The sequence below is a fragment of the Pseudophryne corroboree genome, chromosome 6, assembly GCF_028390025.1.
Source record: "Pseudophryne corroboree isolate aPseCor3 chromosome 6, aPseCor3.hap2, whole genome shotgun sequence".
Lineage (NCBI taxonomy): Eukaryota > Metazoa > Chordata > Amphibia > Anura > Myobatrachidae > Pseudophryne > Pseudophryne corroboree.
The window spans coordinates 224,279,111-224,351,199 of record NC_086449.1 but is presented as its reverse complement, the minus strand read 5'-3'; positions in this window follow the sequence as shown (position 1 = coordinate 224,351,199).

The following is a 72,089-nucleotide window of genomic DNA, read 5'->3' as shown; positions in this document are numbered from 1 at the left end:
ATCACAGCAGTCATCCTGCTGCAAAGCAGATAACTCAGGTCTTGGCAGCCTGGGCGGTGAGAAACGTGGTTCCGGTATCCACCGTTAATTCAGAGGCAACTAGAGACTTGATTGAGGTACTGTGTTCCTGGTACCAAATACCATCTAGGTTCCATTTCTCTAGGCAGGCGATACCGAAAATGTACACAGACCTCAGAAAAAGACTCACCAGTGTCCTAAAAAATGCAATTGTACCCAATGTCCACTTAACCACGGACATGTGGACAAGTGGAGCAGGGCAGACTCAGGACTATATGACTGTGACAGCCCACTGGGTAGATGTATTGCCTCCCGCAGCAAGAACAGCAGCGGCGGCACGAGTAGCAGCATCTCGCAAATGCCAACTCGTTCCTAGGCAGGCTACGCTTTGTATCACCGCTTTCCAGAAGAGGCACACAGCTGACAACCTCTTACGGAAACTGAGGAAGATCATCGCAGAATGGCTTACCCCAATTGGACTCTCCTGGGGATTTGTGACATCGGACAACGCCAGCAATATTGTGCGTGCATTACATCTGGGCAAATTCCAGCACGTCCCATGTTTTGCACATACATTGAATTTGGTGGTGCAGAATTATTTAAAAAATGACAGGGGCATGCAAGAGATGCTGTCGGTGGCCCGAAGAATTGCGGGCCACTTTCGGCATTCAGCCACCGCGTACAGAAGACTGGAGCACCACCAAACAGTCCTGAACCTGCCCTGCCATCATCTGAAGCAAGAGGTGGTAACGAGGTGGAATTCAACCCTCTATATGCTTCAGAGGATGGAGGAGCAGCAAAAGGCCATTCAAGCCTATACATCTGCCCACGATATAGGCAAAGGAGGGGGAATGCACCTGACTCAAGCGCAGTGGAGAATGATTTCAACGTTGTGCAAGTTTCTGCAACACTTTGAACTTGCCACACGTGAAGTCAGTTCAGACACTGCCAGCATGAGTCAGGTCATTCCCCTCATCAGGCTTTTGCAGAAGAAGCTGGAGACATTGAAGGAGGAGCTAAAATAGAGCGATTCCGCTAGGCATGTGGGACTTGTGGATGGAGCCCTTAATTCGCTTAACCAGGATTCATGGGTGGTCAATCTGTTGAAATCAGAGCACTACATTTTGGCCACCGTGCTCGATCCTAGATTTAAAACCTACTTTGTATCTCTCTTTCCGGCAGACACAAGTCTGCAGAGGTTCAAAGACCTGCTGGTGAGAAAATTGTCAAGTTAAGCGGAACGTGACCCGTCAACATCTCCTCCTTCACATTCTTCCGCAACTGGGGCTGCGAGGAAAAGGCTAAGAATTCCGAGCCCACTTGCTGGCGGTGATGCAGGGCAGTCTGGAGCGAGTGCTGACATCTGGTCCGGACTGAAGGACCTGCCAACGATTACTGACATGTCGTCTACTGTCACTGCATATGATTCTCTCACCATTGAAAGAATGGTGGAGGATTATATGAGTGACCGCATCCAAGTAGGCACGTCAGACAGTCCGTACGTATACTGGCAGGAAAAAGAGGCGATTTGGAGGCCCTTGCACAAACTGGCTTTATTCTACCTAAGTTGCCCTCCCTCCAGTGTGTACTCCGAAAGAGTGTTTAGTGCAGCCGCTCACCTTGTCAGCAATCGGCGTACAAGGTTACTTCCCGAAAATGTGGAGAAGATGATGTTCATCAAAATGAATTATAATCAATTCCTCCGTGGAGACATTCACCAGCAATTGCCTCCAGAAAGTACACAGGGATCTGAGATGGTGGATTCCAGTGAGGACGAATTAATAATCTGTGAGGAGGGGGATGTACACAGTGAAAGGGGTGAGGAATCGGAGGATGATGAGGAGGAGGACATCTTGCCTCTGTAGAGCCAGTTTGTGCAAGGAGAGATTGATTGCTTCTTTTTTGGTGGGGGCCCAAACCAACCAGTCATTTCAGTCACAGTCGTGTGGCAGACCCTGTCGCTGAAATGATGGGTTCGTTAAAGTGTGCATGTCCTGTTTATACAACATAAGGGTGGGTGGGAGGGCCCAAGGACAATTCCATCTTGCACCTCTTTTTTCTTTCATTTTTCTTTGCATCATGTGCTGTTTGGGGACAATTTTTTTTGAAGTGCCATCCTGTCTGACACTGAAGTGCCACTCCTAGATGGACCAGGTGTTTGTGTCGGCCACTTGTGTCGCTTAGCTTAGTCACACAGCGACCTTGGTGCGCCTCTTTTTTCCTTTGCATCATGTGCTGTTTGGGGACTATTTTTTTGAAGTGCCATCCTGTCTGACACTGCAGTGCCACTCCTAGATGGACCAGGTGTTTGTGTCGGCCACTTGTGTCGCTTAGCTTAGTCACACAGCGACCTTGGTGCGCCTCTTTTTTTCTTTGCATCATGTGCTGTTTGGGGACTATTATTTTGAAGTGCCATCCTGTCTGACACTGCAGTGCCACTACTAGATGGGCCAGGTGTTTGTGTCGGCCACTTGTGTCGCTTAGCTTAGCCATCCAGCGACCTCGGCGCAAATTTTAGGACTAAAAATAATATTGTGAGGTGTGAGGTGTTCAGAATAGACTGGAAATGAGTGGAAATTATGGTTATTGAGGTTAATAATACTATGGGATCAAAATGACCCCCAAATTCTATGATTTAAGCTGTTTTTTAGGGTTTTTTGAAAAAAACACCCGAATCCAAAACACACCCGAATCCGACAAAAAAATTTCGGTGAGGTTTTGCCAAAACGCGTCCGAATTCAAAATACGGCCGCGGAACCGAATCCAAAACCAAAACACAAAACCCGAAAAATATCCGGTGCACATCACTACTATATAATACTGGTAGTCCCCAGTCCCCACAATAAAGCACACTGAGCACAGATATTTGCAGCACACTGAGCACAGATATGGAGCGTTTTTCAGGCAGAGAACGTAGATATTTTCAGCACACTGAGCACAGATATTTGCAAGCACACTGAGCACAGATATTTGCAGCACACTGAACACAACTGAGAGAATGCTGCACACGTCCTCTCCCTATCATCTCCAATGCACGAGTGAAAATGGCGGCGACGCGCGGCTCCTTATATAGAATACAAATCTCGCGAGAATCCGACAGCGGGATAATGACGTTCGGGCGCGCTCGGGATAACCGAGCAAGGCGGGAAGATTCGAGCCCGCCTCGGAACTTTGTAAAATGGGTGAAGTTCGGGGGGGTTCAGATCCCGAGGAACCGAACCCGCTCATCTCTAATTGTAACCCCTTGCATGCATATGAACCTCATAAGGGGGTACAAAACAGAAAAAAGTGCAATAGTGCAGTTATCCTTTTTAAAACACACAGGTTTATTTTTACATCACACTTACACCAAACAGATGAAAAAAACGCACATACAGCAGCTGGTAGCAGAGTCCTGGAAGCACCCAGATGGACAGCAGTACCCTGGAATAACAGCTCCGGAAACCGGGATCCAGCACAGACACTTCACACCAGGTGTAGATGGTAGCCTCAACGGGATAATAAAATGGCGAGATTTTACGCTTACCGCGTTTCAGACTTACATAGTCCTTCCTCACAAGCGTGTCTCAATCTCCCATACAATCCTATTTATACCCTAACTAATACAGAAATCAGCTGCTCTACATTGCCGTTTCTTCTGGATCTGGGATCTGTCCTATTTTTACAAATAAAATGTATGCTTTTATCATATATGTGTTACTAACGTTTTTTTATTTTTGAGGAATCGTGTATTTATCAAGTGCACATTATTATTTTTAAATGTGTATCTTGTGGGACTTGTTTATCAAGCAAAAGTTGGATGATTATGGAGAACTTTGACAGCGTCTACAAGCAGGGAACGGTAACCATGGAAAAACTGGAATGCAAACAAATCCATCGTTTGAGGACTTCCAGCCATGTGGGACGCACGGCCATATTGTTTCCGGTCTCGTGATCCTTCAGCGCCTGCACATGTGGGAGGACATGCCGATTAGTGTCAATGTAGAGCAGCTGATTTCTGTATTAGTAAGGGTATAAATAGGACTGTATGGGGGATCGAGACACGCTTCTGAGGAAGGACTATGTAAGTCTGAAACGCGTTAAGTGTAAAATCTCCCCATTTTATTATCCCGTTGAGGCTACCATCTACACCTGGTGTGAAGTGTCTGTGCTGGATCCTGGTTTCCGAAGCCGTTATTCCAGGGTACTGCTGTCCATCTGGGTGCTTCCAGGACTCTGCTACCAGTTGCTGTATATGCCTATGAGGATATGTCTACGCGCTTTTTTTTGTCTGTTTGGTGTAAGTGCGATGTAAAAATAAACCTGTGTGTTTTACAAAGGATAACTGCACAATTGCACTTTTTTCTGTTTTGTTCCCCCTTATGAGGTTCATATGCATGTGAAGGGGTTACAATCTGATATAGATCTCAGAAAAGCCAATGCTAGATTCTGATTGAATGTTTTGAAAAATTGTCAACATATGTGATATACCCAAATTTCGGTATTATCCTTTTGTTATTCACCTATTTGGTGTTTGTGTGTAAACTTGGGCTTTCTATTGGAGCGCTTTAAGTCTGTGTTTTCTTTTCCTTTTAACAAATTGCGGATCCTGTACTTCTGCTCAGCTTTCTCTGCTCGCAAACAGAGAAAGCTGTGCAGGGAACCGGCAGTTTATCAGCTATGTGCGTCCGATTGACACACAACTTGATCACTGTGCAACAACAACAACAACAAAAAAAAGAGGTCATAAAATAATAATACTCACCTAACCAGGGACCGGTGATCTGCATACAATTATTGACATATCCATATCATGTAATCAGTAATCACATTGCAGATTGGGTCTATGTTATCACTTCACATCAGATGTGGATTGTGATAAGTCCGCCCCTAAGTGAGCAAATGTGTGACAGCCTACAGTAGCTTGTTTGCTGGCCTCCTTTATTGTCTAGGGAAAAAAAGACTTTTTAAATAAATCTTCTCCGTATGTGTGTGTGTGTCTCTGAAATTGAGGATTACACAATGGAACTGTTAAGTCGCGCTAACTTAACCCACAAAGGAAAATAAAATGTGTACCTACCTACAGTACTAAATGCAAATGCCAGATGGTTTAAGAAAAGATAAGCCACTGGGAATACATGCCATAAATAAAGTATGAGTTTTTCTTGGTTTTGTTTTTTTAAATCTAAGAAAACTTGCAAGTTTGTTTTTATGAAAAAAAAACCCTCATGAAATTATTATCAGTAATTTTTAAGGTATCTAATTAGCAAATAAAAGTTTACACTGAACGGTAGTAACACAAACGCTTTCAAAAGGAGTTCTAAGATCAGATCTACAGATCTAAATTTGTATACAGCAAAAAATATGTATTTATTTCTTTTGAGGTTAATTGTATCTTAAAGATGTTACTGTATCTTGAGGTTCGTTGTATTATGAACTGTTGTTATTTTCCTCGGTTACACTGTAAGTTAACATTATAAAATTGCAGAAGTTAGTTTTGTTGGATTTTTTTTCTGGCTCTGCCATTGCTTATACTCCAAGGGGGATTGTTATGGGATTGAACGTGAATATTCCATTTAGTATCATGCAGACTAACGAACTGAAGAAACAATTGTTGTTACTTTTATTATGATAATTATTAGTAGACATATGATTTTACCTTCAATTTTCTATACTATAATAATCTGTCTATATAAAGTAATTAGCATCTACAGTTTCTCAGTTATTGCCCAACAACATTGTTATACCCCTATCACACCGCACCTCACACCCGGGATATCACTGGGGCAACCCAGGTTGTGTGTTGGTGTGAAAGGGTTGACCCGGGTTGTATTTCTTGGGATATCGACCTAGGTTGCCACCAGGGTTATTCCCGTGACCGATCCATGTATGCTGTTGTGGGAAAGGGGGGACCTTGGTTACATTATCTAGATTTTGTTAATGTCTGTGTAACATTACTCTGGGTCGATCCTATTCACACCGACACATGACTTCGGTTTTCCTGGCAATATCAGATCTAAATCCAAGGTCCTTGCGTTGGTGTGAAAGGTTCTGAAAAACCATATGTTTTCTTTCAATATCTAGTTCTCAATTACACCATTCTTTAATATGTGGTGCATAAAGTAGTTTATTTTAATTCTCTTTCAGTGTACCTTTTGAGCACTATCATTACAGCATACATGTCTGCTTATTATCCTCTCCTAATCAAACCAGGTGAACATATAGGGCTGGATGTAACGACGCCCAAAATTCGGTGGCTGTGCGGGATGCTGGCCTAATGTGGACATTTTCTACAGGGGCAATCCCTTACAAGGCAAAACCATGCCTTGTAAGTGATTGCCCCTTTAAAAAAATTTCCCCTGTACCCCAGTGGTCCACTCCAACCCTGTGTGCAGATGCAAGTTTCTCATTGAAGATGTATGCATGCAGAGTCAGCCCTAGCTACAGGCAGACTAGGCAATTGCCTAGGGCATCTGCCTTCACCTAGTAGCCGGCTTAGTAACCATTGGTGGTAGTGGGGAACCCGATGTTCCGCGCCCGCTGGTGGCTCTGCTCTTATCTGAGCAGAGCTGCCAGTAGTAGTGCTGGAGAGTGTACCTGCGGATAAGGAGCTGCTGAGGGGCAATCTGGGCATTCCAGTGTCAAATGCCCCTAACAAAGATGGCGGCTGCACCTGGAGGAGGGCTGCTGTGCATTCACGGCCACAGTAGCTCCTCCTCCCATGATCCGTTGCGGAGTCAGGCTGACTCCGGACACTGCTGCGCCACTGTGTGTGTATACTATATGTACACACATATATATATATACTATGGGGGAGATTCAAATGTTTGAAAAGTCGGTTGAGTGTCTGTTTTTTCCTGTCTATTAGATAGGAAAAAATAGACTCCTAACTGACTTTTCAAACATTTGAATCTCCCCCATTGTGGGTGTACAGTGCATTCGGAAAGTATTCACAGCACTTCACGTTTTCCACGTTTCCATTACAGATGAGCAGATTCGGTTCTCAGAGAACCGAACCACCCTGAAGTTCACCACCCGAGCCCAGATCCGAGTCAGGCTTGGGTTTTCCCGCCTGACTCGGAAACCAGAACAAGGCAAAACGTCATCATCCCGCTGTCGGATTCTCACGCGGTTTGGATTCCATAAAAGGAGCTGTGCGTCGCCGCTATTTTCACTCCGGCATTCGAGAGTGTAGAGAGAGGACGTGTCTCCATCCTCAGTGTCCGTGTCTTGTGCTGCATCAGTCCAGTCACAGTGGTTGTGTCCTCTGCTGCCATATGTCCAGTGCTACTGTATAATTACAATCCAGTGGTGCTGTGTTGTGCTGCATCAGTCCAGTCCAACACCCATGTACAGCTGCAGCACCCGTAACAGCACATGAAACACCAGTGACAACCAGGACAGCACCCCTAATAGCACAGGTACACCACAGTGACTAGAGCAGCACCCCTACAGAGCACACACTAACCCCACCTGACGCCACCACCCACCGAGAAACAGAGGTCTGTCTCCCTCACTCTCCAAGTCCGGAGTGAAAATGGTGGCAATGCGCGCTGTTTATATGGAATCCAAAACCCGCGAGATTCCGACAGCGGGATGATGACATTTTGCCTCAATGTGTTTTCCAAGTCTGGCGGGAAGTCCAGAGTCAGACTCGGATACAGGCTTGGAACGTGATGTTCGGGGGGGATCGGTTTTCGGTGAACCGAACCCGCTCTTCTTCACCTCAAATAATTTTGATGCTAGATATGCCTGAAACTGAAAGCATGTCAGAGCCTGAAGCAGTAAATACAAATTATCAATGAAGGAGTTTTGTTGGGAGCAACAAAAGGACACTACCAAAAGGTATAGTGAAGAGTTTTAAAACTTTGGGGCCCATTTATTGAGTTTTATCTATTTAAAACTCATTGCGTATGATAAATGGTGCTCCAGCCAATCAGCTCCGAACAGTCATGTGTTTAAAAATTGACAGTTAGGAGCTGATTGACTGGAGCACCATTTATCATACGCAATAAGTCTTAAATAGCTAAAACTCAATGATAAATGGGCCCTTTTATCTGCTGTGAAACTCAAACCCTCCATGAAGCAATGTCAAGTAGCGCCTGGCAATAGTGGAAATCACTGTACTAAGCAGTGATGAAAGTGGAGAAGTGAGCCAATGGAGAAGTTGCCCATGGCAACCAATCAGCATTGACATAACATTTATAATTTGTATACTATAAAAAGTATACAGAGCAACTGATTGGTTGACATGGGCAACTTCTCCACTGGCTCACTTCTCCACTTTTATGACTGCTTAGTACATGTCCCCCTTAAACACAATGGACTATTGTGGACAGACCGAGTGACCACCAAACTATTGAAAACAAGTGGTTCTTCTGCCAAGTGGGTCTTCTACAAAAAGCTTAACACTAATGGAAATCTTGTTACAAAACCTGCCTTGTTGCCATGGGTTACAGCCAAAAATGCAGCATTGACTACTGAGAGATTAGCTTACCTATTGCAAGATACAGTACACTACACATGGTTATTGCCATAGCTGTTATGTGTGACTTACTACTATACCAACTGGACTTTGACTCTGCTTGGTCTGACCTCCAACATGCGGTATTGTGCATGCGTGGTTACATCGCTCGTCTTTCTACAGTGGTGTCCTGCATGTAAGGATACATCCTGAGACTCCCTAGTAATACAGAGCTATACATGGCTCCCACAGGTTTCCTGTTACAATGTGCAACCACCGCTTGTATAGAGGAGCATACCACTACATAATAGATGGGTGTATGTGTCATTACCACCTGGCACACTACAACACCCAGCATACCCAATTGCTGCAGGCTGCATTTAGCATTCAATTACCTTGTACCTGTGTCTACAGCCACCTGTATTTCTTTAGTGATGTGCACCGGACATTTTTCGGGTTTTGTGTTTTGGTTTTGGATTCGGTTCCACGGCCGTGTTTTGGATTCGGACGCGTTTTGGCAAAACCTCACCGAAATTTTTAGTCGGACTCGGGTGTGTTTTGGATTCCAGTGTTTTTTTCAAAAAACCCTAAAAAACAGCTTAAATCATAGAATTTGGGGATCATTTTGATCCCATAGTATTATTAACCTCAATAACCATAATTTCCACTCATTTCCAGTCTATTCTGAACACCTCACAATATTATTTTTAGTCCTAAAATTTGCACCGAGGTCGCTGGATGGCTAAGCTAAGCGACACAAGTGGCCGACACAAGCACCTGGCCCCTCTAGGAGTGGCACTGCAGTGTCAGGCAGGATGACACTTCAAAAAAATTGTCCCCAAACAGCACATGATGCAAAGAAAAAAAGAGGCGCACCAAGGTCGCTGTGTGACTAAGCTAAGCGACACAAGTGGCCGACACAAACACCTGGCCCATCTAGGAGTGGCACTGCAGTGTCAGGCAGGATGGCACTTCAAAAAAATTGTCCCCAAACAGCACATGATGCAAAGAAAAATGAAAGAAAAAAGAGGTGCAAGATGGAATTGTCCTTGGGCCCTCCCACCCACCCTTATGTTGTATAAACAGGACATGCACACTTTAACGAACCCATCATTTCAGCGACAGGGTCTGCCACACGACTGTGACTGAAATGACTGGTTGGTTTGGGCCCCCACCAAAAAAAGAAGCAATCAATCTCTCCACAAACTGGCTCTTCAGAGGCAAGATGTCCACCTCATCATCATCCTCCGATTCCTCACCCCTTTCACTGTGTACATCCCCCTCCTCACAGATTATTAATTCGTCCCCACTGGAATCCACCATCTCAGGTCCCTGTGTACTTTGTGGAGGCAATTGCTGCTAGTGAATGTCTCCACGGAGGAATTGATTATAATTCATTTTGATGAACATCATCTTCTCCACATTTTCTGGAAGTAACCTCGTACGCCGATTGCTGACAAGATGAGCTGCTGCACTAAACACTCTTTCGGAGTACACACTGGAGGGAGGGCAACTTAGGTAGAATAAAGCCAGTTTGTGCAAGGGCCTCCAAATTGCCTCTTTTTCCTGCCAGTATACGTACGGACTGTCTGACGTGCCTACTTGGATGCGGTCACTCATATAATCCTCCACCATTCTTTCAATGGTGAGAGAATCATATGAAGTGACAGTAGACGACATGTCAGTAATCGTTGGCAGGTCCTTCAGTCCGGACCAGATGTCAGCACTCGCTCCAGACTGCCCTGCATCACCGCCAGCGGGTGGGCTCGGAATTCTTAGCCTTTTCCTCGCACCCCCAGTTGCGGGAGAATGTGAAGGAGGAGATGTTGACGGGTCACGTTCCGCTTGACTTGACAATTTTCTCACCAGCAGGTCTTTGAACCTCTGCAGACTTGTGTCTGCCGGAAAGAGAGATCCAACGTAGGTTTTAAATCTAGGATCGAGCGCGGTGGCCAAAATGTAGTGCTCTGATTTCAACAGATTGACCACCCGTGAATCCTGGTTAAGCGAATTAAGGGCTCCATCCACAAGTCCCACATGCCTAGCGGAATCGCTCTGTTTTAGCACCTCCTTCAATGTCTCCAGCTTCTTCTGCAAAAGCCTGATGAGGGGAATGACCTGACTCAGGCTGGCAGTGTCTGAACTGACTTCACGTGTGGCAAGTTCAAAGGGTTGCAGAACCTTGCACAACATTGAAATCATTCTCCACTGCGCTTGAGTCAGGTGCATTCCCCCTCCTTTGCCTATATCGTGGCCAGATGTATAGGCTTGAATGGCCTTTTGCTGCTCCTCCATCCTCTGAAGCATATAGAGGGTTGAATTCCACCTCGTTACCACCTCTTGCTTCAGATGATGGCAGGGCAGGTTCAGGATTGTTTGGTGGTGCTCCAGTCTTCTGTACACGGTGGCTGAATGCCGAAAGTGGCCCGCAATTCTTCGGGCCACCGACAGCATCTCTTGCACGCCCCTGTCGTTTTTTAAATAATTCTGCACCACCAAATTCAATGTATGTGCAAAACATGGGACGTGCTGGAATTTGCCCAGATGTAATGCACGCACAATATTGCTGGCGTTGTCCGATGTCACAAATCCCCAGGAGAGTCCAATTGGGGTAAGCCATTCTGCGATGATCTTCCTCAGTTTCCGTAAGAGGTTGTCAGCTGTGTGCCTCTTCTGGAAAGTGGTGATACAAAGCGTAGCCTGCCTAGGAACGAGTTGGCGTTTGCGAGATGCTGCTACTGGTGCCGCCGCTGCTGTTCTTGCTGCGGGAGGCAATACATCTACCCAGTGGGCTGTCACAGTCATATAGTCCTGAGTCTGCCCTGCTCCACTTGTCCACATGTCCGTGGTTAAGTGGACATTGGGTACAACTGCATTTTTTAGGACACTGGTGAGTCTTTTTCTGAGGTCTGTGTACATTTTCGGTATCGCCTGCCTAGAGAAATGGAACCTAGATGGTATTTGGTACCGGGGGCACAGTACCTCAATCAAGTCTCTAGTTGCCTCTGAATTAACGGTGGATACCGGAACCACGTTTCTCACCGCCCAGGCTGCCAAGGCCTGAGTTATCTGCTTTGCAGCAGGATGACTGCTGTGATATTTCATCTTCCTCGCAAAGGACTGTTGGACAGTCAATTGCTTACTGGAAGTAGTACAAGTGGTTTTCCGACTTCCCCTCTGGGATGACGATCGACTCCCAGCAGCTACAACAGCAGCGCCAGCAGCAGTAGGCGTTACACTCAAGGATGCATCGGAGGAATCCCAGGCAGGAGAGGACTCGTCAGACTTGCCAGTGACATGGCCTGCAGGACTATTGGCTTTCCTGGGTAAGGAGGAAATTGACACTGAGGGAGTTGGTGGTGTGGTTTGCAGGAGCTTGGTTACAAGAGGAAGGGATTTAGTGGTCAGTGGACTGCTTCCGCTGTCACCCAAAGTTTTTGAACTTGTCACTGACTTATGATGAATGCGCTGCAGGTGACGTATAAGGGAGGATGTTCCGAGGTGGTTAACGTCCTTACCGCTACTTATTACAGCTTGACAAAGGCAACACACGGCTTGACACCTGTTGTCCGCATTTGTGTTGAAATAATTCCACACCGAAGAGCTGATTTTTTTTGTATTTTGACCAGGCATGTCAATGGCCATATTCGTCCCACGGACAACAGGTGTCTCCCCGGGTGCCTGACTTAAACAAACCACCTCACCATCAGAATCCTCCTTGTCAATTTCCTCCCCAGCACCAGCAACACCCATATCCTCATCCTGGTGTACTTCAACAGTGACATCTTCAATTTGACTATCAGGAACTGGACTGCGGGTGCTCCTTCCAGCACTTGCAGGGGGCGTGCAAATGGTGGAAGGCGCAAGCTCTTCCCGTCCAGTGTTGGGAAGGTCAGGCATCGCAACCGACACAATTGGACTCTCCTTGGGTATTTGTGATTTAGAAGGATGCACAGTTCTTCGCTGTGCTTTTGCCAGCTTAAGTCTTTTCATTTTTCTAGCGAGAGGATGAGTGCTTCCATCCTCATGTGAAGCTGAACCACTAGCCATGAACATAGGCCAGGGCCTCAGCCATTCCTTGCCACTCCGTGTCGTAAATGGCATATTGGCAAGTTTACGCTTCTCCTCAGACGCTTTTAATTTTGATTTTTGGGTCATTTTACTGAACTTTTGTTTTTTGGATTTTACATGCTCTCTACTATGACATTGGGCATCGGCCTTGGCAGACGACGTTGATGGCATTTCATCGTCTCGGCCATGACTAGTGGCAGCAGCTTCAGCACGAGTTGGAAGTGGATATTGATCTTTCCCTATTTTAACCTCCACATTTTTGTTCTCCATATTTTAATGTGTGGAATTATATGCCAGTATCAATAGCAATGGCCTACTACTATATATACTGCGCACAACTGAAATGCACCACAGGTATAGAATGTAGATGGATTGTATACTTAATGACGACACAGAGGTAGGTACAGCAGTGGCCTTCCGTACCGTACTGCTATATATAGTATACTGGTGGTCACTGTGTCAGCAAACTGCAAAACTAAAATGCACCACAGGTATAGAATGTAGATGGATAGTATACTTAAGGACGACACAGAGGTAGGTACAGCAGTGGCCTTCCGTACCGTACTGCTATATATAGTATACTGGTGGTCACTGTGTCAGCAAACTGCAAAACTAAAATGCACCACAGGTATAGAATGTAGATGGATAGTATACTTAATGACGACACAGAGGTAGGTACAGCAGTTGCCTTCCGTACCGTACTGCTATATATAGTATACTGGTGGTCACTGTGTCAGCAAACTGCAAAACTAAAATGCACCACAGGTATAGAATGTAGATGGATAGTATACTTAATGACGACACAGAGGTAGGTACAGCAGTGGCCTTCCGTACCGTACTGCTATATATAGTATACTGGTGGTCACTGTGTCAGCAAAACTCTGCACTGTACTCCTCCTATATAATATTATACTGGTGGTCCCGACTCCCCAGTCCCCACAATAAAGAGGCACACTGAGCACAGATATGGAGTGTTTTTCAGGCAGACAACGTATAATGGTGGTCACTGTCAGCAAAACTCTGCACTGTACTCCTCCTATATAATATTAATTATACTGGTGGTCCCCAGTCCCCACATTAAAATAAAGCAGCACACTGAGCACAGATATGGAGTGTTTTTCAGGCAGACAACGTATACTGGTGGTCACTGTCAGCAAAACTCTGCACTGTACTCCTGCTATATAATACAGCTGCTCCCCAGTCCCCACAATTAATCAGTGTGAGCACAGATATATATGCAGCACACTGAGCACAGATATGGAGCGTTTTTTTCAGGCAGAGAACGGATAACTGGTGGTCACTGATCAGCAAAACTCTGCACTGTACTCCTCCTATATTATATAGCTGCTCCCCAGTCCTCCCCACAATGAATTAAGCAATAATGCACAATCAAATTCAACAATAACTGAGAGGACGCCAGCCACGTCCTCTCCCTAACATTTGCAATGCACGAGTGAAAATGGCGGCGACGCGCGGCTGCTTATATAGAATCCGAATCTCGCGAGAATCCGACAGCGGGATGATGACGTTCGGGCACGCTCGGGTTACCCGAGCCATACAGGAGAATCCGAGTATGGCTCGGACCCGTGTAAAAAGGGTGAAGTTCGGGGGGGTTCGGTTTCCAAGAAACCGAACCCGCTCATCACTAATTTCTATACAGTTAATTAACCAACACACTGGTTAATGCAATATACTGTACTGTGTGGACTCACCTACAAATGCCCACCCGCTGCACACTTACCACACTTAGCATGTTAGTCAGACTCGGCCAATAGGTATAATATCTGTAGTGTTGCAAATTCACAGATGATATTGCGGATGCTGACACAAACTTTTGGATTGGCTGATATCCAGAACAGAGGTGCAGAGCCTAATGTCCTGGGGGTTTTAATTAGGGACTCTCGCAAGGGGATTTGGGCTTCGCTGCATCTGTCATAGTGGTCGTACCCTCCTGTCTGGGTTCCTCAGTACATGGACTGGTGTACAATGAAGCAAGACTGATTTTTCACTGTGAGGCATACAGTTACATAGTTATCAGACTGTGACAGGACCGGATGGGAAAACAGGGATACAGGGAATAGGCAGAAGCATGCAGGGAACAGGCATGGAATGGAGCTCCAGAGAACCAGTTGATGTAATCTTTTTGAGAAAACACACTGAGAAGCACAAAAGCTTGGGCGCTGTAATACAGTGTGTGAGCTTGTACTCTCACACATGTGTCCAGGATCTTCCATTTATAAGGTGGAGATTTGGATTTGGCACCATATATGATGTCACATTTTGGTGCACCTGGCCCTTTAAGTTACAAACAGAGTGACATGTACATCCCTATGGGAGCCGCAGACCCCTGTAACCAAGTGGAAAAAAGGCATCACTCCATCCAGCCATCAGAGGGGAGGCAGCCAACCAGAGAAACAATGAGGTGGGCACCACTGGGCACCTGCCTGCAATGGAGTCGCTGACCCGATAAGTGAACCCCCTATTCTGGCGCGCTGTGACGTGTTGACTATATCTGAGTTTACATCAGTATTCATACTGTATCCTCTTGTGCTGCTATAGTCCATACCTGCTTCTCTGCCGTTACTATATGCAATTAGTCATTATACAGTATTAAATATCTCAACTGATACCTGTCCTGTCTACACTGTCTACTTGCTACGTAATATCTCCAAGATACAAAGCATAAGCATACAGTATATAGTGTCACGTATACAAAGTTGATGCATATACTTCAGAACTTTGCTGTGGACCCAGGCATTTTTAGGTGTGACACTGAAGAACAACATACTCCAGAACTGGGCAGTGCATCATTTAAAAATGTTTGACACCAAATACAAAATCATTGTGCTATATTTAAGTTCTTTGTGATTCATAGATGATATTTTCTTTCACCTTGACTGGACAAGCCATAAGGCATCTCACATTATTGAATGTGTAACATTGCCTGGGCAGATTAGCTAATCCTCATATGGTTTATTGAATATTTATAGAAATATTCCATTTCTCTGAACAGGCGGCATTTTTCATTCAAGAAAACATTTTGCAGGAACTGTATAAATTGCAATATGTATGTGACTTTCCCTGTAACTCCTTCATTGCCAGAGTGAGGGGCACACAGCTGAATGGTCCATAGTAGAAATAGGTGATCATTTCAAAACTATTCTATGAAAACCTCACATGTTCCTCGATTGTCAGTGAAAATCTGCACATTTCTCCAGTTGACACACGGCTACGATCAGTTACACAGACATGCGGGGGAATGCCCAGCACAGGGCTAGTCCGCCCCGCATGTCTGACCATACCCCCTCCCACGTACAAGTACAAAAGCCTCGCACAGCGGCAATGCTTTTGTACTTGATGAGTAGCTCCCTACCAGCGCAGCTCCTGCGCGCTTGCAGGGAGCTACCCATCGCTGTCCGGGTCACAGTGGCTGTGTGTGATGTCATGCAGCCACCGCGGCCCGCCACCCGCATGGTACTGGCATGCCTGTGTTGCCTGGACCGCGCCCCTAAATTGGTGGCCAAATGCAGCCGGCCCACCCCCTCCCGTCCAGCGAATCGCAGGGCTGAGATGGCCATCGGCTGTCTGGCATGCACTGGTGCACTGTGGCACCGGCGCATGCGCAGTTCAGACCTTATCGGCTGCTGTGCGCACAGCAGCGATCAGGTCTGAATTAGGCCCACAGTTCTATCCAAACACACGACATCATGTTGAAACAATTCCTCAGGACACCTACTGTTGAAGAAAAAAAAAATTACGTAAACACCACATACAAACTCCAAACAGATGGGTCTCTGTGCGTGCGCATACACGCAGCGTGCACAGCGATATATGGTAGCATTCACATTCGCACAGAGAAGCCACAAAGATATATTCAACACATATTTCATACAACACATAAATTAAACATGTCAAGCACCAGACATTATAATGTATTTATATGAGAGTTATAACATCATATATATATATATGTATTATTGCAACGGAACAAGATAAACATTTCATGCTTAGTGTCCAAATGACCAGGAGAATGTGTGTGTTAATTTGATAGCTATGGGTAGATTGTAGCACATTGCAACGATTAGTTATGATTAAATGTATGAATATGAAGCCATAATTCTAAAGTGAACAAAGGATTTCATGAAAGACAGCATGTGTGCAGCAAAAACCAGTGGCTAACCCCTATAATTTCATCATCAAACTGGACGTTGCTTGCATATGAACTGACCAATAACACATCATGAAGGAGAGACCTCCCTCCCCTGGACCAATAACAGAAGACTCAGTCCCAGACATGTACCCCCCCAATACATAGTATATAGGTATTTACCCTCACCCAGGAAGCTCTGTTTTCATTGCTGTTGGTGCAGATTCAAAGATGGAGAGGACTGTGCATTGAGCAAATAGGGTGAAGTATGCTGGCTGCAACGGATCCTTATGTAACTACAACTGCTTCTTGTGTAATTGTAACTCTGTAACCATATATATATATATATATATATATATATATAAAGCAAAAAATAACTGCGGCACTCGGGGACTTGATGCAAAATTCAGTGTATTAGAAACAACACATTTCCAACGCTTCGGGGATAACACATCCCTTTGTCATGGAGAAACAGCAATGAAGTGACTAAAACAACACTTACCTAAGTACCCCGGAGAAGCCCGCCAAGTGGCAACAACCCATAAAAGTTTTTGTGTTAACCATACACTTTTTGGCACACCACTGTTTGTGGGGTCACATTTATTTGTATGGGTCCCTAGTCACCCTCCTCTCTTTTTTCATTTTATTGCGATGTTTTTATTGGTTTCTGTACACATGGGGCGGCACTGCTGTGAGCTTTGTTTTTTGCAATGGTCAGTATTTATTGATCCAAGTACAGCCCACGGTACACTTATTATTCACACCTGTCCTCTTGGGGACATTTTTGTTTCATTAGTGGGACCGGTACACATTGATACGGTCCCTGTACACGTTCGGGATAAATCACGTACTGTTGCTTACACTACAGTTTTCATCTGGCTCGTAATAGGCGTACAGGGTCTCTTAACATGTTTTTTTTTTTTTTTTTGCACAATCTTTCCTCTGGTCTCCGGGCTCTATTATACAGGCACCATGGCAACTACATGTTTTGGTTTTCTGACGCGTGATGACGGTAGCGCCGGGCGTCTGGGTTGCCCTGAGAACCCGGCCCCCTGCCATCAATGACGCGTAAGGTGTGCGCCGGACCAGGGTTCAGGGAACGGAACCCAGGGCGGCGCTTGTCACTTGGCGGGCTTCTCCGGGGTACTTAGGTAAGTGTTGTTTTAGTCACTTCATTGCTGTTTGTCCTTGAAAAAGGGGTGTGTTATCCCCGAAACGTTGGAAATGTGTTGTTTCTAATACACTGAATTTTGCATCAAGTCACCGAGTGCCGCAGTTGTGTTTTGCTTTATGCATACCTTGTATTTGCTGGAGGCACCGGAGCTATTATTGGGAGGAGTGCCGGTCCGCCCCGCGGTTGTGTATATATATATATATATATATATATATATATATATATAATAACTGAATGATATACTGTACATATGTTATATAAAAACCCTCATGAAAAAATTATCAGTAATTTTTAAGGAACCTAATTAGCAAATAAAAGTTTACACTGAACGGTAGTAACACAAACGCTTTCAAAAGGAGTTCTAAGATCAGATCTACAGATCTAAATTTGTGTACAACAAAAAATATATATTTATTTCTTTTGAGGTTAATTGCATCTTGTTACTGTATCTTGAGGTTCGTTGTATTATGAACTGTTGTTGTTATTTTCCTCGGTTACACTGTAAGTTAACATTATAAAATTGCAGAAGTTAGTTTTGTTGGATTTTTTTTCTGGCTCTGCCATTGCTTATACTCCAAGGGGGATTGTTATGGGATTGAACGTGAATATTCCATTTAGTATCATGCAGACTAACGAAATGAAGAAAAAATTGTTGTTACTTTTGTTATGATAATTATTAGTAGACATAAGATTTTAACTTCAATTTTCTATACTATAATAATCTGTCTATATAAAGTAATTAGCATCTACAGTTTCTCAGTTATTGCCCAACAACATTGTTATACCCCTATCACACCGCACCTCACACCCGGGATATCACTGGGGCAACCCAGGTTGTGTGTTGGTGTGAAAGGGTTGACCCGGGTTGTATTTCTTGGGATCTCGACCTAGGTTGCGACCAGGGTTATTCCCGTGGCCGATCAGTGTATGCTGCTGTGGGAAAGGGGGGACCTTGGTTACATTATCTAGATTTTGTTAATGTCTGTGTAACATTCATCTGGGTCGGTCCTATTCACACCGACACATGACTTTGGTTTTCCTGGCAATATCAGATCTAAATCCAAGGTCCTTGCGTTGGTGTGAAAGGTTCTGAAATACCATATGTTTTCTTTCAATATCTAGTTTCCAATTACACCATTCTTTAATATGTGGTGCATACAGTAGTTTATTTTAATTTGCTGTCAGTGTACCTTTTGAGCACTATCATTACAGCATACATGTCTGCTTATTATCCTCTCCTAAACAAACCAGGTGAACATATAGGGCTGAATGTAACGACGCCCAAATTCGGTGGCCGTGTGGAATGCCAGCCTAATGTGGACATTTTTTAAAGGGGCAATCACTTACAAGGCAAAACCATGCCTTGTAAGTGATTGTCCCTTTAAAAAAAATTCCTCTGTACCCCAGTGGTCCACTCCAACCCTGTGTGCAGATGCAAGTTTCTCATTGAAGATGTATGCATGCAGAGCTGGCCCTAGCTACAGGCAGACTAGGCAATTGCCTAGGGCATCTGCCTTCACCTAGTGGCCGGCTCAGTAACCATTGGTGGTAGTGGGGCACCCGATGTTCTGCGCCCGCTAGTGGCTGAGCTGCCAGTGGTAGTGCTGGAGAGCGTACCTGCGGCTAAGGAGCTGCTGAGGGGCAATCTGGGCATTCCAGCATCCAATGCCCCTAACAAAGATGGCAGCCGCACCGGGAGGAGGTCTGCTGCGCATTCACGGCCACAGCAGCCACTCCTCCCATGATCCGTTGCGGAGTCAGGTTGACTCCAGACACTGTTGCGCCACTGTGTGTGTATACTGTATGTACACACATATGTATACTGTGTGTGTGTACAGTGCATCCGGAAAGTATTCACAGCGCTTCACGTTTTCCACATTTTGTTATGTTCCAGCCGTATTCCAAACTGGATTAAATACATTTTTTCCCTCAAAATTCTACACGCAATACTCCATAATGACAGCGTGAAAAAATAAATAAAATTAATATATATAATATATATATATATATATTACAAATGAGCGGATTTGGTTCTCAGAGAACCGAACCACCCTGGAATTCACCACCCGAGCCCGGATCCAGGTCAGGCTCGGGTTTTCCTACCTGACTCGGAAACCAGAACGAGGCAAGACGACATCATCCCGCTGTCGGATTCTCGCGCGGTTTGGATTCCATATAAGGAGCTGTGCGTCGCCGCCGTTTTTACTCCGGCATTGGATAGTGTAGAGAGAGGACGTGTCTCCGTCCTCAGTGTCCGTGTCTTGTGCTGCATCAGTCCAGTCACAGTGATTGTGTCCTCTGCTGCCATATGTCCAGTGCTACTATATAATTACAATCCAGTGGTGCTGTGTTGTGCTGCATCAGTCCAGTCCAACACCCATGTACAGCTGCAGCACCCGTAACAGTACATGAAACAGCAGTGACAACCAGGACAGCACCCCTAATAGCACAGTTACACCGCAGTGACTAGAGCAGCACCCCTACAGAGCACACACTAACCCCACCTGACGCCACCACCCACCGAGCAACAGAGGTCTGTCTCCCTCAATCTCCAAGTCCGGAGTGAAAATGGTGGCAATGCGCGCTGTTTATATGGAATCCAAAACCCGCGAGATTCCGACAGCGGGATGATGACATTTTGCCTCGATGTGGTTTCCAAGTCTGATGCTAGATATGCCTGAAACTGAAAGCATGTCAGAGCCTGAAGCAGTAAATACAAATTATCAATGAATGAGTTTTGTGAGGAGCAACAAAAGGACACTACCAAAAGGTATAGTGAAGAGTTTTAAAACTTTGGGGCCCATTTATCGAGTTTTATCTATTTAAAACTCATTGCGTATGATAAATGGTGCTCCAGCCAATCAGCTCCAAACAGTCATGTGTTTAAAAATTGACAGTTGGCAGCTGATTGACTGGAGCACCATTTATCATATGCAACAAGTTTTAAATAGCTAAAACTCATTGATAAATGGGCCTTTTTTGTCTGCTGTGAAACTCAAACCCTCCATGAAGCAAGGTCAAGTAGTGACTGGCAATAGTGGAATTCAGCTATAAAGAACTTGCAGATTTATGTGGACATGTACTGTACTAAGCAGTGATGAAAGTGGAGAAGTGAGCCAGTGGAGAAGTTGCCCATGGCAACCAATCAGCATTGACATAACATTTATAATTTGTATACTATAAAAGTATACAGAGCAACTGATGGATTGATTGATTGATTGATTGAATGATTGAATGAAAAATGCCGCCTGTTCAGAGAAATTGAATATTTCTATAAATATTCAATAAACCATATGAGGATTAGCTAATCTGCCCAGGCAATGTTACACATTCAATAATGTGAGATGCCTTATGGCTTGTCCAGTCAAGGTGAAAGAAAATATCATCTATGAATCACAAAGAACTTAAATATAGCACAATGATTTTGTTTTTGGTGTCAAACATTTTTAAATGATGCACTGCCCAGTTCTGGAGTATGTTGTTCTTCAGTGTCACACCTAAAAATGCCTGGGTCCACAGCAAAGTTCTGAAGTATATGCATCAACTTTGTATACGTGACACTATATACTGTATGCTTATGCTTTGTATCTTGGAGATATTACGTAGCAAGTAGACAGTGTAGACAGGACAGGTATCAGTTGAGATATTTAATACTGTATAATGACTAATTGCATATAGAAACTGCAGAGAAGCAGGTATGGACTATAGCAGCACAAGAGGATATGAACAAATTATAAAATATATCAAAATGGCATCAAAGAATTAGTAGTTATCATGTTGAAACAATTCCTCAGGACACCTACTGTTGAAGTCAAAAATATTACATACACACCACATACAAACTCCAAACAGATGGGTCTCTGTGTGTGCGCATACATGCAGCGTGCACAGCGATATATGGTAGCATACACATTCGCACAGAGAAGCCACAAAGATATATTCAACACATATTTCATACAACACATAAATTAAACATGTCAAGCACCAGACATCTCCTATATATTAGTGATGTGCACCGGAAATTTTTCGGGTTTTGTGTTTTGGTTTTGGGTTCGGTTCCGCGGCCGTGTTTTGGGTTCGACCGCGTTTTGGCAAATCCTCACCGAATTTTTTTTGTCGGATTCGGGTGTGTTTTGGATTCGGGTGTTTTTTTCAAAAAACCCTAAAAAACAGCTTAAATCATAGAATTTGGGGGTCATTTTGATCCCAAAGTATTATTAACCTCAAAAACCATAATTTGCACTCATTTTCAGTCTATTCTGAATACCTCACACCTCACAATATTATTTTTAGTCCTAAAATTTGCACCTAGGTCGCTGGATGACTAAGCTAAGCGACCCTAGTGGCCGACACAAACACCGGGCCCATCTAGGAGTGGCACTGCAGTGTCACGCAGGATGTCCCTTCCAAAAAACCCTCCCCAAACAGCACATGACGCAAAGAAAAAAAGAGGCGCAATGAGGTAGCTGTGTGAGTAAGATAAGCGACCCTAGTGGCCGACACAAACACCGGGCCCATCTAGGAGTGGCACTGCAGTGTCACGCAGGATGGCCCTTCCAAAAAACCCTCCCCAAACAGCACATGATGCAAAGAAAAAAAGAGGCGCAATGAGGTAGCTGTGTGAGTAAGATAAGCGACCCTAGTGGCCGACACAAACACCGGGCCCATCTAGGAGTGGCACTGCAGTGTCACGCAGGATGTCCCTTCCAAAAAACCCTCCCCAAACAGCACATGACGCAAAGAAAAAAAGAGGCGCAATGAGGTAGCTGTGTGAGTAAGATAAGCGACCCTAGTGGCCGACACAAACACCGGGCCCATCTAGGAGTGGCACTGCAGTGTCACGCAGGATGGCCCTTCCAAAAAACCCTCCCCAAACAGCACATGACGCAAAGAAAAAAAGAGGCGCAATGAGGTAGCTGTGTGAGTAAGATAAGCGACCCTAGTGGCCGACACAAACACCGGGCCCATCTAGGAGTGGCACTGCAGTGTCACGCAGGATGGCCCTTCCAAAAAACATTCCACAAACAGCACATGACGCAAAGAAAAATTAAAGAAAAAAGAGGTGCAAGATGGAATTGTCCTTGGGCCCTCCCACCCACCCTTATGTTGTATAAACAGGACATGCACACTTTAACCAACCCATCATTTCAGTGACAGGGTCTGCCACACGACTGTGACTGAAATGACGGGTTGGTTTGGACCCCCACCAAAAAAGAAGCAATTAATCTCTCCTTGCACAAACTGGCTCTACAGAGGCAAGATGTCCACCTCATCATCATCCTCCGATATATCACCGTGTACATCCCCCTCCTCACAGATTATCAATTCGTCCCCACTGGAATCCACCATCTCAGCTCCCTGTGTACTTTGTGGAGGCAATTGCTGCTCGTCAATGTCTCCACGGAGGAATTGATTATAATTCATTTTAATGAACATCATCTTCTCTACATTTTCTGGATGTAACCTCGTACGCCGATTGCTGACAAGGTGAGCGGCGGCACTAAACACTCTTTCGGAGTACACACTTGTGGGAGGGCAACTTAGGTAGAATAAAGCCAGTTTGTGCAAGGGCCTCCAAATTGCCTCTTTTTCCTGCCAGTATACGTACGGACTGTGTGACGTGCCTACTTGGATGCGGTCACTCATATAATCCACCACCATTCTTTCAATGGTGAGAGAATCATATGCAGTGACAGTAGACGACATGTCCGTAATCGTTGTCAGGTCCTTCAGTCCGGACCAGATGTCAGCATCAGCAGTCGCTCCAGACTGCCCTGCATCACCGCCAGCGGGTGGGCTCGGAATTCTGAGCCTTTTCCTCGCACCCCCAGTTGCGGGAGAATGTGAAGGAGGAGATGTTGACAGGTCGCGTTCCGCTTGACTTGACAATTTTCTCACCAGCAGGTCTTTCAACCCCAGCAGACTTGTGTCTGCCGGAAAGAGAGATCCAAGGTAGGCTTTAAATCTAGGATCGAGCACGGTGGCCAAAATGTAGTGCTCTGATTTCAACAGATTGACCACCCGTGAATCCTTGTTAAGCGAATTAAGGGCTCCATCCACAAGTCCCACATGCCTAGCGGAATCGCTCCGTGTTAGCTCCTCCTTCAATGTCTCCAGCTTCTTCTGCAAAAGCCTGATGAGGGGAATGACCTGACTCAGGCTGGCAGTGTCTGAACTGACTTCACATGTGGCAAGTTCAAAGGGCATCAGAACCTTGCACAACGTTGAAATCATTCTCCACTGCACTTGAGACAGGTGCATTCCACCTCCTATATCGTGCTCAATTGTATAGGCTTGAATGGCCTTTTGCTGCTCCTCCAACCTCTGAAGCATATAGAGGGTTGAATTCCACCTCGTTACCACTTCTTGCTTCAGATGATGGCAGGGCAGGTTCAGTAGTTTTTGGTGGTGCTCCAGTCTTCTGTACGTGGTGCCTGTACGCCGAAAGTGTCCCGCAATTCTTCTGGCCACCGACAGCATCTCTTGCACGCCCCTGTCGTTTTTTTAAAAATTCTGCACCACCAAATTCAAGGTATGTGCAAAACATGGGACGTGCTGGAATTTGCCCATATTTAATGCACACACAATATTGCTGGCGTTGTCCGATGCCACAAATCCACAGGAGAGTCTAATTGGGGTAAGCCATTCCGCGATGATCTTCCTCAGTTGCCGTAAGAGGTTTTCAGCTGTGTGCGTATTCTGGAAAGCGGTGATACAAAGCGTAGCCTGCCTAGGAAAGAGTTGGCGTTTGCGAGATGCTGCTACTGGTGCCGCCGCTGCTGTTCTTGCGGCGGGAGTCCATACATCTACCCAGTGGCTGTCACAGTCATATAGTCCTGACCCTGCCCTGCTCCACTTGTCCACATGTCCGTGGTTAAGTGGACATTGGGTACAGCTGCATTTTTTAGGACACTGGTGAGTCTTTTTCTGAGGTCTGTGTACATTTTCGGTATCGCCTGCCTAGAGAAGTGGAACCTAGATGGTATTTGGTAACGGGGGCACACTACCTCAAGAAATTGTCTAGTTCCCTGTGAACTAACGGCGGATACCGGACGCACGTCTAACACCAACATAGTTGTCAAGGCCTCAGTTATCCGCTTTGCAGCAGGATGACTGCTGTGATATTTCATCTTCCTCGCAAAGGACTGTTGGACAGTCAATTGCTTACTGGAAGTAGTACAAGTGGGCTTACGACTTCCCCTCTGGGATGACCATCGACTCCCAGCAGCAACAACAGCAGCGCCAGCAGCAGTAGGCGTTACATTCAAGGATGCATCGGAGGAATCCCAGGCAGGAGAGGACTCGTCAGAATTGCCAGTGACATGGCCTGCCGGACTATTGGCATTCCTGGGGAAGGAGGAAATTGACACTGAGGGAGTTGGTGGGGTGGTTTGCGTGAGCTTGGTTACAAGAGGAAGGGATTTACTGGTCAGTGGACTGCTTCCACTGTCACCCAAAGTTTTTGAACTTGTCACTGACTTATTATGAATGCGCTGCAGGTGACGTATAAGGGAGGATGTTCCGAGGTGGTTAACGTCCTTACCCCTACTTATTACAGCTTGACAAAGGCAACACACGGCTTGACACCTGTTGTCCGCATTTCTGTTGAAATACCTCCACACTGAAGAGCTGATTTTTTTGGTATTTTCACCAGGCATGTCAACGGCCATATTCCTCCCACGGACAACAGGTGTCTCCCCGGGTGCCTGACTTAAACAAACCACCTCACCATCAGAATCCTCCTGGTCAATTTCCTCCCCAGCGCCAGCAACACCCATATCCTCCTCATCCTGGTGTACTTCAACACTGACATCTTCAATCTGACTATCAGGAACTGGACTGCGGGTGCTCCTTCCAGCACTTGCAGGGGGCGTGCAAATGGTGGAAGGCGCATGCTCTTCACGTCCAGTGTTGGGAAGGTCAGGCATCGCAACCGACACAGTTGGACTCTCCTTGTGGATTTGGGATTTCGAAGAACGCACAGTTCTTTGCGGTGCTTTTGCCAGCTTGAGTCTTTTCAGTTTTCTAGCGAGAGGCTGAGTGCTTCCATCCTCATGTGAAGCTGAACCACTAGCCATGACCATAGGCCAGGGCCTCAGCCGTTCCTTGCCACTCCGTGTGGTAAATGGCATATTGGCAAGTTTACGCTTCTCCTCCGACAATTTTATTTTAGGTTTTGGAGTCCTTTTTTTACTGATATTTGGTGTTTTGGATTTGACATGCTCTGTACTATGACATTGGGCATCGGCCTTGGCAGACGACGTTGCTGGCATTTCATCGTCTCGGCCATGACTAGTGGCAGCAGCTTCAGCACGAGGTGGAAGTGGATCTTGATCTTTCCCTAATTTTGGAACCTCAACATTTTTGTTCTCCATATTTTAATAGGCACAACTAAAAGGCACCTCAGGTAAACAATGGAGATGGATGGATACTAGTATACTTATGGATGGACTGCCGAGTGCCGACACAGAGGTAGCTACAGCCGTGGACTACCGTACTGTGTCTGCTGCTAATATAGACTGGATGATAATGAGATGAAATCAATATATATATGTATGTATATATAATATCACTAGTACTGCAGCCGGACAGGTAGATAATATATTTATTAGGTAATGATGACTGATGACGGACCTGCTGGACACTGTCAGCTCAGCAGCACCGCAGACTGCTACAGTAAGCTACTATACTATAGTAGTATGTACAAAGAAGAAAGAAAAAAAAAAACCACGGGTAGGTGGTATACAATTATGGATGGACTGCCGAGTGCCGACACAGAGGTAGCTACAGCCGTGGACTAACGTACTGTGTCTGCTGCTAATATAGACTGGATGATTGATAATGAGATGAAATCAATATATATATGTATGTATATATAATATCACTAGTACTGCAGCCGGACAGGTAGATAATATATTTATTAGGTAATGATGACTGATGACGGACCTGCTGGACACTGTCAGCTCAGCAGCACCGCAGACTGCTACAGTAAGCTACTATACTATAGTAGTATGTACAAAGAAGAAAGAAAAAAAAAAAAACCACGGGTAGGTGGTATACAATTATGGATGGACTGCCGAGTGCCGACACAGAGGTAGCTACAGCCGTGGACTAACGTACTGTGTCTGCTGCTAATATAGACTGGATGATTGATAATGAGATGAAATCAATATATATATGTATGTATATATAATATCACTAGTACTGCAGCCGGAGAGGTAGATAATATATTTATTAGGTAATGATGACTGATGACGGACCTGCTGGACACTGTCAGCTCAGCAGCACCGCAGACTGCTACAGTAAGCTACTATACTATAGTAGTATGTACAAAGAGAAAGAAAAAAAAAAAAACCACGGGTAGGTGGTATACAATTATGGATGGACTGCCGAGTGCCGACACAGAGGTAGCTACAGCCGTGGACTAACGTACTGTGTCTGCTGCTAATATAGACTGGATGATTGATAATGAGATGAAATCAATATATATATGTATGTATATATAATATCACTAGTACTGCAGCCGGACAGGTAGATAATATATTTATTAGGTAATGATGACTGATGACGGACCTGCTGGACACTGTCAGCTCAGCAGCACCGCAGACTGCTACAGTAAGCTTCTATACTATAGTAGTATGTACAAAGAAGAAAGAAGAAAAAAAAACCACGGGTAGGTGGTATACAATTATGGATGGACTGCCGAGTGCCGACACAGAGGTAGCTACAGCCGTGGACTAACGTACTGTGTCTGCTGCTAATATAGAGTCTAGACTGGATGATAAATTATTGATAATGAGATGAAATCAATATAATATCACTAGTACTGCAGCCGGACAGGTACTATATATATTTATTATGTAATGACTGATGACGGACCTGCTGGACACTGTCAGGTCAGCAGCACCGCAGACTGCTACAGTAAGCTACTATAGTAGTATGTATAAAGAAGAATGAAAAAAAAAAAAAACCACGGGTAGGTGGTATACAATATTATATATATATATATATATATATATATATATATATATATTATATACAATTATATATATATATATATATATATATTAAACTGGTGGTGATTGATTATTAAACTGGTGGTCAGGTCACGTTGCAACTTGCAACTAGTACTCCGAGTCCTAAGCAGACAATCACAAAATATATTATTATACTGGTGGTCAGTGTGGTCACAACAATGGCAGTGTGGCACTGACTCTGGCAGCAAAAGTGTGCACTGTACGTTATATGTACTCCTGAGTCCTGCTCTCAGACTCTAACTGCTCCCCACTGTCAGTGTCTCCCCCACAAGTCAGATAATTAATACAATACACAGTCACACTATCTAATCTATATCACTTCAGCAAGTAGTATAGTAGTATAGTAGTACTCCTCCTAATAGTAATAATGCTCCCCAAAATACTGTGTCTCTCTCGTCTCTACTGTGTCTCTCTCTTCTCTAAACGGAGAGGACGCCAGCCACGTCCTCTCCCTATGACTCTCAATGCACGTGTGAAAATGGCGGCGACACGCGGCTCCTTATATAGAATCCGAGTCTCGCGAGAATCCGACAGCGGGATGATGACGTTCGGGCGCGCTCGGGTTAACCGAGCAAGGCGGGAAGATCCGAGTCGCTCGGACCCGTGAAGAAAAAACTGAAGTTCGGGCGGGTTCGGATTCAGAGGAACCGAACCCGCTCATCTCTACTATATATTAGCCCAGATCTGTGACTTTGTGCTTCATTTGCTAACGCTGGGTGGAGTCACAACACTGGGCGGAGTTAGTCAAATGAGTCACAGATCTGGGCAAATCCATAGGAGCAGAAGGGGTGCATACCTCCCAACTTTCTTCAGACAGACAGGGGTGCAGCATACCTCCCAGCTTTATTCAGGCAGAAGGAGGGACACACACACACGCTGCAAAAAGGGGCGTGGCCAACAAAAAAGGGGCGTGACTTCGCCCCCTTTTCGTCAGTGAGGGGGCATGCCCAGCGCTCTGTGAGCTGCTGGCATGCCCCAAGGGGCGGATTATGAGTCTGGGGGGCCTAGGGCACTTGAGACAGGGGAGCCCTATCACATTGCTGTGCCTGCTGCTGGTTCGGGGGCGTGGCCTAATAGTGGGACCCGTGACCACGCCCCCTTATGCAAATTACGGGAATTGGGTTTTTTTTAATTGGGATTTTGGCCCCTCAACTAGGGGTAAATCCAGAGGGGGTGGTCGCTCCCCCCTACACACCCGCACAAGCAGAAGAAAGCAGGGAGGCTGCTGCCTCCCTGCAATACCACAGACCTGCCAATACGCAGCAGCATGTGCTGACTGTAGGACAATTCTGCTGCTGTTGCTGGCAGGACGGGGGAGCTTCAGAGCTGGGACAGAGCTACTCCAGCCGGGGTGCCCCCTAAAACTCTGGGGCCCATGGTATGCGCCCCCTGGGTCCCCCCCCTTAATCCAGCTTTGCTGCTGGACCCCCCCTTAATCCGTACCCCCTGATGCCCCCTCTCCCACTGTCTCCACTAAATAGACGCTGTTGTGTGCATGCACAACGCGTCTATTCACCGCTGCCCTGCTAAGCAGAACAGCGAGTACAGGAGCTGTTCACCCCTATCCTGGCCCTGTCACCCCTGTGCTTGCTCTGTCACCCCTGTGCTTGCCCTGTCACCCCTATCCTGGCCCTCTCACCCCTGTCCTGGTCCTGCCGCCCCTACCCTGGCCCTGTCACCCCTATACTGTCCCTGTCATTTCTGTCCTGGCCCTGTCACCCCTGTCCTTGCCCAGTCACCCCTGTCCTGGCCCCATCACCCCTGTTCTGACCCTGTCACCTCTGTCCTGGACCCTTCACCCCTGTTCTGACCCTATCACCCCTGTCCTGGCCCTGTTACTGCATACCCTCCAACTACCTTTTTGGCAGGTACAGTACCTGCAGCACCTCCAGACCCCTCCCAATGCACCACACCTCCGCACCTTTCCCTCCACCACATGCGGCACCCCACCCCTCCCCCACATGCTGTGCCTCCAGCCCCCCTCCATCACCCGCGGCTCCCACTCCACCGCCCCTCCACCACCCACAGCGCCTCCAGACCCCCTCCACCATCCACCCCCATATATGTCTTCCCCCACACCTGCCCCCCCTCCTCCCGCAGCATCTGCAGGCATCCTCCTCCATCCACCCCCCAAATATGTCTCCCCCCACACCTGCCCCCCCTCCACCCGCAGCATCTGCAGACACCCTCCTCCATCCGCGGCCCCTCCCTCCCCCACCCACGGCACCCCCGCACCCACCCCTCCTTCACCCGCAGCTCCTCCTGACCCTTCCCCATCCGGGCCGTCCCGCTTCCGCCCCCCCTCCACCCACAGCATCTACAGACACCCTCCCCCATCCGCAGTCCCCCCCGCACCCGCTACATTCTGTACATCGTGCCCTGAAGGTGCTGTTCACGCCATCGCAAGGGGCTGCGCCTCCTTCACCATCGCACTCCCTTTCATTGTGCAATATTTACCACTAACAAAGGAATGCAGGTAATATTCCATATAATACAAATATTGACCCCCAGAAAGGCATGCAAGGGTTAAGGGGGCGTAGCCCCTTGCGACGGTGTGAAGAGCGCCCGTAGGGCGCGATGAAGCACCTAGTTATAATGTATTTATATGAGTCATGACATCATATAGAGTTGTGCTCATAAGTTTACATACCCTAGCAGAATTTGTGATTTTCTGGCCATTTGTCAGAGAATATGAATGATAACTCACAAACTTTTCTTTCACTCATGGTTAGTGGTTGGGTGAAGCCATTTACTGTCAAACAACTGTGTTTACTCTTTTTAAATCATAATGACAACAGAAACTACCCAAATGACCCTGATAAAAAGTTTACATACCCTGGAGATTTTGGCCTGATAACATGCACACAAGTTGACACAAACGGGTGTGAATGGCTACTAAAGGTAACCATCCTCACCTGTGATCTGTTTGCTTGTAATCAGTGTGTGTGTATAAAAGGTCAGTGAGTTTCTGGACTCCTGAAAGACCCTTGCATCTTTCATCCAGTGCTGCACTGACGTGTCTGGATTCTGAGTCATGAGGAAAGCAAAAGAATTGTCAAAGGATCTGTGGGAAAAGGTAATTGAACTGTATAAAACAGGAAAGGGATATAAAAAGATATCCAAGCAATTGAGAATGCCAATCAGCAGTGTTCAAACTCTAATTAAGAAGTGGAAAATGAGGGATTCTGTGGAAACCAAATCACTGTCAGGTAGACCAACAAAAATTTCAGCCACAACTGCCACGAAAATTGTTCGGGATGCAAAAAAAATCCACAAATAACTTCAGCTGAAATACAGGACTCTCTGAAAAAAAGTGGTGTGGTTGTTTCAAGATGCACAATAAGGAGGCATTTGAAGCAAAATGGGCTGCATGGTCGAGTCGCCAGAAGAAAGCCATTACTACGCAAATGCCACAAAGCATCCCGCTTACATTACTCCAAACAGCACAGCTACAAGCCTCAAAACTTCTGGAACAAAGTCATTTGGAGTGATGAGACCAAAATGTAACTTTTTGGCCACAACCATTAACGTTACATTTGGAGAGGAGTCAACAAGGCCTATGATGAAAGGTACACCATTCCTACTGTGAAACATATAGATGGATCTCTGATGTTTTGGGGATGCGTGAGCTACAAAGGCACTGGAAACTTGGTCAAAATTGATGGCAAGATGATGCAGCATGTTATCAGAAAATACTGGAGAGAAATTTGCACTCATCAGCCCGGAAGCTGTGCATGGGATGTACTCTAACATGACAATGATCCAAAACACAAGGCCAAGTCGACCTGTCATTGGCTACAGCAGAATAAAGTAAAGGTTCTGGAGTGGCCATCTCAGTCTCCTGACCTCAATATCATTGAGCCACTCTGGGGAGATCTCAAATGTGCAGTTCATGCAAGACAGCCCAAGAATTTACAGGAACTGGAGGCTTTTTGCCAAGAAGAATGGGCAGCTTTACTATCTGAGAAATTAAAGAGCCTCATCCACAACTACCGAAAAAGACTTCAAGCTGTCATTGATGTTAAAGGGGGCAATACAACAGAACTAGAGTATGTAAACTTTTGATCAGGGTCATTTGGGTAGTTTCTGTTGTCATTATGATTTAAAAAGAGTAAACACAGTTGTTTGACATTAAATGGCTTCACCCAACCACTAACCATGAGTGAAAGAAAGGTTTGTGAGTTATCATTCATATTCTCTGACAAATGGCCAGAAAATCACAAATTCTGCTAGGGCATGTAAACTTATGAGCACAACTGTTAATATGTATTATTGGAACGGAACAGGATAAACATTTCATGCTTAGTGTCAAAATGACCAGGAGAATGTGTGTGTTAATTTGATAGCTATGGGTAGATTGTAGCACATTGCAACGATTAGTTATGATTAAATGTATGAATATGTAGCCACAATTCTAAAGTGAACAAAGGATTTCCTGAAAGACAGCATGTGTGCAGCAAAAACCAGTGGCTAACCCCTATAATTGGATCATCAAACTGGATGTTGCTTGCATATGAACTGACCAATAACACATCATGAAGGAGAGACCTCCCTCCCCTGGACCAATAACAGAAGACTCAGTCCCAGACATGTACCCCCCCCAATACACAGTATGTAGGTATGTACCCTCACCCAGGAAGCTCATTTTTCTTTGCTGTTGGTGCATATTCAAAGATGGAGAGGACTGTGCATTGAGCAAATAGGGTGAAGTATGCTGGCTGTAACGGATCCTTATGTAACTACAACTGCTTCTTGTGTAATTGTAACTCTGTAACCATATATATATATATATATATATATATATAAAATAACTGAATGATATACTGTACATATGTTATATTGTATGCATACCTTTTTAATATCAAATATATACATCTCTGAGCATTGGACCTCAGCCTACAATGTGTGCGTGTGCTTGCTTTCTCTTAAGGCATGTAGTGTTTGCAACATACAGCGCACTTTTATAGTATATGGTAATGAGATCCAGCATGCGTCCGCAGAATATATTAACACTGGCATTTGAAATATTTATTAGAAATAATCTGAAATTTACACTACTGTATAAGTGGCTAATATCTGATGCAAACAGAGAATCCGACAAATATATCAGATAGGAGGTGAAGTGCAGCCCTAGATGACTTGGAAACAATAAGCCTGCAGAGCAACTCGATTCCGGATTCCAATCTGGCTGCAGTGCAACTCACAACACTTATGATTTCACAGATATCGTCCCAGCTTTATTAATGGACTATAAATTCTATAAAATTCTGTTTAATATAAATTCAGAAATACAGTGTGGAATGACAAAGTAAAATTTGACTACAAGTACCACTAAAACTTCACTCTGCGCAACAGCCTGTTCAGCTATGAAACTCAATCTGCACAAACATTTCTCACGTGTGATCACAGGTGTTTCAGCACTCTCATTTGAAAAGCTGTGAAAGCATTGATCTGCAGCTTTTCCAGTGAACTAAGTAAAACTGTCAGGGTTTCCTCTCTCTGCAAATCTTGAATGTACAGTAATACAAGGATGTTTGGATAATTTGTTTCAATAGTGTGAATATTGCCCCAGGCTCATAGCATACTATTGTCTAAATCTATCCAATAATACAATACAATCAACATCAGCTATAAAATGTGTGTCCTTTTGAATGAAGAGAGCCGTTCCAATCACTTGCTGAAGCCTTCACACTTTATTTCCCTCTGAGCTTTTTAAACAAATATTTTTCAGCTTATTATTAATATGATGTAATAAAAGTAGGCAAGTGCCACAAGCACAATGACGAAAATGCCCAAAAGGAGCATTTAAGATAACCTGGAAGAAGAGTATTAATCCTGACCTCTAAACCAGGCCTGCTTTTGTCATGGCTTCTTTGTCTATGTAGCATCATGCAATATATTACTAAAGTTAACATAAATAAATTAAAAAATAAATAAATAAAATGTTTTATGTTCATTTGGAAATATGTTTTACATGAACAGAACAGTTATAGTTTGTTTTGCACAGTATCCGAAACAGCATGGATTTACTGGCGGGTAGATCATGCCAGGCAAAACTTACTGACTTTTTTTTGCTTGGTCCTATATTGCAGACTGCAAAATAAACTCAAAAGCATAGAAGGATTGTATTATAGAACAGTTGAATGGATAAGATCCTGGTTGCAGGATAGGAAACAGATAGTTGTGGTAAATGAAGTGCATTCTAAGGAGAGAAATGTTACAAGTGGAGTCCCAGGGATCTCTACTTGGACCAGTGCTCTTTAATATGTTGGTGACATTGCAAATGGTATTGAAGGGAAGGTATGTCTTTTTGCAGATGACAGAAAGATATGCAACAGGGTAGACATAACGGGAGGGGTAAAATAAATAATTTCTGATCTAGGGAGACTTGAGGAATGGTCAAGAACGTAGCAACTACATTTTAATGCTAAAAACTGCAAAACTATGCACTGGGGTCTCAAAAAACCCAAAGGCTAAATGTGACACCCCATAAGAGCTTAAAAGACATTTATTCAGTTTAATATACAGTATATAGCTGTTATGGACTGTGGTGAGCCAGCAGCAGGTCACATGACTTAGAAGCTGCTGGAAGCAGCAGCAGCTGGCTGAGGGAACCATTAGAGAGGAGAGTTGACAGTTGGAGCAGCCATCTTAGGAGATGATGCAGTCAATATACCGGCTGTCTGGATCTTGGTATGCAGCAGACTGACTCTGGAATTACATCAGCTGGCAAAATACTGACACACAGAATCCCGACACATGCATGGCATTCCCACTCGGTTGGTGTAGTAGCTACACATTTCAGCTGCAGACCATACCAGACCCTGATAGACAGGATGTTGTAGACAAAAACAGCTTGGATTTTTTGAGCTGCTTGAGTATTTAATAAGCAATGTTTTTGACAGCCTGTTTCCTCGAAAGAGACAGCACACGGTTATTAGCAGTCACCCTAAGCTAAGCTAAGGAGATATAAAAGGGTTTGCTGGAAAGATACATATTATTTTTTTTTAACTAAAATAATGTAAAAAAGGGTGTTTTCACACCCTTTTCACATTATTTTACTTTCACCTGAATGTAAAGGGCTTTTGGAGCAGTTTTCGTGAAAAACTGCTCCAAACCTTTTAATTGTAATTTTTTTATTAACCACATCGCATTTTCCCATGCTTATAATGGGAAATGCGATATGGCCGAATTTACTAAAAACAAAATTGTAAAAAGAACACTGCAGTGTGCCCTGCGATAATTACACCAACTTCAGCAGGCATAATCACAGAGCTGACTGCGATATGCAGCCTTCTGCACAGCTTTCTCTGCCCCTAGGCAGAGAAAGCAGTGCAGGGACCTGGCTCTGGTGATCAGTTCTGTGTGTCTATCTGATAACTGTGGGAAAAAAATAAATATATAGTTGTTTTGGGGCAAAAATTAATGATTTACTATAATATTGCCCATTACTAGTAGGTTGTAGTTTGTTTTGTGGAGGCGATGCCTGATTGATACAGCTGCGCTCAGTTTCCAATTAGGTGAGCATATTTTACTCGTTTCTGGTGGGTATAAGAGACACACTTTTCATTACAGGTTGACTGTCCATGAGGAAGGTGCCTCTGAGCACCGAAACAGCTGTCGACCTACCTGTTTGTTGCTGGAGGCTTGCACTACTTACCACGTTGAAATGGTGATATGATATTATGCAGTTTTTTGACACCCCATGTGCTTCTACTAATGTTTCTTGCCTCTGGTGCTTTTAAGATCTTATTTTTTGATAAAGATTTTATTATGCAGTAATTTGGAGGTGCTGGTTTCTTTTCTTCTGGGACTATTGTAACATATTATGTATCCAGCACTCCTAACATGGACAATACTGTGTGCGGCAGGCTATACCACTAATATATATATATATATATATATATATATATATATATATATATATATATATATACTGACATTCCCCAGTGATTGATGCTCTCGTTCTCTCCTCCGGTTCCAGTCATGTGTTCTCTGACCCCGATCATCTGACTCTGTAAATTGCCATTTGCAGCAGTTTCCATTGTCAGATGACCGGGTCACAGTGCAGGAGTCGGAGATCACACTACTAGAGCCGGAGGAGCGCACCAGAGTACCGATCACCGGGTAAGTACATGGGGAAGGGGGGATAGAAGCGCAGAGGGGTAGTCACGATGGGGGTCGACTTGGTGGCGATGGTAGCAGCGATGACGGTGGCAGCCCATGACCAGAACACACTCAGGATATTTTTCATGAAAATTACTAAGATAGTGCTGTGATGTGGCATCGCAGGGACAGAGCTTTCTCGCAAGCTCTGTGCCTGCATGCGATTATTGATACATCCATGTGATGTAATCGATAATTGCATACCTCCCAACATGACCCTCTCCAGGAGGGACAAAATGCTCTGTTTCTGGATTTTTCTCTTGATTTATGATTGCCAGCACCTGTGTTGAACAGATTAATGGATAAGAAAGGTGTTTCAGCACAGGTGATGGCAATCATAAATTAAGAGAAGTCCAGAAGCAGAGTATTATGTCCCTCCTGGAAAGGGTCATGTTGGGAGGTATGTAATTGCATTGCGGATAGTGTTGATTTTATCACCTCCCATCTGATGCAGTTGGTGATAAAATCAACCCCTAAAAGTATAAGTTGTTATTTAGACAAGGAATAATTGCTAAAATGGAGTTTATTGCTCACAGAGACAAAAAATATTCCATCAATCCAAACAGGATCAGTTGTACACTTTATTATAAACTTTCACACATTATAGTCCCCACAGACTTTGTAACCGTTCTCAAGACATAAACTGGCAGGTCTAGTGCAATCAAGACTTTCTGTACAAACTAGCTGTTCTACCCATTTTTCGCACAGGAGTTTGATTTGCACAGTTGTACATATAAATGAGTGGCACCAATTGTAAATATTCTCTCTATATATCTATATATCTATATATATATATATATATAATATAATTGTTACTGTATATTGTAATTTTAATGCAATAAATTTGTTATGCTAATTCAAGTTGTTCTTGGATGCATAGCCATATTAAGGGGGGGTTGCAGGGAATACAGTACCCCGGGCCCCCATTTATTAGGGCCCACCCCAGCAAGAGCACACCAACATCGCTAGCTTTCCCTCTCATGCAGTAGCAGAACCAGCGAGCCAGAATGTGAGCAGGGCAGTATGCATTGCAGGCAGAGTATCAGGTTTTATGAGCTACTGATTGAGCTTTCCGACCAGAGGAAAGATAGGAGGGTGGAGAGAGCTGTAAGTGACACAGGGATCCCAGCTTCTCCTACTCCCTGCCTGGGTGTCTGGGTCCAGAGGCGTAGCTAGGGTTTTCGGAGCCCAGGGCAAGATGGAAAATGCCCCCCCCCCAAAAAAAAACAAAAAACAAAACACAAAACAGGAAAAAATGGGCGTGGCCACACACCAGAAGGGTTGTGGCCACGCTCCAGAAGGGGTGTGGCCACTGAAAATGGCCCACAGTGCCACATACAATGCCCCACAGTGCCACATACATTGCCCCACTCAGTGCCAGATACATTGCCCCACTCAGTGCCAGATACATTGCCCCACTCAGTGCCAGATACATTGCCCCACTCAGTGCCAGATACATTGCCCCACTCAGTGCCAGATACATTGCCCCACTCAGTGCCAGTTACATTGCCCCACTCAGTGCCAGTTACATTGCCCCACTCAGTGCCAGCTACATTGCCCCACTCAGTGCCAGCTACATTGCCCCACTCAGTGCCAGCTACATTGCCCCACTCAGTGCCAGCTACATTGCCCCACTCAGTGCCAGCTACATTGCCCCACTCAGTGCCAGCTACATTGCCCCACTCAGTGCCAGCTACATTGCCCCACTCAGTGCCAGATACATTGCCCCACTCAGTGCCAGATACATTGCCCCACTCAGTGCCAGATACATTCCCCACTCAGTGCCAGTTACATTGCCCCACAGTGCCAATTACATTGCCCCACAGTGCCAGATACATGCCCCACTCAGTGCCAGTTACATTGCCCTACAGTGCCAGATACATGCCCCACAGTGCCAGGCCCCACTAAGTGCCAGTTATATGCCCCACTGCGCCGCCGCCGACGACCAAACCCCCCCCCCCCCCCCGTCACTCACCGGCTGCCTTGTTGTTGATATGTGAATGTGAGGGGAGGAGAGCGCAGCGCCTCTCCGTCCCCTCACCGCTCCAGGTCTCCAGCGGCTGTCTGGCGCCGGTTCGCTAGCCAATCAGAGCTCGCGGACTGGCAGCCAATCAGGAGCCGGTCCGCAAGCTCTGATTGGCTAACGCCGGAGACCGGACACAGCAGCGTTGCTAGTGCTGGCAGCGGCGGTGAGGGGAGGGAGAGACTCTGCGCTCTCCTCCCCTCACATTTAGGGTTGACGGGGGTGAGTGGGGCATGATGCCCTGGCTGCCGGCTGCGCCCCCCTCTCCTGGACCTGCCAAGGCGCCCAGGGTACGTGCCCCACTCACCCTACCCTAGATACGCCTCTGTCTGGGTCCTGTAACCTGTTATTTAATGAGGGTCTAGAGAGAGAGACACAAACATGCAGAGTCCTCCTGAATCCTGTACCAGTGTGTAAGTAGTATAGAGGCTGCTGCTGCTATTCTTGTATGTGACAAGATACATTATAGATTTTTTTTCTATGTGTATTCTAAGGTTGTTTAAGTTGTCTTTGTTCCACTACAAGTAAACTTTATAAAATAGTTGTCTCTCAATTAGGTGGAGCTATAAGGACCCAGGCATTATTCTCAATTAGGTGGAGCTTCCAGCACCCAGGCATTATTCAACTATTAGTTTAAATCTAATATACCCCATTGGATTAAATTTAATATACACAATCCATATATCCTAGCATGACCCAGTCCTGGAGGGATGACATGCTATCTTAAATTATGATTGCAATCACCTGCGTTGAAACACCTTTCTTATCTATTAAATAGTTCAACACAGGTGACACCAATCATATATTAAGAAGGAAGTCCAAGTAGAGAGCATTTTGTCCCTCTTGGAATGGGTCATGTTGGGGGGTATGCACAATCTAAAATACACTCCCCCTCCTTCCACCGGGCACCCACAAGGCTTAATCCGGCCCTGATTGGATGTGATAGCTGTTAAAAGTTCTCTGCAGAAGAGGAAGCTTCACTGAAGTATTCCGGTGAAATAAAAAAAATCCTTTGCGGAAATTTGTAAGTTTAATGTCTATGTGTGTTATAACCTAATTTGCATTATATTGTGAATTACAGTGGAGACGTAGCTTTATAGAATCCAGTGATTCTTACCCTGTGGGTGTCACATTAATATAGTAGCAAGGGTACTATGGGGGTCATTCCGAGTTGTTCGCTAGCTGTTTTCGTTTGCAGCGCAGTGATTAGGTTAAAAAGTGGCAATTCTGCGCATGCGTATGCGGCACAATGCTCACGCGAAACGTACTTTCACAAGAGCCGATGCAGTTTCACACAAGGTCTAGCGACAGGAAGTGGGTGTTTCTGGGTGGTAACTGACCATTTTCGGGGAGTGTGTGTAAAAACGCAGGCGTGTCAGATACAAACGCAGGTGTGCCTGGGGAAACGCAGGCGTGGCTGGCCGAACGCAGGGCGTGTTTGTGACGTAAAACAGGAACTAAACAGTCTGAAGTGATCGCAAGCTAGGAGTAGGTCTGGAGCTGCTCAGAAACGGCACAATCTTTTTTTGTAGCAGCGCTGTGAACCTTTCGTTCGCACTTCTACTAAGCTAAGATACACTCCCAGAGGGCGGCGGCTTAGCGCTTGCACGGCTGCTAAAAGCAGCTAGCGAGCGAACAACTCTGAATGAGGGGCAATATTGGAAACTATTGAGGAGGAAGAGGATTTAGGAGTCACTATTTTTATATGACTTAAAGGCAGGTAAGCAATCAACAAAGCAATGACAAAGGCAAGTCAGATGCTTGGCTGCATACGGAGAGGAAATAGGAGAAAGAAAGAAGTAATAATGCCACTGTATAGCTCATTGGTACGGGATGCAGTTAAAATACTGGCTGTCGGGATACCAGCGTTCAGGAGACCGACACCAGAATCCCAACAGCCGGTGAAATACCGCTGGTCAGAATCCCGAAAACCACAGGTTATACCCACTCGGCTGGTGGCACAACGCCACTAACCGAGTGGGAATATAACCTGTGTTTTTGCAATCACCAGTTTAACAAATACATTGACCATATTGACTTATGCGGACACACACACACACACACACACACACACACACACACACACACACACACACACACTTGTATATACAATCCTTTTTTCTATGAAAAGGAACTCGCCTAAACTGTTACCACTGTATACAGATGGAGCCTTCGTTGTTGCACCCCCCTAATCGCAGGCGTGCACGTCCGGCGTGACTAGGCGATCCGTCCGCCTAGTCACGCCGGGAGTGCACAGAGCCGCTTCCCATTGTAAGCATCTCTGTTTGGGCGCTCGCCCTCCCGGACGGAGGCGTTCTCCATTAAAGTGAATGGGGCACGTATCCGTCCGCGCGTGCCCTTCCAGACGGAGGCGCTCACAGCGTCTCCGTTCGGCCAGGCAGGCGTGCCTAGTCACAGTTGGAGCCACGACTAGCGTGGCTCCATCTATATCTCTTGTCTGTAAAGTAGCTGGAATGGACTGGTCAGATGATACAAGTTCCATATAGCAGTGTTGAAATATACTTGCCCTGATGTTCGAAGAAATTTGTGTTTCTGCAGAAAAAAAAGTGCTGGTATTCAATTCAACTTGCATGCCATCACAAAAAAAGCACTCTATATAATATTAACCACTGATACCCCTTTCACACCGCACAAATAACCCAGTATCGACCCAGCATATTGCCGGGTCTACATGGGTCGCTGTGCGGTGTGAAAGGACCCATGGGGAATTACCAGGTCGCCTGACCCAGTAATTCAACCTGGGAATAAAGCAGTGTTATGCCCGGGTTGAATAACGGGTCAGGGGCAGTGTGAACGGGTTGCCGGGTCAATGCGACCCGGGACCCGTTCACTACATAGGGAGAGGTGGCGCATAGATGAGCTCATCTCCAGTGCTGCCTCCGCCCCTGCCCCCGATGATGCCACAGTCCCCGTCCCTGCATAGCAACCCGACCCGGCAATATGCCGGTCAGAATGGCAGCATGTAGGGTCAAATGCCGTGTCCCACCCAGTAAGGACCCGTTTCCAATTACCGGGTGGGACCTGGCATTTGTGATGTGAAAGGGGTATTAGCTGACGATTTTTCCCTTCGAAATCATTCAATTAGGTTTTTTTTAATTTAAATTCAATATAGTTTTTTTTTTTAAATAATAAAATATTATATTATGCACATCTGCAGAATGGATCTCCTAGTCAAAAACTTGGACACAGGGGGAAGCTTATACAGCTAGGCTCAATGCTGAAAAAAGAAAAGCTTGGGAAAAAAACTGCTTTATTTCAGCGGTTGAGGGATTTGGAGACAATACACAAGGCGAGCCCGTCTCCACCGGTGCTGACTGCACTGAACGAGACGAGAGCAGCTCTCAATACCCTGTTGTTTGAGGACATCAAGAGGGATTATAGGCTATGTAGAAATCGCTTTTCTCTAACGTCCTAAGTGGATGCTGGGGACTCCGTAAGGACCATGGGGAATAGCGGCTCCGCAGGAGACTGGGCACATCTAAAGAAAGCTTTAGGACTATCTGGTGTGCACTGGCTCCTCCCCCTATGACCCTCCTCCAAGCCTCAGTTAGATCTCTGTGCCCGAACGAGAAGGGTGCACACTAGGGGCTCTCCTGAGCTTCTTAGTGAAAGTTTTAGATTAGGTTTTTTATTTTCAGTGAGACCTGCTGGCAACAGGCTCACTGCATCGAGGGACTAAGGGGAGAAGAAGCGAACTCGCCTGCGTGCAGAGTGGATTGGGCTTCTTAGGCTACTGGACATTAGCTCCAGAGGGACGATCACAGGCCCAGCTTGGATGGGTCCCAGAGCCGCGCCGCCGGCCCCCTTACAGAGCCAGAAGGCAGAAGAGGTCCGGAAAATCGGCGGCAGAAGACGTCCTGTCTTCAACAAGGTAGCGCACAGCACTGCAGCTGTGCGCCATTGCTCTCAGCACACTTCGGTCACTGAGGGTGCAGGGCGCTGGGGGGGGGCGCCCTGAGACGCAATAAAAACACATTGGATGGCAAAAAAATGCATCACATATAGCTCCTGGGCTATATGGATGCATTTAACCCCTGCCAGACTCCATAAAAAAGCAGGAGAAAAGTCCGCGAAAAAGGGGCGGCGCCAATCTCCTCAGCACACTGGCGCCATTTTCCCTCACAGCTCCGTTGGAGGGAAGCTCCCTGTCTCTCCCCTGCAGTCACTACACTACAGAAAGGGTTAAAAAAAAAGAGAGGGGGGCACTAATTGGGCGCAGTATTAACTATACAGCAGCTATAAGGGGAAAAACACTTATATAAGGTTATCCCTGTATATATATAGCGCTCTGGTGTGTGCTGGCAAACTCTCCCTCTGTCTCCCCAAAGGGCTAGTGGGGTCCTGTCCTCTATCAGAGCATTCCCTGTGTGTGTGCTGTATGTCGGTACTTTTGTGTCGACATGTATGAGGAGAAAAATGATGTGGAGACGGAGCAGATTGCCTGTAATAGTGATGTCACCCCCTAGGGGGTCGACACCTGAGTGGATGAACTGTTGGAAGGAAAACCTCAGATGGCAGTTATAGACGCCGACACGGATACTGACTCCAGTGTCGACGGTGAAGAGACGAATGTGACTTCCAGTAGGGCCACACGTTACATGATTGAGGCAATGAAAAATGTTTTACACATTTCTGATAATACGAGTACCACCAAAAAAAGGGGTATTATGTTCGGTGAGGAAAAAACTACCTGTAGTTTTCCTGAATCTGAGAAATGAAATGAGGTGTGTGATGATGCGTCGGTTTCCCCCGATAACAACGGATAATTTCTAAAATGTTATTGGCATTATATCCTTTCCCGCCAGAGGTTAGGGTGCGTTGGGAAACACCCCCTAGGGGGGATAAAGCGCTCACACGCTTGTAAGGGCTCTACCTTCGCCTGAGATGGCCGCCCTTAAGGATCCTGCTGATAGAAAGCAGGAGGGTATCCTAAAAGGTATTTACACACATACTGGTGTTATACTGCGACCAGCAATCGCCTCAGCCTGGATGTGCAGTGCTGGGTTGGCGTGGTCGGATTCCCTGACTGAAAATATTGATACCCTAGATAGGGACAGTATATTTTTGCCTATAGAGCATTTAAAAGATGCATTTTTATATATGCGTGATGCACAGCGGAATATTTGCAGACTGGCATCAAGTCTAAGCGCGTTGTCCATTTCTACCAGTAGAGGGTTATGGACACGTCAGTGGTCAGGTGATGCGTATTCCAAACGGCATTTGGAAGTATTGCTTTATTAAGGGAGGAGTTATTTGGGATCGGTCTTTCAGACCTGGTGGCCACGGCAACATCTGGGAATTCCACGTTTGTACCCCAGGTCGCCTCTCAACATGAGAAGACGCCGTATTATCAGGCGCAGTCTTTTCGTGGACAAGCGGGCAAAAGGTTCCTCATTTCTGCCCCGTGACAGAGGGAGAGGAAAAAGGCTGCAGAAATCAGCCAGTTCCCAGGAACAGAAACCCTCTCCCGCCTCTGCCAAGCCCTCAGTATACGCTGGGGCTTTATAAGCAGAATCAGGCACGGTGGGGGGCCCGTCTCAATGAATTTCAGCGCGCAGTGGGCTCACTCGCAAGTAGACCCCTGGATCCTTCAGGTGATATCTCAGGGGTACAAATTAGAATTCGAGACGTCTCCCCCTCGCCGTTTCCTAAAGTCGGCTTTACCGATGTCTCCTTCTGACAGGGAGACAGTTTTGGAAGCCATTCACAAGCTGTATTCCCAGCAGGTGATAATCAAGATACCCCTCCTGCAACAGGGAACGGGGTATTATTCCACACTGTTGTGGTACCGAAGCCGGACGGCTCGGTGAGACCGATTCTAAATCTAAAATCTTTGAACACTTACGTACAGAGGTTCAAATTCAAGATTGAGTCACTCAGAGCAGTGATTGCGAACCTGGAAGAAGGGGACTACATGATGTCTCGGGACATCAAGGATGCTTACCTTCATGTCAAAATTTACCCTTCTCACCAAGGGTACCTCAGGTTTATGGTACAGAACTGTCACTATCAGTTCAGACGCTGCCGTATGGATGGTACACGGCACCCCGGGTCTTTACCAAGGTAATGGCCGAAATGATGATATTCCTTCGAAGGAAGTGAATTTTAGTTATCCCTTCCTTGGACAATTCCCTGATAAGGGTAAGATCCAGGGAACAGTTGGAGGTCGGTGTAGCACTATCTCAGGTAGTGTTGCGGCAGCACGATTGGATTCTCAATATTCCAAAATCGCACCTCGTTCCGACGACGTGTCTTCTGTTCCTAGGGATGATCCTGGACACAGTCCAGAAAAAGGTGTTTCTCCCGGAGGAGAAAGCCAGGGAGTTATCCGAGCTAGTCAGGAACCTCCTAAAACCGAGCCAAGTCTCAGTGCATCAATGCACAAGGGTTCTGGGTAAAATGGTGGCTTCCTACAAAGCAATCCCATTCGGCAGATTCCACGCAAGAACTTTCCAGTGGGACCTGCTGGACAAATGGTCCGGATCGCATCTTCAGATGCATCAGCGGATAACCCTGTCACCAAGGACAAGGGTGTCCCTCCTGTGGTGGTTGCAGAGTGCTCATCTTCTAGAGGGCCGCAGATTAGGCATTCAGGACTGGGTCCTGGTGACCACGGATGCCAGCCTGCGAGGCTGGGGAGCAGTCACACAGGGAAGGAATATCCAGGGCTTATGGTCAAGCCTGGAGACATCACTTCACATAAATATCCTGAAGCTAAGGGACATTTACAATGCTCTAAGCTTAGCAAGACCTCTGCTTCAAGGTCAGCCGGTGTTGATCCAGTCGGACAACATCACGGCAGTCACCCACGTAAACAGACAGGGTGGCACAAGAAGCAGGAGGGCAATGGCAGAAGCTGCAAGGATTCTTCGCTGGGCGGAAAATCATGTGATAGCACTGTCGGCAGTATTCATTCCGGGAGTGGACAACTGGGAAGCAGACTTCCTCAGCACGACCTCCACCCGGGAGAGTGGGGACTTCACCCAGAAGTCTTCCACATGATTAAAAACTCGACAGGTATTGCGCCAGGTCCAGGGACCCTCAGGCAATAAGCTGTAGACGCTCTGGTAACACCGTGGGTGTACCAGTCAGGGTATGTGTTCCCTCCTCTGCCTCTCATACCCAAGGTACTGAGATTGATAAGATGGAGAGGAGTAAGCACTATATTCGTGGTTCCGGATTGGCCAAGAAGGACTTGGTAACCGGAACTTCAAGAGATGCTCACGGAGGATCAGTGGCCTCTACCTCTAAGAAGGGACCTGCTCCAGCAAGGACCCTGTCTGTTCCAAGACTTACCGCGGCTGCGTTTGACGGCATGGCGGTTGAACGCCGGATCCTGAAGGAAAAAAGGCATTCCGGATGAAGTCATCCCTATCCTGATCAAAGCCAGGAAGGATGTAACCGCAAAAACATTATCGCCGCAATTGGCGAAAATATGTTGCGTGGTGCGAGGCCAGTAAGGCCCGACGGAGGAAATTCAACTGGGTCGATTCCTACATTTCCTGCAAACAGGAGTGTCTATGGGCCTGAAATTGGGGTCCATTAAGGTTCAAATTTCGGCCCTGTCAATTTTCTTCCAAAAAGAACTAGCATCAGTCCCTGAAGTTCAGACGTTTGTAAAAGGGGTACTGCATATACAGCCTCCTTTTGTGCCTCCAGTGGCACTTTGGGATCTCAATGTAGTTTTGGGTTCCAAAAGTCACATTGGTTTGAACCACTTAAATCTGTGGAGTTAAAATATCTCACATGGAAAGTGGTCATGCTGTTGGCCCTGGCCTGGGCCAGGCGCGTGTCAGAATTGGCGGCTTTATCCTGAAAAAGCCCTTATCTGATTTTCCATTCGGACAGGGCGGAATTGAGGACTCGTCCTCAGTTTCTCCCCAAGGTGGTTTCAGCGTCTCACCTGAACCAACCTATTGGTGGTGCCTGCGGCAACTAGGGACTTGGAGGCCTCCAAGTTGCTAGACGTTGTCAGTGCCCTGAAAATATATGTTTCCAGGACGGCTGGAGTCAGAAAATCTGACTCGCTGTTTATCCTGTATGCACCCAACAAGCTGGGTGCTCCTGCTTCTAAGCAGACTATTGCTCGTTGGATTTGTAGTACAATTCAGCTTGCACATTCTGTGGCAGGCCTGCCACAGCCAAAAATCTGTAAATGCCCACTCCACAAGGAAGATGGGCTCATCTTGGGCGGCTGCCCGAGGGGTCTCGGCTTTACAACTTTGCCGAGCAGCTACTTGGTCAGGAGCAAATACGTTTGTAAAATTCTACAAAATTGATACCCTGGCAGAGTCATCCGCACTCTCCCGCCCGTTTGGGAGCTTTGGTATAATCCCCATGGTCCTTACGGAGTCCCCAGCATCCACTTAGGACGTTAGAGAAAATAAGAATTTACTTACCGATAATTCTATTTCTCGTAGTCCGTAGTGGATGCTGGGCGCCCATCCCAAGTGCGGATTGTCTGCAATACTGGTACATAGTTATTGTTACCAAAAAATCGGGTTATTGCTGTAGTGAGCCATCTTTTCTAGAGGCTCCTCTGTTATCATCCTGTTAACTGGGTTTAGATCACGAGTTGTACGGTGTGATTGGTGTGGCTGGTATGAGTCTTACCCGGGATTCAAAATCCTTCCTTATTGTGTACGCTCGTCCGGGCACAGTATCCTAACTGAGGCTTGGAGGAGGGTCATGGGGGGAGGAGCCAGTGCACACCAGGTAGTCCTAAAGCTTTACTTTTGTGCCCAGTCTCCTGCGGAGTCGCTATTCCCCATGGTCCTTACGGAGTCCCCAGCATCCACTACGGACTACGAGAAATAGAATTATCGGTAAGTAAATTCTTATTTTTAAGGACTCCCTTTTACCTAAGATGCTAGCGGCGTTTAATGAGGTTTCCGACAATCGTGGTTTCTCCCCTCAATCATTAGAGGCCTTCATCACGGTAATACCGAAAGAAGGGAAAGATCTGGCTTAATGTGCCAGTTACCGCCCGATATCACTCCTTAATACTGACATCAAGCTCTTTGCTAAGATTATAGTGAACAGATTGAAGCACCTACTCCCCGATATTATACATTCAGACCAAGTAGGTTTCATACCCGGGAGGGAAGCTCGTGACAACACGACCAAAATTATTGACCTGATGCATTTAGCCTCGCATAGCCATAACCCGATAGTGGTGCTTTCTACTGATGCCGAGAAGGCTTTCGACAGGGTAAACTGGATATTTATGGAGGGGGTCCTGTGACACTTGGGGCTGGGTCCTGTCAGCTTGAGCTGCATTCTGGCATTATATAACTTCCCGACTGCGAGGATCAAAATGAATGGAGACTTGTCCAGCCCAGTCTTGATTAGTAACGGTACTAGACAAGGGTGCCCCATTTCGTCCCTAATCTTTATTCTTTGCATGGAGGCTCTGGCAGGATCCATTCGGTTGAATCCGAACATTTCGGGACTCATGTTGGGGGGCAGAGAATACAAACTAGCGCTGTTTGCGGACGACCATTAGCCATCATGTCTAACCTGGTGGTATCCATTCCTAACCTGATGTCCAAATTAGATAGATATGGCTCCCTGTCGAATTTTAAAATTAACCTTTCTAAGTCAGTGGCGGTGACTGTATCAGTGCCCTCTCAAGCCATGGATGGTGTTATACATTCTTTCCCCTTCCATTGGCACCCCTCTATCTTTAAATATCTTGGGGTCATTTTAAATAAGGATCTATCATGCCTTTTTGATGAAAATTTAAAAAAATTACTTGCCACACTTCGCTCCGAGTTCCGGGACTGGGGTAACAGGAGACTATCCAGGTTGGGGAGACTTAGTGTAATTAAAATGAACGTTTTGCCCAGAGTCCTTTATCTCCTCCAGATGCTCCCGGTCTCCATTCCTAAAACTTGGTTCAGGGTCCTACACAATTTAGTTAGAGAATTTGTTTGGGGGGACAAAAGACCTAATTTCCAACATGCCATACTTTTCCGCCGTAAACATATGGGCGGTCTTCAGCTACCGCATTTCACGCTGTATTATGATGCTATTGTTCTCCATAGGATTATGGAATGGTCCCGCACACATAACACAAAACAATGAATGCTTATCGAGGAGGCAGCGCCGATTGCTTACTACCCGAGGAGCTCGAAGGTGCCAATCATTGAACATCCTACTATTGGCCTACACTCTCACGCTGGAACAGACTTAGAGTTCACCCGTACATTTCCTCCAAATTCTCTTCTCTGACTCCACTGTTCTACAACCCAGATTTCCTGCCGGCAGTCTCGGGCCGGGGGTTTGACTCCTGGAAATTAGGGGGGGGGGGGGTGCATGTTGGCCAGCTGGTGGAGCGTGGAGAGATGATCCCTTTCCCTTCGATACAGACGAAGTAGAATCTCCCTCCATCGGAGATCTGGAAATACTTCCAACTGAAACACTTCGCCTTAGGGAGTAATGTCCACCCAAACCTCACTAGACCCTTGACAATTTTTGAGAATGTGTTCAGACCCATCTCGCCCATTGCACTTCCTCTCAAAATGTTATAGATTTTTGATCGTGAACAAATTCCCTGATCTCCCTAAGTATACCAGAGACTGGAGCCATGTCTTACAGATTGATTTGTCAGAGGAAGACTGGGAAAAAAGTTTCCCAACCACCTTTGCAAGTACATCTAATTATTCAGTCCTCGAAACGCAATTCAAAGTCTTATCTCGTGGTACAGGTGCCCCCTAACGTTGGCTAAAATGTTCCCTGACGTACCAGACACGTGCTGGAGATGTAACAATGAAACGGGATCCCCGATGCATATCTGGTGGGACTGTTGCATACTTCATCCCTTTTGGGACAAAGTTATCGCAATCTCGAAATTGATTGTGGGTTTGGAGGTTCCCTCTGAGCCTGCTTTCTGGCTTTTCAATTTCACAATGTGGCCCCTGTCGGCTTATAAAAACTCTTTACTAAAGTTTCTTAATAGCGCCGCAAAAGCGCTTATTCCAGTTCACTTGCAATCCACTGAACCACCCACTGTGAGGGACTGGGTCGCCAGAATGGACTGGTATATGTCTATGGAAGAACTGCGGGTAACACCGGATAGTCATCAGAGATTCACGTCTATTTGGTTGGAATTTAAGTCCTCACAAGCATACCCGACACTCGTGACTTGACTTGAGCCCTTCACAGGGATCTGCATTTCTGATTTTTAACTGCTTTATTGTTAATTGGAGCTAGGTGATGACACTTCTGCCCCCAGGTCCGAGTGGACATTGGAAGGTCCACACTGCCCTTACCCTCCCCTCCCTTTCTCTGATTCTTTATTTCATCTATCCTGCTTTATTTTCTGTCCCCTTTTTTCTTTGTATGTTCTTATGTTGTTAAACGCTTTGTTTAGACGGCTTATAATCTAGTGATGTCTGATTTGACTGGGGATATGTTACATCTATCTAGACATTGAGTTTATATCAATGGGCGTAACAACTATGTTTATCTGTCATTGCTCGCATCCATTGGGTTGTGCTTCCATGTAATACCAGTCAAAAGGTGTATGCTGTCTCTCATATTCTGTTATTCTGTTATAAATCAATAAATACTTATTGGAAATAAACAAAAACTTGGACACAGTGGGGCGGCGCGGTCGTATGTGATCTGACCATGCCAGTTAAGTGGTTAAGTATTGCAATGCACCCCCACAAATAACCAAATCAACTAGGTGCTCCTCAAAGTAAGCTCTTCAGAAATACGTCTTTAGAATACACTTTAGACATTTTAAGATTGAAGGCACTCATCAGACTTCATGATAAAACCTGACAAACCAGGCTCTATGATCTGGTAATAATGGTATTGGTTGATTCTCACAGCTGCATATAGGGCCTAATTCAGACCTGACCGCAGCAGCAACATTTTTCTCTAATGGGCAAAACCATGTGCACTGCAGGTGTGCAGAGAGAGATAGATTTGGGTGGGGTGTGTTTAAACTGAAATCTAAATTGCAGTGTAAAAATAAAGCCGCCAGTATTTACCCTGCACAGAAACAAAATAACCCACCCAAATCTAACTCTCTCTGCACATGTTATATCTGCCCTCCCTGCTGTGCTGTGCACATGGTTTTGCCCAGGGCCGCCATCAAGGGGGGGGCTACAGGTACTCCAGTCCCAGGCCCGGACAGAGATGGGGGCCCCACCACTGGCTCTTACTTATATTTTCCTAACCTGACCCTCTCCCCGTGCGGATTACCTATCCGGCAGCCCGTCAATGACTCTCTCGGTGTCCTGGCTATCGACATTCTGGCGCCAGGCTTGTGATCGGATGCCGGGATCCCGTCTGCAGGGATCCTGATCAGATCCCCAATAACCCAGCCCTCCTTTTTTATTATTACAAATCAACATTGAAGTAGAGCTGCTCGGATAGGTAAGCCCCACGGGGAGAGGGTCAGGTTAGGTTTAGGATGCAGGGTGAGGGTTAGGCTGTGGGGAGGGATTTGTTAGGTTTAGGCACTCCCAGGGAGTATTAGGGTCAGGCTGCGGGAAGGGGAGGCGAGGTTTAGGTACCACCGGGGTTGGTTAGGAACCATGGGATACTACGGTCGGTATTCTGACCGCCGGCATATCGGCACCAACCCGGTTATTTAGCTATTTGCACTGTATAGTAAAGTGTGTGTGGCGCTGTACAAATGTAAAAATAATAATAAAAAAAGGAATATAAATGTTTACAGTGTTTTTACTTTTTAGATTATTGTAAGCAGCAAGTAAGACTTCTCAGCAGTGCATGGTGCCAGCAAAAGGTATGTAGTATCGGAAGAGATAGTTAGACCAACTGCTAAACGCCGCCAGAATTCATTATCAAGAATAACATTGGGTGGAAACTCCCTATTTCACTTATCATTCTTATCTTTGTTCTACCTGAGGGCAAGCAGTAGAAGGAGCTGCAGGGGACCCAGCATTCAGGCAGCACATTGCGGCCCTTCTCCCCATAAGGTTGCAGTGCCAGGCTCCGTGGCACAGGGAAAGGCCGTGAGCACACCGAGCATCTCGCTTCCTCCTGTCCCTTAGCTACCGCCTCGAGAGGGAGCGGGTAGCTTACGCTGCGGGAAGGAGCAGGGTCAAAGGAGACATGACTTGGAGGAGAGAAGTCGTGATGCAGGGGAGAGCTGAGCGTCACCGTGACCATGTGCAGGAAGAGGGCGAGATGCTGCTGCTCACTGTGTCTCGCAGACGCTGCTCCGCTCCGCCCTCCTCCTCCACCACCACAATGACAGCATCCGGCACCGCACGGGAATTATAAGTTGGAGCCAGTGGTGGGGCCCCTCTGTCCGGGCCTGGGACTGGAGTACCCGTAGCCCCCTCTTGATGGCGGCCCTGGTCATTCATTTGACTGGCATGCCTAAACAGTAATGAGTGAATATATCATGCTGTATAGTCCTTGCTGTATAATAAAGTAAAAAAGACTGGCATTCCACATATGCTATCTCTTATGTCCTAGAGGATGCTGGGGTCCACATTAGTAACATGGGGTATAGATGAGTCCCTTGGGAGCCATGGGCACTTTAAGAGTTTAATAGTGTGGGCTGACTCCTCCCTCTATGCCCCTCCTACCAGACTCAGTTTAGAAAATGTGCCCAGTGGAGCCTGTCACAGCTAGGGGAGTTCCTAGGAGTTCTTTTAGTTTTATTATCTTTTTAAAGATTTACTGTAGGTACAGGGAGGCTGCTGGCAACAGCCTCCCTACTTTGTGGGACTTAGGGGGGGAGTAGGATCCAACCCTAGAGGTTAATGGCCCCTAACTCCGCTGACAGGACACTGAGCTCCTGTGGGTGATGATCGCTAGTCCCCGAGGCGACCGCTCACTCCTGCAGCACTGCTGCCACCCCCTAACAGAGCCAGAAGATCGAGGTGGTGAGTAGGACGCCGGTGCCCCGATAAGTGGGTCACTGGCGAGAATGGCGGCACAAGGGTGGGAGAGCAGCGCCATAAGGCTGCGCTCCAGAGGGCTCAGACGTACAGTGTGCGGCACTGTGAGGGGTACCCTGGGCCAGCGCAATACCCTAAACACTGGTCACTATTGCTATCAGGGACTCTGTACTGCTGCTAGCCACCATTACCTCAGGCCAGTATAATCTCCAGAAGTGCGGGAAGACGAGCCATTACAGGGGGCGGAGCTTCTCCTCAGAGCGGATCCAGCACTCACCAGCGCCATTTTCTCCCTGCAGATCAAAGATCAGAGATGCTAACAGGGAGCGCTGACCCTCCACATAACTCCAGATATCCTGTGCGGTACCAGGGGGTTATAGAAGGGGGGGGGAGAGTGTTTATTCACATTATAGTACTGTGTAGTCTATTAAGGTTACTCAGTCAGTGCCAGGCTTTTATCATATAACTGCCTACTGGGGCGCTGTGTGTGCTGGCTCCTTAACTCTGTGTCACTCTGAAGGTACTTGAGGGAAACTGTCTGACATTTTCCTGTGTGTGTGTGTGTGTGTATATGTAATAACCTCACATTACCATGTCTAGGGACTCTGTATCTTGTGCTGCAGAGTGTGTATCTTCTCCAGAAGAATCTATTCCTTGTACTCAGGAATGCAATATACTGTCTCAGGCTTCTGAATCCAAACCCCAACGGGTGGATTCTATTAAGGGAATGATATCCCAGATTTCATCTAGGATAGCTCATAATAAGACTGAAACACAGGTTTCAAAAAAAATGTGTAGAGGTTTTGTCGTATTCTGCTCCCTCTACTTCATAAAAATCCACTGGTATATGCCCCAAAAAGCGTGCCCTTGCCCAGATTATGCAGGTCGACACGGATACCGACTCTGATACTAGAGACGGTGATGCGGATATACTGGGGGGGAGGCATCCCTTGCTAAGGGGGTGCAACTCATGATTGAGGCTATTAGGGACATTTTACACATTACAGACAAGGTACCTGAACAGGTCGAGGAGGCTTACTTTACAGACCATAAGAAAGCCTCCGTTACATTCCCTGCATCTAAAGAACTAAACGCATTGTTTGAAAAAATTCTGGGAAAACCCGGAGAAAAAATTCCAGATCCAAAGAGGGTTCTCGTTGCTTTTCCTTTCCCTGAAGAGGATAGGAAAAGTGGGGAATCCCCCTATAGTAGACGCTTCTGTATCTAGATTGTCTAAATAGGTGGCTTTACCTGTCCCTGGGTCTACCACTTTGAAAGAGCTGGCAGACTGCAAGATTGAGACTACGCTCAAGTCAATATACACTGCTTCAGGTGTGGCACTAAGGCCCACCATTGCTTGTGCATGGATTTCTAAAGCCAAAGTAAAGTGGTCAGGTACATTCCTAGAGGATTTAGACTACATGGATAAAAGTGACATTGAAAGGTTTTTACGTCACATACAGGATTCTGCAGGTTTCATGGTGGAGGCCATGAAGAACCTTGGTCATCTAAATGCATGGACGTCTTCCAAGGCTGTCTCGGCACACAGGGGACTCTCGCTGTGCCAATGGTCTGCGGATGCGGAATCCAAGAAGAGTGTTTAGAACCTACCCTTCACAGGTCAGACTCTGTTTGGGGAAGCATTGGAAGCGTGGATTTCCATGGCAACAGTGGGTAAGTCGACCTTTCTTCCCTCAGCAACTCCGCCAACGATAAAACATTTTCCTACGTCTACAATGCAGTCCTTTCGGACTGCAAAGGTTAAAAAATCCAAGCCCCCTTCCACTTTCTTCAGAGGTGGTCTGGGAAAATCGAGAAAACCTGCACCAACAGGTTCCCAGGAACAGAAGCCTGGTTCTGTTTCCTCAAAATCATCAGCATGACAGTGGACCTCCCAGCCTGGAGATCGGGTAGGTGGGAGCACGTCTAAGAAATTTCAGTCCGGTCTGGGCGTCATCAGGCCTGGACCCCTGGGTACAAGATTTTGTGTTGCAGGGGTACAGACTGGAGTTTCAAGAACTCCAACCTCGCAGATTTTTCAAATCAGACTTACCAGCTTTGCTGACAGAAAGGGCTATCCTACAGGAAGCCATTCAAAAATTGGAAAATGCAAATGTCATTGTTCCAGTTCCACCTCATCTGGAAACCAAGGGTTCGGTTGGACCAATATTGAACCTCAAATCTTTAAAACCCTATTTGAGGGAATACAAGTTCAAGATGGAGTCTCTGAGAGCGGAGATCTCAGGTCTGGAGGAAGGGGAATTTCTGGTATCCCTGGATATCAAAGATGCATACCTTCACATTCCGATTTGGCTGCCTCACCAGGTTTATCTTAGATTTGCGCTGTTGGACTGTCACTATCAATTCCAGGCACTGCCATTTGGCCTATCCATGGCACCGAGGGTCTTCACCAAGGTAATGGCAGAGATGGTGCTACTCCTCCGTAAGCAGGGAGTGAACATAATCCCATATCTGGACAATCTGCTGATGAAAGCATCTTCCAGGGAAAAGTTGATGCAGAACATTGCTCTCACAATTCGATTACTCATGGATGGATCCTGAATTTTCCAAAGTCACATTTGGAGCTGACAAGGAGATTGTCTTTTCTGGGGATGATGCTCGACATGGAAGTGCAGAGGGTGTTTCTATCAGTGGAAAAGGCGTTGGTGATACAATCAATGGTCCGGGATGTCTTGAAGCCTACCTGGGTATCGGTTCATCAGTGCATTCGCCTGCTGGGGAAGATGGTTTCCTCCTACGAGGCTCTACAGTACGGAAGATTTCATGCACGGTCCTCCAACTGGATCACCTAGACAAGTGGTTGGGATCTCACCTGCACATGCACCAGAGGATACGTCTGTCGCCGAAAGCTGGGATTTCCCTCCTGTGTTGGCTACAAATGCCTCACCTTCTCGAGGGCCGCAAGTTCGGGATTCAGACCTTGATCCTCCTAACCATGGATGCAAGTCTCAGAGGTTGTAGCGCTGTCACCCAAGGGGAAAACTTCCAAGGAAGGTGGTCAAGTCTGGAATCCATCCTTTCGATAAACATTCTGGAACTAAGAGCCGTGTACAATGGTCTTCTACAAGTGGCCAATCTTCTGCAAGATCAGGCCATTCAGGTGCAGTCAGACAATGTAACGTCGGTGGCTTACATAAACCAACAAGGTGGAACGAAGAGCAGAGCTGCAATGACAGAGGTGACAAAGATCCTCCTCTTGGCAGAAAAGCACGTGACAGCGCTGTCAGCAATCTTCAATCCAGGAGTGGACAACTGGGAAGCGGACTTCCTCAGCAGACATGTTCTCCATCCAGGGGAGTGGGGCCTCCATCCGGAGGTGTTCGCAGAGGTAACAAGTCTTTGGGGTGTACCTCACATAGACATGATCGCCTCAACAAGAAGCTTCGCAAGTACTGTTCCAGGTCGAGAGACACACAGGCAGTGGCGATGGATGCACTGGTGACTCCGTGGGTGTTCAAGTCAGTGTATGTGTTCCCTCCACTTCCACTGATCCCAAGGATTCTCAACCTTATAAAAAGATCAAGAGTTCAGGTGATCCTCATTGCTCTGGACTGGCCAAGAAGGGATTGGTACGCAGATCTTCTGGAATTACTGCTGGAAGATCCAAGGCCTCTTCCTCTTCGAGAGGACTTTCTGCAACAGGGACCATTCGCTTATCAAGACTTACCATGGCTACATTTGACGGCATGGAGGTTGAACACCAGATTTTAGCTAGGAAAGGCATTCCGAATAAGGTTATTCCTACCCTAATACAGGCTAGGAAAGGAGTAACGTGTAAACATTACCATCGAATTTGGAAAAAGTATGTGTCTTGGTGTGAGTCCAAGAAGTTTCCTACGGTGGATTTTCAACTGGGGCAGTTTCTCCTCTTCCTACAAGCGGGTGTGGATGTGGGCCTGCGTTTGGGCTCCATTAATGTCCAGATTTTGGCCTTGTCCATTTTTTTTCCCCAGACACAATTGGCTTCCCTCCCTGAGGTTTAGACTTTCTTGAAAGGGGTTCTGCACATCCAACTTCCCTTAATGTGGTGTTGCAGTGCCTGCAATCAGATTGGTTTGAGCCTTTACAGGAGGTTGAGGTCAAGTTTCTTACTTGGAAGGCGGTCACACAATTGGCATTAGCATCTGCTAGACGTGTGTCAGAACTGGGGGCATTGTCCTGCAAGAGCCCCTACTTAATTTTTCATGAAGATAGAGCTGAGCTCACGACGCGCCAGCAGTTTCTTCCAAAGGTTGTCGGCTTTTCATATCAACCAACCTACTATTGTGGTGCCAGTGGCTACTGACTCCTCAATTACCTCAAAGTCCTTGGATGTTGTTAGGGCTTTGAAGATTTATGTGAAGAGAACTTCTAGTAACAGAAAGTCAGACTCTCTCTTTGTCCTTTATGATCCCAACAAAATTGGGTATCCTGCTTCTAAGCAAACGTTTTCTCGCTGGATCAGGTTCACTATCCAGCATGCGTATTCTATGGCAGGATTGGCGTAACCAAAATCTGTTAAGGTCCACTCTACTCGTAAGGTGGGTTCTTCCTGGGCGGCTGCCCCGGGTGTCTCGGCATTACAGCTTTGCCGAGCGACTACTTGGTCAGGGTCAAACACGTTTGCGAAGTTCTACAGGTTTGATACTTTGACCAAACTTAAGGTCCTCAGAGGCCAATCAGTTCTGCAGGAGCCTCCACGCTCTCCCTCCCATACTGGCAGCTTTGGTACATCCCCATGGTACTAATGTGGACCCTAGCATCCTCTAGGACACAGGTTCTCAAACTCGGTCCTCAGGACCCCACACGGTGCATGTTTTGCAGGTCGCCTCACAGAATCACAATTTAAATAATGAGCTCCACATGTGGACCTTTAAAAATGTGTCAGTGAGTAATGAATACACCTGTGCACTTATTGGGTTACCTGCAAAACATGCACTGTGTGGGGTCCTGAGGACCGAGTTTGAGAACCTCTGCTCTAGGACATAAGAGAAAATAGGATTTTAATTACCTACCAGTAAATCCTTTTCTCGTAGTCCATAGACGATGCTGGGGACCCGCCCAGCGCTTCGTTTTCCTGCAGTTGTTACTTGGTTCAGTACTGCCTTGTTACTTGGTTCAGTACTGCCTTGTTACTTGGTTCAGTACTGCCTTGTTACTTGGTTCAGTACTGCCTTGTTACTTGGTTAAGTACTGCCTTGTTACTTGGTTAAGTAATGTTGTTCAGCCATTGCTGACTTAATTCATGCTGGTTAGCTTGGTTTTCTGTTGTGATGTGTGAGCTGGTGTGAATCTCACCAGTATCTGAGTAATTCCTTCTCTCTAAGTATGTCCGTCTCCTCGGGCACAGTTTCTAGACTGAGTCTGGTAGGAGGGGCATAGAGGGAGGAGCCAGCCCACACTATTAAACTCTTAAAGTGCCCATGGCTCCCAAGGGACCCATCTATACCCCATGGTACTAATGTGGACCCCAGCATCTTCTACGGACTACGAGAAAATGATTTACCGGTAGGTAATTAAAATCCTATTTTTGCATGTACCTAGGTGCCCTCCCTGGAATTGTCAATTCCAAACATTCTCCTGTACTTATGGGTGCACTCCATGGATTTCAAAGAAATATTCACTTATGCAGAGATAGTTTTTTAAAATTTCAAATGCTTTAATATTGTATCTTGGGACAAAAGACGCAATATTGAAGATGCAATATTAAAGCATCTGAAACATTGTAAGCTATTTCTGCGTATTTGCATACTTTTTTAAATCCGTGGAGTGCCGCCAATTGGGACAGGAGTATACAGTATCCATTAATGTCTCCCTAATCATAACCCCTAATACCTTAACCCAAACTGATTAACCAACCATAATACCCTAACCCCATCCCCCATAGTAAACCTAATACCCTAACTCAAACCGCTAAAATAACCCTAATAGCCTAACCCAATCAAGTAACTAACCCTGACCCCTAACCTATACCGAATACTCTAGTCTATGGGGCACACTGGATAGGCCACATGACTCTTATCTGCCATCAACTTCTATGTGAGGAAAATATTCTTTGGCGCCGCACTAACTCACATTTATCAGGCAGTTGTAGTGGAGCTTATCAGGCTCCACCTCCACACATTTTCACCTGATGGGCTGGCTATTGAAGTAGGGGGGAAGGGTGGCGCACTGAAGTATTTGCCTTGGGTGCTGAGAAACCTTGCACCAGCCCTGCCCATAAACAGGTTGGTTTAAAACGGTATCGGTGATGGCACAGAATCACTCCCTTTGTGCTGCTTTGAGATGTTGTCTGGAATAAGGTCTTTTAGAAGATGGAAATGTAATGATTGGATTTTGCTCTATGATGGGGAATAAAGCATGATTGCAATTGCTATAATGTAGTCTCCCTCAATATTACAAAAGAAAACAGAGGACACTATAATGCAGTAAGAGGCATGTTTACCCATATCGGGACTCTGTCTTGATAAGTGTCATTTCTCATTGTTGCAAATCACAACAATAAAAAGTTACATATATCTCCGGGATTTACCATAAATCACATTTTGGAAATGGGGCTTGAAAAAGACACTAATGTATCAAAACGCATTGGTGAGGACTCAGAGGATCACCTGTGGATCAACTGGACTCTACCTTGAGGCTGCTGTGTAAAAACATGTGGGGTCGCCTGATGTTCACGCCATAACTGCCTTTGCGTCTACTCTCCATTGTGTGGACCATACAATCTGATTTTTCCCTGCTTTGTATGCTTCATGGTGTGACCTCCAAGAATATGCCCTGCGTGAGAATTTGAGGATTGAAAAGAAGTGGTCTCATGTGGACAGAGCCCTCTCCCAGTTACGTTCTTGCGTCTACCCATTGTGTAGACCACAAAGTTGGATAGGAGTCACAATACCTTTCTATGGATTGTATATCTTGAATATTATCAGTATTACACTATTGTGCACTACATTATTTGTTCTTTTTGAGATATACCACTGAGGACTGCTTGTCAATGAGAGAATTGTTGCGGCCACAACAGTGAATCCATATCATCTTCCAAAGGATGTTATATTTATGTTCTTGCACCATAACTCCTGTAGGTGACTATTGGTTTATGTGTTTGTTTTGAGTGTTTTGTGACACTTTTTTCTGACATTGATCCTTGACAGCAATAGTGTGCACTTGTCATTTATAAACTTTTTTCTACTTCTCTTTATTTATATATTTTTATTTTTTACCCTTGTAACCTAACTTGTCTTTTTTGATCACCTAAATGCAATGACCCTTTGCCACAACATATTGTGGACCAACTATTATGAGCAGGTTGAGTTTACAGGGCCAAACACAACATTTTTAATAAGTAAATTGTAAAAGGTTACTTGCCGACTAGGCTGGTGCGACATGTGACAGTACACAGGGGACTGCAAGGCAAGGGTGCTGTTGTGTAGCACTTGTCAATTTTCTGTTTTAATCAATCTCACTTGCAACTTTCTCTTCTTTAATCTCCGGGATAACCTGGCTATCTTCCCCCTTACATTCCTAAGCACCTTCAGTCACACAATCCTTTATTTAAGGCACACATTTCAAAATACACTCATACTTCCTATACAGGAGCAAGTAGCTCCATGCGTAAGGTCAGGAGTTTAAATCGTTGGTATGACAGTATTTTTAAATGCGTGCTTTAAATAAAGGAGGATGTGACTGAAGGTCCTGGATATGACTGGTAAGGAATGCATGATTTGAAATAAAGGATAATGTAACTTAGTGACAAAGAGTGCTCAAATTAAGTGCATAAATGAAGGTATAAGAAGAATGGTGTCCAAATCCATATTCATAGGAGTATTATTTTCATTACATTTTATTTATAAGTTGACACAAGTGTTTTGCAGCACTGTACATATGACACACATTAAAACTATATAGGCTGCACAGTAATTAACAATACAGAAACAGAAAAACTAAAACAGAGCACTGGTAACAATTAGCACCACAGTTCTCAGTAAACAATACAGCGCTATATATATATATATATATAAAATCGAACGGTGAAGGCGGCACTTGAAGGCTTCAAACACACGTGAATGCAGTGCTTTATTTCAGGGACATTTCAGAGTCGCAGCCCCGTCGTCAGGATGATACAAGTGAAAAAAAAAAACCCAGTGAATAAATACCTTAATGTCAGGGGTACTCACTGCCACCTCCCGGCGCACTGCCTGGCTTCCAGTCACGTCTCCTCCGGTCTGCCCAGCATGCGCGTCGGTGCTAGGATAGAGTAACATGGTAACCCGCATAAATAACTGCGCCAACATAGGGGAACATTTACTAAGCAGTGATAAGAGCGGAGAAGTGAGCCAGTGGAGAAGTTGCCCCATCAACCAATCAGCAGCTCTGTATCATTTTATAGTATGCAAATTATAGATGTTACTTCAGTGCTGATTGGTTGCCATAGGCAACTTCTCCACTGGCTCACTTCTCCGCTCTTATCACTGCTTAGTAAATGTACCCCATAGTAACGCATCACAGAATACAGGTTGAACCACAGAATGGGATCGGTATGAAATACCTCCAATCAAAGTACCGACGTTCAAAATCCCGACACCAATTGACCGATGGTCAAAATCCCGACAAGGTCAAAATCCCGACATGGACAAAATACCGACATTTAAAATACCGACAAGGTCAAAATACTGACATGTAAAATGCCGACAGGTCAAAATACCAACATGCGTCTTTGTGTGTGTATGTCGACATAAGTCGACATGGACACCATATAAAGTGTACCGCGTCCCCTCGCATTTGCTCGCTGCGCTCGCCATGCTTCGGGCACGGTGCCTCGCTGCGCTCGGCACACTATTATATTCCTCCTCCATGTCCACTGGGATGGTAAAGTGTGAACAAGTCGGTTTCAATGAAAAAAATCATGAAAAACTCATGTCGGTATTTTGACCTGTCGGCATTTTATATGTCGGTATTTTGACCTTGTCGGTATTTTAAATGTCGGTATTTTGTCCATGTCGGGATTTGACCTTGTCGGGATTTTGACCATCGGTCAATTGGTGTCGGGATTTTGAACGTCGGGATTTTGATTGGAGGTAAACTGACTGCATCCCCACAGAATACAGGTTGAACCACAGAACACAGGTTGAAACACAGAATACAGGTTGAACCACAGAACACAGGTTGAAACACAGAATACAGGTTGAAACCGATGGGCATTTTGCCTCTTTTCAACCTCACTAACTATGTAACTATCAAAATACATTGTGTCAACTATTCATAATATCAATTGGTCATGTAAATATACCAATATAGTGAAATCGATTACTTAATAAAGGGCTTAAAGTGCTGTGCATATATATCAATATTAAAAAATATATAAAAAAAAGTAAACCATTGTTGCAGAATGTTTCTACCAGCGAAGGCTCTTCATGTGTGTCTCCCTCCTTCCTAATGTATCTATTTCATAACAATAGTTTTTTTATGCTGTAGTGTCAGCTTTATAGTGTGACAATCTTCCTTGAATAAATATAATGCTACAGAAAGCATTCTAGGCTTAACTATTCATTAAGCCCCTTGTGGCATACAGTACTCTTTTTGTAAATCCATCTGGATTCCAGTTTGAGTAATTTCTTGGACCTACTGTATGTCCTCTTAGGGACATGGGGGCAGATGTATTAACCTGGAGAAGGCATAAGGAAGTGATAAACCAGTGATATGTGCAAGGTGATAAAGGCACCAGACAATCAGCTCCAATATGTAAATTAACAGTTAGGATCTGATTGGCTGGTGCCTTTATCACCTTGCACATATCACTGGTTTATCACTTCCTTATGCCTTCTCCAGGTTAATACATCTGCCCCATGGTCTTTTATCTTATACCTTAATGTAGCCATACCATGTTTAGCCATCATAAAAGGACAGGCCACAGGTTGATCACTGGAACCTGATTTGATGGCTTCCCTGATGGCATACCTGTATTGTGCCATCCTTGTTTTAAACATGCACTCAGTTTCCCCACATAAGCCTGGCCAAATGGGCATGTTAGTAAATATACCACAAATTTTGAATCACAGGTTAACTGATATTGTATTGTGTAATTTTTACCTGTATCTGGGTGTTGGAATTTGTCTAAACAAAAGGGAGAAAAAAGAAGGCTCTTGTGTGGGCGCACTCATTGATTGTAGTTGAATAACTAGAATGAATAACTCTAGGTTAATTAGTCAGCAGATAAAACAAAATTTATTTGGAAATATTAAGAATATAATTGCCCCTTATCAAGGAGATGTGAATGATCCCAGATAAAAAATGTTCTGGTCCTGCCTCAGGAAATGAGATGGAGAGGGGTAGAGACACTGCAAGTCATAAACCCTTTCTCACCCGGCCAGTACAGATGATCTGTATTAATGAGATCAATTGGGTCAATTGATTTTGAATTCTGTCATAATCCTAATGAAGGAATAGCAGCTATTTTAGGCAGTAAGCAATAATAGAAACAATCAAAGGATATACCAGGGTAAAGAAAGGAAAAGATAGAAACAAATGGTGATACTGCTGTTGGAGTCACATACCACACATCTTATGCGATGATTATTGTTCTACAACACTGAGTATTCCCTGTGAGTCTCCACTTCAGGTACTAACTCAGCCCACACTGTTTCGCTTCCAAGATCGGACGAGATCGGGCATTAGCAGTGTGGTTTGATAGTAGAAAGATTTGGTCAGACTTCCAATGAGAGTGCACCTATATAGGGAGGGATGATTTGCTGGGTCTTATAGATACAGTGTGGATCTGCTTTTTGTGTTAGGCAGGAGACATCAAGTCCCACAAAGGTGGTATTGTGTCCCTGGATCACAAATGAGAGTCCACGGAAAAGAAAAGGATATATAGAGTTATGACGTAACTAGGTATACACCCTGAAAGAATTAATGATGGAGATCAATGAGGCTATAGTTATTAGGAACGGGTGATAGAAATTGCCCGTCCGTATGAATACACCTGGATAAAGAAACAGGGATCAAGAAAACTTTTTATATGTGTACACAGATACTGAGTTAAAGGACAGAAAATATATCAAAAGTAATTGTAGATACAGATAAGTGGTACTGGTATATGCAATGAAATAATCACTTGTGACAGGGGTGTCACTAGAAGCACTTAGTGTGAATTGGAGCTGTTATAATCACTAGGATATAAGGGAACAGACATCAAATTCTCACATAGCCCATGCAGCAATATGACACCAGGATCTGCAGGAGGAAAGTCAAAAGAAAATGCAGTATTCCTTTCCTATGAAATGCAGTTTACAATCCTAATGCAATGGACTAAGATGCATAAACCTAGATAAAGGCATAAATGAAGCTGCAGGGATATAGATACAATTTCTGTGACAGCTGGGCAAAAATAACCCAAAATGACAGGATGGAATGATCTGACCTGAGGCTAGGAGTAGATCAAATGCAGTTGGACAAAACAGGACCCATTGGAATGGAAAACGCGTTTCACCCCTGTGGGGCTTGTTCACTTCCTGGGTCTGTGTGTGGTAAGCAGGGAGATTTAAACCTCCTGATTAAGACTGTAATCCAATGGAAATCGAGGCTGGGTGATTGGTGTAGGGGTGAGCGCCGTAAGCCGCCGACGTCTGCGGCCAGGGGGAGTGCTGGGACGGGAAGGAAACCTGGAAGGTCCGCGGCGCCATATTGGAAAAGGGCAAAAGATAAAGATAAAGATAAAAATGAAAAGACCTAGCGCGCTATGTGAGATAGGTTTGCGAATGGATTGATGAGTAGTTAGTTTGACAAGATTTGAAATAGAGAAATGTCAGGTAAAACGGGACCTATTGTTTGCGGCTGTGCGCTCGCACTGGCTTATAGTGACCATTGTGGTTTGATGTTCTGCCCTGTTTGTAACCCAGGGCAACGTATATATAAGTAATTGGTGCGCCTGCTGACGTAATAGCTGTCGGCGGAGCTCTAAAAGGACGGAGCAATATCCGCCATTTTGGAATATAGCTATGTCCACCCACATTCCTATCCCAGCCTATCACTCATATCCACAGTCACATCCCTCCACATCCAATATCCCCTTCATACCCACACAAACCTTATCTATCACCACTACCCCAATATCTATTTAGTCCATTAACAATATCCTATTAGCCGCATAGTATGGGCATATTTGCCCCATTCCAAAATGGCGGATATTGCTCCGTCCTTTTAGAGCTCCGCCGACAGCTATTACGTCAGCAGGCGCACCAATTACTTATATATACGTTGCCCTGGGTTACAAACAGGGCAGAACATCAAACCACAATGGTCACTATAAGCCAGTGCGAGCGCACAGCCGCAAACAATAGGTCCCGTTTTACCTGACATTTCTCTATTTCAAATCTTGTCAAACTAACTACTCATCAATCCATTCGCAAACCTATCTCACATAGCGCGCTAGGTCTTTTCATTTTTATCTTTATATACTCATGGCCAATACAACTAAGGGCTAACTGCCCTTTTCCAATATGGCGCCGCGGACCTTCCAGGTTTCCTTCCCGTCCCAGCACTCCCCCTGGCCGCAGACGTCGGCGGCTTACGGCGCTCACCCCTACACCAATCACCCAGCCTCGATTTCCATTGGATTACAGTCTTAATCAGGAGGTTTAAATCTCCCTGCTTACCACACACAGACCCAGGAAGTGAACAAGCCCCACAGGGGTGAAACGCGTTTTCCATTCCAATGGGTCCTGTTTTGTCCAACTGCATTTGATCTACTCCTAGCCTCAGGTCAGATCATTCCATCCTGTCATTTTGGGTTATTTTTGCCCAGCTGTCACAGAAATTGTATCTATATCCCTGCAGCTTCATTTATGCCTTTATCTAGGTTTATGCATCTTAGTCCATTGCATTAGGATTGTAAACTGCATTTCATAGGAAAGGAATACTGCATTTTCTTTTGACTTTCCTCCTGCAGATCCTGGTGTTATATTGCTGCATGGGCTATGTGAGAATTTGATGTCTGTTCCCTTATATCCTAGTGATTATAACAGCTCCAATTCACACTAAGTGCTTCTAGTGACACCCCTGTCACAAGTGATTATTTCATTGCATATACCAGTACCACTTATCTGTATCTACAATTACTTTTGATATATTTTCTGTCCTTTAACTCAGTATCTGTGTACACATATAAAAAGTTTTCTTGATCCCTGTTTCTTTATCCAGGTGTATTCATACGGACGGGCAATTTCTATCACCCGTTCCTAATAACTATAGCCTCATTGATCTCCATCATTAATTCTTTCAGGGTGTATACCTAGTTACGTCATAACTCTATATATCCTTTTCTTTTCCGTGGACTCTCATTTGTGATCCAGGGACACAATACCACCTTTGTGGGACTTGATGTCTCCTGCCTAACACAAAAAGCAGATCCACACTGTATCTATCTATAAGACCCAGCAAATCATCCCTCCCTATATAGGTGCACTCTCATTGGAAGTCTGACCAAATCTTTCTACTATCAAACCACACTGCTAATGCCCGATCTCGTCCGATCTTGGAAGCGAAACAGTGTGGGCTGAGTTAGTACCTGAAGTGGAGACTCACAGGGAATACTCAGTGTTGTAGAACAATAATCATCGCATAAGATGTGTGGTATGTGACTCCAACAGCAGTATCACCATTTGTTTCTATCTTTTCCTTTCTTTACCCTGGTATATCCTTTGATTGTTTCTATTATTGCTTACTGCCTAAAATAGCTGCTATTCCTTCATTAGGATTATGACAGAATTCAAAATCAATTGACCCAATTGATCTCATTAATACAGATCATCTGTACTGGCCGGGTGAGAAAGGGTTTATGACTTGCAGTGTCTCTACCCCTCTCCATCTCATTTCCTGAGGCAGGACCAGAACATTTTTTATCTGGGATCATTCACATCTCCTTGATAAGGGGCAATTATATTCTTAATATTTCCAAATAAATTTTGTTTTATCTGCTGACTAATTAACCTAGAGTTATTCATTCTAGTTATTCAACTACAATCAATGAGTGCGCCCACACAAGAGCCTTCTTTTTTCTCCCTTTTGTTTATGCATATGTTTCTGGCTCTGGGCGCACCCCCAAACTGGACATTATATTAAAGATTTACTTAAAAATTGTCCAATTTTGGGTTTTCTGTAATCAAAAACTACTTTAGACCGGTGCCGGGTCGCCCTCCTTGTTGGAATTTGTCATCAGGTATAAAGCAACCATTTTTCCTTTGCAGTGCTGCAATAAAAAACAAAGCAATCCACAGTAAAGACTGGCTATGCATTTTGATTACAAGAAAACTACCAAAAATAAAACTAAATGCGTGTATGAATGAAAAGTCAGTTTTAACTTGGCATTTGGGGGGGAAGGATATGGGAGAAGAAACATGAAAAAAGGGGGCAATGGTCATCCCAGGGAGGGGAGACAAATACCTCAATCTCTGAATGATGCTGAAAGAAAGGAATGATGGAAGAAAGCGCAACTCGCTAAATGAATATATTCAGGAACTTCTATGGAGCGTTATGCAGTAGGCAGAGGAGGCGAAGATACAAATAAGGCAGAGGGGCCCATTAGATGAGGGGTAAATTTACTAAGGTGTGAGGTTTTTTTTTAGAACTGGTGATGTTGCCCATAACAACCAATTAAATTCTATTATCTTCAAGAAGCAGCTAGATAAATGTTAAGAAGAATCTGATTGGTTTCCATAGGCAACATCACCAGTTTAAAAAAAACCTCCCACTTTAGTAAATATAGGTGAGTGCAACATATTTCTAATGAGAAGTCACACCTATGGAAAAATATCTCTGGTTGGTGGCAGCATGGATTAAATAGTAGACTTGCTATCCCTCTTTTTCGGCTCTTTCTGTGACTATTGGAGATTTTATTTGTTCACTATGACAATTGTGCGTGGTATGCACTACTTCACAGGTTCTCAAACTCGATCCTCAGGACCCCACACGGTTCATGTTTTGCAGGTCACCTGTAGATTTTTTAAATGTGACAGTTGGTGATACACAGTGCAGCTGCTGGGTGACATGGAAAACGTGAACCGTTTGGGGTCCTGAGGACCGAGTTTGAGAACCATTGCACTACTTAAATGCTTGGTTTAATGCACAGCGTCTTATCACATTTGCACCTTACCCTCATTATCTAACTGTTATGTCACTTGGAGAATAAAAAAAAACTCAGAGTTATCTTAAATATGATTTACATATGCCAAACTATGAAACTACTTTGGGACTCATTTACATTTGGATGCAAGTACATTTTTGACACTACAGGTGGAGCTGATGTAACATGTGTAGAGAGATTTAGATTTGGGTGGATTGTATTCAAACTGAAATATAAATTGCAGTGTAAAAATAAAACTGTCTAACATTTGTGGGCTACATATAAAAACAGCGAGTATATTTACCCTGCACAGAAAAATGTATTTGCTCACCTTGCATGGCAACATGGTTTGTTCCAGAAACAAAGTTACTTGCTTTTTTAGCTTTATTTACAAACAAGAATCAGGCTCTATATACCAAGGTCACTAACAAATATTTCCTGACACATCAAGGGCTTTCTTAATGTTAGGAACAGTTGGCGAGAATGACATTTACACAACTTGTGTCCTGCCAGTCTTGTTGTTAGCGAAATGCAGCATTAAAAACAGCAGAATCTTGGTAAATATGGCAGAGAAATCAAGAAAAGGTCCATGAGGGAGACATTACTTAATGAACACAGTATAGTGACACACAGGTCTTTCTTTAGCTTCCCTGCATGAAATGTATCAAACCATGCAAAACGTCACTCTCCAGCAGATGCTAAAGTAGGAAACAGTAAATCACCAGCACTGCATGGTGTTAATACAGTCAGCTTGATACCTAGTCTCTGCATAACTTCAATTCCAACCTGCTCCTACAGATGTGTGCATCAAAGTAAAATGGTCTCTTATCACAAAGCCATAACCACTCTTGATAGCAGTAAATAAGAATAAGGCTTTGCGAGCCGTACCTACCTATAAATCAGTGGCACTTGATTCAAAAATCAATCTTTGTAGATTAATTTCATTTGCAAAGCGTAAACCCTTTCTGCAGAGTTCTAGATCTGCCTTGGGTGCAAAATCAACAACACTATTCAATGTATTGCTCGCTCGTTTAGCTGTGACAGAGTTAAACTAGCAGGAGCCCCAATGTCTTCATTTCATTTTGTAATTCTATTTTAAATGTGGGCAGCATAGTTTTCATAATAAGTTGCTAGAAACAAAAGATTCTACTCATTAAGAAATTTCATTTGAAAAGTTAGACTTCTCCCGGGAGGATTAGACACATCTTTTCATTTATGCTGCTAATGGAACTCGATTTTTTATATCACTAGATAGCGTTTCAATCCCACAGAGAAATAACAGAAGCCTACATTATGTGGATGGTGTTTTGAGCATCTATTAACACTTGACGGTGCAGTTTCTCACCACTTAAGCATAAGAACAAAAAGCCTGTGTTAGGTGCCGCGGTCCAGCAGAGGCGTATTGTACCGAGTTTCGCCGTTGGTCGAACGACTGTGGCTGGAATGACCCGGCCCTGCGCAGTCAGTTTCGCTTCGGTTTGTCTGAAGTTATTAAAGACAGTCTCCTTCAGTACCCCGCTCCAGAGACTTTAGACAAACTCATGGAGCTTGCTATTAAAATTGATCGTCGTCTCCGGGAGTGGAGGGCTGAAAGAGGAGCTAGTTTCAGGCCTAGTCCATGTGTATATACTTTCCCTGAGGACGTCGAGGAGCCCATGCAAATGGGTCTCTCCCGGCTGTCCCCAGAGGAAAGAACCAGAAGGCTAAATTCTGGTCTCTGCTTGTATTGTGGTGGCAAGGGACATAATGCGCGTAATTGCCCGAATAAGCAGGGAAACGCTCTGACCAAGTGAATTGTGAGGGGGTTCACTTGGGTCTGCAATTGATCTCCGCTAATGATTCCTTATTAGTTCCTGTAAAAATTTCCTTTGGTAGTCTCAGTTCGTTGGTGTCGGCCTTCGTCGACAGTGGAGCTGCGGGAAATTTCATGGATCTTGGTTGGGCTCAGGCTTTGGGAGTTCCACAGATACCTTTGGATAAACGTATCACCATGCACGGCTTGGATGGTGGTCCGCTTTCTAATGGGGTAATCACTCACCGCACACCTCCAGTACAACTGACAGTGGGGGCCCTACATTCGGAAAAAATCGAGTTTTACCTTACCCATTGTCCGGCAGTCCCCATAGTTTTGGGTCACCCCTGGCTTGCCTTTCATAATGCCACCATAGATTGGCGGTCTGGGGAGATTTCCCGATGGGGTCCCTTTTGTGTTAAGGAATGTATTTCCCGTCCAGTCCGGGTTGCGGCTGTCACCCCAGAACTTATTCCTTTGGAATATCAAGACTTTGCCGATGTTTTCTCCAAGGGTAATGCGGATATTCTGCCCCCTCATCGGTCCTATGACTGCGCCATTGACTTAGTTCCCGGTGCCTCTTTGCCTAAAGGGAGACTAAATGCCCTGTCTGGGCCGGAAACTACGGCAATGGATGAGTATGTACAGGAGAGCCTGAAGAAGGGCTTCATTAGGCCCTCGAAATCTCCATTGAGTGCAGGGTTCTTTTTTGTTGAGAAAAAAGATGGGTCGCTCAGACCATGTATTGATTATCGGGCTCTGAATAAGATTTCTGTTAAAAACACCTACCCCTTGCCACTGATTTTGGTACTATTTGATCAGCTCCGTACTGCCGTTATCTTTTCCAAAATCGATCTTAGAGGGGCTTACAATCTCATCCGAATAAAATCTGGGGATGAGTGGAAGACGGCTTTCAGCACACAGTCGGGACATTATGAATACCTTGTGATGCCGTTTGGGCTGTCTAATGCTCCTGCTGTATTTCAAGATCTCATTAACGACGTCCTTCGCGACTTTCTTGGAAAGTTCGTAGTCGTTTATTTAGACGACATTTTGATTTACTCTGAGTCCTTTGAACAACATATTACCCATGTGCGACTGGTCCTTCAGAGGTTACGGGAAAATCATTTGTACGCCAAACTGGAGAAATGTGATTTCCACATCACAGAAGTGTCCTTCCTGGGGTATATTATTTCTCCAAAGGGGTTTTTCATGGAACCAAAAAAACTCCAGGCAATCCTAAATTGGGCACAACCCACGAACTTAAAAGCAACCCAGCGCTTTTTAGGGTTTGCAAATTATTATAGGCGTTTTATTCATGCCTTCTCAGATTTGGTTGCTCCTATTGTGGCATTGACTAAAAAAGGAGCGGACCCTTCCAATTGGTCGCCTAAAGCCAAGTCTGCCTTCCTGGCCTTGAAACAGGCCTTTGTCTCAGCTCCAGTACTCAGACACCCTAACCCGGACCTCCCCTTTATTGTCGAGGTAGATGCCTCAGAGGTTGGAGTGGGGGCTATCCTTTCTCAGGAAGAAAAAGGATTAAATAGAGGCGCTCATTTCATTCTGACACTGTGAAGTCCTAGTTTTTTCAAAACCAAAGAGTCAGATAAAAATATAAAATAAATATTTATTATGGACCAATATAAAATACACTTTGTTTAGCACAAGCTCATATGTAAAATATATTGCATAAAACCCTATCCTCACTGAATTGCCACGTATGTTGAATTTAGAGCTCACATACTCCCTGGACGCGCACCGTCCGTTAGAAATGAGAGGGAGAGAGACTGATGATCGGCCACTACAGCCGCACGGAATTAACACTTCGGCTTCGTCCTGTATTGGACCACGTACCGCTTGCTCCTGTAGCCGGTAGAATAGGGCTATGCGAAGTGTCCCAGAGCGTGCGGTCGGTCAGTGAGAAAGGGGGAGGAGTCCTGACGTGTTTTGTCACGTGACCCGTGACTTTTTCAAAGATGACTCCAGTGGCAATGTGTGCTCTATTTAAGGTGCTCACAATAAAACACTCACATGTTTAATCAATACAATCAGCAGTAAACCTATTACAGGACAATTCATCAAGACACCTTTGGTTGTTTTAATTGCAATGGTTTAACCAACAGTTGAATAGAGACTTTCTCTATCCACAGATAGTGTTTCTGAATACATTTTTATAGAACACTCTATAGAACAATGGCGGAGTTAACTAATAGTTAAATAATTAGATAAAGGGTTAGGGACAAAATCACAAGTGGTGAATTAAAAATAATCTAGTCTTGTGCCCAACTGTCAACATAAATCTACAGTATAAATTCAGTGGAGCTGCACATTGAAGAAGAATATATTTATGGGGGCGGGACTTGATGACAAGGGAGGGGTCTCTCATCAGTTTCTGTAATGAGTGTTTTTCCCGGGTGTGCAAATTCTGTTTATACTTAGCTATCTTTGCTTCCCTAATACATATATCATTATTATTTACAGTTACTTGGGACAGCCATGGGAACGAGGTTCGCGCCAAGTTTCGCCAACATGTATATGGGCGCGTTTGAAGACGCGCACATATGGGGGCGGGACTTGGGCGCGGACCTCGTCTTCTATGGCCGTTACATAGATGATTTGTTTTTTTATTTTTGATGGGGATTATTCACAATTCACTCACTTCACTGCACTTCTTAACAATAATGAATTTAATTTACAGTTCACATGCACAGTTAATAATAAGTCAATTTCTTTTCTTGATATTGCTATCTCTATCGTGGATGATACCATAGTTACTAAGACGTTTAGGAAGGAAGTAGACCATTATAACTTCCTCCACTTTGAGAGTATGCATTTCAGACCATGGATGGAGAATATTCCATTGGGACAATTGCGCCAATTATGGCGCAATTGCAGTAATCAGGAGGATTTTAATATACAAGCACTTGAACTTACAAATGCACTCAGGGCTAGAGGTTATCCTTTGGACCTGATTAATTCTGCATTGGAAAGGCGAAGATCTTCCACATTTCTTTTCCAAGTTTAATAGTGCCTCTGGCAAGATTAAAAAGGCTCTGATCAATAATTTTCCTGTGTTGTTAATGGATAAGATTCTCAAACCAGTAATTGGACAGTCTCCTTCTATTATTTTAAGAAAATCAGAGAACCTTACATAACATCTTGCCCCCAGTTTATTTGTAGACAGGAGACTGGG